We start from the raw sequence: 71773 nt of genomic DNA, 5'->3' as shown, positions 1-71773 counted from the left end.
GTGGGGGCAGAAGCCGGCGACTAGCCATCTCTCATATTTGATAAACAGCCGAACAAAAGGCAATATTTTAAATTCAGACAAGCGTTGCATGGCGCATATGGACAAGTTTTTCATAACACGGGATTACACGAGCAAGTTCATTCAAATATTACATCTTTTGCACACTCGTCTGCTACAAGACGGGCACCCTTTAGGACACCCTCATAGTACATCTCGGGGTGGCGATGCTCCTTGCCCTCCGGTGGCCCTTCCTTCACCAGCTTCACGGCGTCCATCTTGGCCCATTGCAACTTCACACGAGCGAAAGCCCGGCGTGCACCCTCGATGCAGACGGACTGCTTGATGACTTCCAGCTGTGGGCAGGCATCTATAAGCCGCCTCACCAGGACGAAGTAGCTGTTGGGAAGGGCGTCACCAGGCCACATCCGGACTATAAAGCCCTTCATGGCCTGTTCGGCCGCCTTGTGCAGCTCGACCAGTTGCTTCAGCTGGTCGCTCAGAGGCATCGGGTGTTCGGTCCTAGTATACTGAGACCAGAACAGCTTCTCCGTTGAGCTTCCCTCCTCGGCCTGGTAAAACTGTGCGGCATCCGACACACTGCGGGGCAAATCTGCGAATGCTCCTGGAGAGCTCCAGATTCGGGTAAGTAACAAGTAATTTACTTTCACATGCTTGCTTTGCATATAGAATTCCTTACCCGCCGCTATCTTCTTCATCGCATCAATCTCCTGGAGGGCCTTTTGGGCTTCGGCCTTGGCACTCTTTGCGCTCTCGAGGGCCGCGGCAAGCTCGGACTCTCACGTCTTCAAGTCAAGCTCCAACGCCTCGTACTTTGTCATGAGAGCGTGGAGCTCTTGCTGCACCTCGCCCACCCGAGCCTCCTGCCTTTCCTGCTCGGTGCGCTCCTTGGCCGCTTTGTTTTCGGTCTCGGATAGCGCTTGCTTCAGGGTCGCCACCTCGGTCGTGGCCCCTGGCAAATTTACAATGATCCTATCATTTTGCAATCGCATTCTTTTTATATATATCCATAGACTAGGTACTACTTACCTTTGTTCTCCTCGAGCTGCCTCTTGGCAAGGCCGAGCTCTTCCTTGGACCCTTTGAGGTCCTGCTTCAGTGTGGCTACCTCCGCAGTCAGTGCGGCAGAGGCCAGCAGCGAAGCCTGCATACGCATATAGACATACTTATATTAGACTCCTGCGATATTGTTTGATCCTCTGTTCGGCTTTTCTTTGTGAACACCAAACAGAGCATCAGGGGCTACTGTCTATGCGGTAATATTTTTCCTATATTTCAAATACTTACCTCAAAGCCTGTTAGAAGGCTGGCATAGGCTTCAGTCAGTCCGCTCTTGGCGGACTGAACCTTCTGGACCATCGCACTCATACTAGTGCGGTGCTCTTTGTCGATGGAAGCGATGCGAAGCGCTCCCAGCAGATTGTCCGGTGCCTCTGGATGGACAGAGGTCACCGGCACAGGTGTCTTGCCCCTTTTGGAGGGGGCCGCCTGCCTGAGTCCGGAACCACTGGAGGTCCCGGCGTGGTGTTCGGCTGAGCGCCGAACTCAGAGCCCTCGGGAGCCTTGCTCCCTCTGCTCCTGGAATTCGGAAGGTCTCCTTGAGGCGCCTCCGGGACTGTCTCCCCCCGACCTGGTGCCTCTTGAGACAATACCTCGGCGTTGTCCGTAGGGCAAGGGGAGGTGGCGGTCGGAAGTGGATCGCTATCCATATCCGACGAGCCTAGGGAGCCGTCCGACGAAGATACGTTGATACGGGCTCGTGGCGGTCTGCACAATCATAATTCGGCGTTAGGAGAAGCAGTGCGACAAAGGTATGCTATGAGTTACTCTGGCATCCGAATACTTACAACTTCGCCAGGGGCTTGGCCCTGAGCAGCCACTCGTCTTCGCCTTCGGCGGCAGTGGTGGAGTAGTCCGGAAGGAGAGTCCTTCCCTTCTTGGACCCTCCCCCCCCCCCGGTTGGGGCGGCCTTCCTTTTCTTGTGTCCCCCGACTGGAGGGGGAGCATCTTCATCTTCCTCCTCGTCTTCAGGGGAGGAGTGCATCGCGGAGTTATCGGACGATGAGTCCGATAACACCTGGCGTCGGGAACTCTTTCGGGTTCCCTTGGCCTTCTTGGTCTTCTCCGGCACCTTGTAAGGAGCCGGAGTCAGCATCTCTGTCAGGAGAGCGTCCGCAGTGTCTTCGGGCAGAGGGGCCGGACAGTTAATCTCCCCCGACGTCTCCACCCAGTCCTGTCAAAGGCATGGAGCTCAGACCCCGCACATGATTAAGCTAGGGGAAATAAATACCCTACCAGATGTATAGAACTCACCGAATGCACTGGGCGCTTCGCGCTTAGCCCGCGGTCCTCGGTGAGAGAGGGAGGGACCTCGGCGCCCTTGAACAGCACCCTCCAGACGTCCTTTTGCGTCGTGTCGAAGAGCTCGCTCAGAGTCTGGTGCTGGGCCGGGTCGAACTCCCACAAGTTGAAATCTCGTTGTTGGCACGGGAGGATCCGGCGGATGAGCATGACCTGGACTATGTTGACAAGGTTGAGATTCTTGCCTGCCATATTCCAGATACATTTCTGGAGTCCGTCCAGCTCCACCAATGAACCCCAGGACAGGCCCTTCTCTTTCCAGGAGGTGAGCCGCGTGGGGATTCCGGATTGAAACTCGGGGGCAGCCACCCAGTTGGTGTCGCGCGGCTCGGTGATGTAGAACCACGCCGATTGCCACCCCTTTATGGTCTCCACGAAGGAGCCTTCGAGCCATATAACATTGGGCATCTTGCCCACCATGGCTCCGCCGCATTCTGCTTGTTGGCCTCCCACCACCTTCGGCTTGATATTGAAGGTCTTCAGCCACAAGCCGAAGTGGGGCCGGATATGGAGGAAAGCCTCACACACAACGATGAACGCCGAGATGTTAAGGATCAAGTTCGGGGCCAGATCATGAAAGTCCAGCCCGTAGTAGAACATGAGGCCGTGGACGAATGGATGGAGGGGAAACCCCAGTCCGCAGAGGAAGTGGTGGAGGAAAACTACCCTCTCGTGAGGTTCAGGGGTAGGAAGGATCTGCCCCGTAGCGGGCAGCCGATGCGCGATATTCGCGGCTAAGTATCCGGCCCCGCGCAGCTTCTTGATGTGTCCCTCCATAACGGAGGAAGCCATCCATTAACCTCCCGCTCCGGACATGATTGGAGAAGGTTGAGGGGAAGGATGTGGACTTGGGCGTTGGAGCTCGAGTGCACAAGAATGGATGAGCAAGGAGGAAGAAGGCGTGGGTAGAAAAAGGTTAAACCTTGTCCCTTTATAAGGGCGGCCAAAACTATGCGCCCCCACTAGCCTGGTAAAACTCGCTTATCCCCCAAGCGCCGTAATCGATGGCGCGGTTGGGTTACCCACGCCCGTATTGATGAGAATCCCGTAATAAGGCGGACACGATCTCTGCTTTGACAAGACGTGTCAAGAAACTGCCTCACGTTATGTGCGGGGCTAGTTAAAGGAAATGGTTCGAATAATCACTGGGCCATGGCGTAATGTCATGTTGCCAAAACGTGTCAGCAGATTAGATTTGTGGAAATATTATTCTCTCTACGGTGGTATGTGGAACTTATTTTGCAGGGCCGGACACTATCCTTGTATTCAAATTCTTCCGTGGTGTATTCAGAGGAGGAACCCGCCTTGCAATGCCGAAGACAATACTGCGCGTCGGACTCATCGTCATTGAAGCCTGGTTCAGGGGCTACTGAGGGAGTCCTAGATTAGGGGGTCTCCGGATAGCCGGACTATATCCTTTGGCCGGACTGTTGGACTATGAAGATACAAGATTGAAGACTTCGTCTCGTGTCCGGATGGGACTCTACTTGGCGTGGAAGGCAAGCTAGGCAATACGGATATGTATATCTCCTCCTTTGTAACCGACCTTGTGTAACCCTAGCCCCCTCCGGTGTCTATATAAACCAGAGGGTTTTAGTCCGTAGGACAACATACAATCATACCATAGGCTAGCTTCTAGGGTTTAGCCTCTCCGATCTCGTGGTAGATCAACTCTTGTAATACTCATATCATCAAGAATAAATCAAGCAGGACGTAGGGTTTTACCTCCATCAAGAGGGCCCGAACCTGGGTAAAACATCGTGTGCCCTACCTCCTATTACCATCCGCCTTAGACGCACAGTTCGGTATCCCCTACCCGAGATCCGCCGGTTTTTACACCGACATGGACATTTGGGTCCTTTTTGATACGCTTGCAATTCTACCGCTATGTGAGTTCCTCAAACATAGTTATTAAGTAATTTATATTGTTTATTTGAAAATAGTTGACAACTTATTTCCATTGATAGCTTCTTTTCATTCTTCAAAGAATGTGCGGAAGATGGTAGACATATCTTACTACACTGATGGCTCAGAATTAACTTATCAGGAGAAAAATCATCTGATCTCATTTATTAATGATCTTGAGAATTACAATATCTTTTATCAAACTCCTGCACATTATGGTCAATACGTGCCACTAGTGCACGTGTTGAAGTACGGTAACATCCATGGAGATGTCATGGTAAGATTGTTTTACTATTACGATATTCGTGCATCTTTTGCATAAATTCTTCTAAAAATAAACTACGTTGCTAACTACAAAGTTATTACTATATTTTCCAACAGAAAATCCCAAAGGATTGTGTGCCTCATCTGATGTTTCTGAAAGGTCGCCTTGATGTTATGAGCTTGTGGCCAAGTCATCCTACGCATCATTGTTGTTCATACTGGATTTCTAAAACCGATGAAGACATAACAATCAAAGATTGGAAAAAATGTATGGTCAATCGTAGGGAGCTACTTGGAAGCAACATTGTGCGAAGCACGAGAATTGGAGACAGGATAATCTCCATTCTCCATAATGAAGAGTCGGGGCTGATGACCCACAAGTATAGGGGATCGCAACAGCTTTCGAGAGTAGAGTATTCAACCCAAATTTATTGATTCGACACAAGGGGAGCCAAAGAATAGTCTCAAGTATTAGCAGCTGAGTTGTCAATTCAACCACACCTGGAAACTTAGTATCTGCAGCAAAGTGTTTAGTAGCAAAGTAATATGATAGTGGTGGTAGCGCTAACAAAAGTAAAGACAGCAAAAGTAATGTTTTTGGTATTTTGTAGTGATTGTAACAGTAGCAGCGGGAAAGTAAATAAGCGTGAACCAGTATATGGAAAACTCGTAGGCACCAGATCAGTGATGGATAATTATGCCGGATGCGGTTTATCATGTAACAGTCATAAGATAGGGTGACACAGAACTAGCTCCAATTCATCAATGTAATGTAGGCATGTATTCCGTATATAGTCATACGTGCTTATGGAAAAGAACCTGCATGACATCTTTTGTCCTGCCCTCCCGTGGCAGCGGGGTCTTATTGGAAACTAAGGGATATTAAGGCCTCCTTTTAATAGAGAACCGGAACAAAGCATTAGCACATAGTGAATACATGAACTCCTCAAACTATGGTCATCACCGGGAGTGGTCCCGATTATTGTCACTTCGGGGTTGCCGGATCATAACACATAGTAGGTGACTATAGACTTGCAAGATAGGATCAAGAACTCACATATATTCATGAAAACATAATAGGTTCAGATCTGAAATCATGGCACTCGGGCCCTAGTGACAAGCATTAAGCATAGCAAAGTCATAGAAACATCAATCTCAGAACAGAGTGGATACTAGGGATCAAACCCTAACAAAATTAACTCGATTACATGATAAATCTCATCCAACCCATCACCGTCCAGCAAGCCTACGATGGAATTACTCATGCACGGCGGTGAGCATCATGAAATTGGTGATGGAGGATGGTTGATGATGACGACGGCGACGAATCCCCCTCTCCGGAGCCCCGAATTGACTCGAGATCAGCCCTCCCGAGAGGTTTAGGGCTTGGCGGCGGCTCCGTATCGTAAAACGCGATGATTTCTTCTCCCTGATTTTTTTCTCTCCAAAAGCAAATATATAGAGTTGGAGTTGGCGTCGGAGGGCATCCAGGGGGCCCACGAGGCAGGGGGCGCCCCCACCCTCGTGAGAAGGGTCTGGGCCCCCTGGTCTTCATCTTTGGCGAGGATTTTTTATTATTTTTTCTAAGATGTTCCGTGGAGTTTCAGGTCATTCCGAGAATATTTGTTTTCTGCACATAAAACAACACCATGGCAATTCTGCTGAAAACAGCGGCAGTCCGGGTTAGTTCCATTCAAATCATACAAGTTAGAGTCCAAAACAAGGGCAAAAGTGTTTGGAAAAGTAGATACGACTGAGACGTATCAGGGGCCTATCTTGTTTTATGCTATTTTACCTAAGAGAGAGTAGTAGGTCGTATGCGAGAGGAGTAGGTCCTAGGTACAATGTGTTATTATGTGCTACAATGTGTTAGAGTTGATGATGAGGAGGAGGAGGAGGAGGAGTTGTGATTATGACTAGTGACCAACTTGCTATATGATGTCTCATTGACAAAAATGATTATCATGAGGAGTTGTTATATGACAATGATGTTTTATGATGATAAGTTGTTAATGGTATGATGATGATGATGATGATTTATTATATCATTGGGTGAAAGAACTGCAGATTAGTTTCAAGTGGATGGATCCATCCACTTGAAACTAATCCACGGTTCTTTCACCTAGTGATGTAATAACTCATTATGATGTAAAAACAATCTCTAAATTGCTACTGTATGAAAACTTATATAATGGTGTATGAATACGACATAAAATGAAAAAGAAATAGAATACACAATAGTAGTAGTAGTGCGGGCACAGAGGCGCGCTACTAGTATTTACCAGTAGTGCTTTCTAGAAAACACGCTACTACTAAGTATGTATAGCAGTAGCGTGTGTAGAACAACGCTACTGCTAACTTAGTTGTAGCGCCGTATCAGTAGAGCGGCACCCCGCACTACTGCTGGGCCAAAAACCAGCGCTACTGCTAGGCTTTTCCCTAGTAGTGATCACCTTTTGCCAAGCTAAACTAGCAAAACCTACATGGCATGTTGGGGCATCCTTCCATCCTGGAGTGTTGTCCATGCCCTTAGAGAAACTCTACCAGAGTCACCATATATCCACCCCATAATAACTATCATTATGCCGATTTTGACCTAAAGGCCGCTCTAGCATAGTTGACATCACACCCTCGGTTGCCATACTTTTTGGAGGGCACTACAAACTGAGTCCGTGAACCGCCATATTTTGTGGTTGGGAGGGGGTATTTGCAGCGCACCCCTTCCGAAACATAGTTCGGTGCGAGCTACATTTTCCCTTACCGCTAGTCCTCTCACATGTGTGACCGCCACCCCTCTCTATCCATAGCGCTTCCTTCAACCTCTTTATGTCGCCCAGTCCCCGCCAATGATGGCATGGACGCCGCCTCCACCACTGTGTCCGATTCGGTAACTTCAAGGGTTGATGTTCTTCCTGGTCCTCATGTGCCTTCGATGGTCGGCCACTACCGCCTAGGCCAACACCTCGTCCACCCTGCTGATGAAGAGTCCAGTGTAGAGGTGGCAGACCATATATGCCTCCGCGTGCAGGCAACAGCCTCCCCCAATCATGACCAAAGAATTAAACATGGAAGGGTCACGGCGTTGACCTGCCTCGGCTTGTCCCTACGGCATGAGAAACTGGGGATCCTCCCCATTCCTACGTCAGACCAGAAACGACAATGGGTGATACGTCTCCAACGTATCTATAATTTTTTGTTGTTCCATGCTATTATATTATCTGTTTTGGACGTTTAATGGGCTTTTGTTATGCACTTTTATATTATTTTTGGGACTAACCTACTAATCAAAGGCCCAGTGCAAATTGTTGTTTTTTGCCTATTTCAGTGTTTTGCAGAAAAGGAATATCAAACACAATGAAACCTTCGGGAGAGTTATTTTTGGAACAAACGTGATCCAGGAGACTTGGAGTGGACATCAAGAAAGAAGTGAGGAGGCCACGAGGCAGGAGGGCGCGCACAGGGTGGGTAGGCGCGCCACCACCCTCGTGGGCACCTCGCAGCTCCACCGACCAGCTTCTTCCTCCTATATATATCCATATACCCTGAAAACATCCAAGAGCACCACAAAACCCTATTTCCACCGCTGCGACCTTCTGTACCCATGAGATCCCATCTTGGGGCCTTTTCCGGTGCTCCGCTGGAGGGGGAATTGATACAGAGGGCTTCTACATCAACACCATAGTCTCTCCGATGATGTGTGAGTAGTTTACCACAGACCTTCGGGTCCATAGTTATTAGCTAGATGGCTTCTTCTCTCTCTTTGGATCTCAATACAAAGTTCTTCTCGATTCTCTTGGAGATCTATTCGATGTAATTCTTTTTGCGGTGTGTTTGTCGAGATCTGATGAATTGTGGGTTTATGATCAAGATTATCTATGAACAATATTTGATTCTTCTCTGAATTCTTTTATGCATGATTTATATCTTTGGGCCAGTCTCTTGATATTGGTCAGGGTGGTATTTAGCTTATTGATGGGTAAATTGATCTGTGTTTTGTTATATGTGGAGCAGTGTTGTGCTGGTTCTCAATCTTGCGCGGTGTCCTTTGCCAGGTGAGACTGAGCGAGGGCAAGGAGAGCAGGGTATGATATTACTAATTGCCAGTCGACTCGAGGAAAAAATATGGATATATATACGCATATTGTGTTTTGCAGGCTATGCGTCTACACACTAGATGTCATATTTCCTTGATTCGAGGTGTTACTATTTGTTCTTATCAATACTTAATAATCGCTACTGATGCAGCTGCTGGAATATTGTGCCCCTATAGCTCGAGGCATTTTGAATTATAATGAATTATATTTATTTCTTGTTCATGATAACATTATGGTGTGCGCTTCATTTGGATGCGCATACCGCGCTCACTCTGTATTTGGTTTGGACAATCGTCAATGCGAGGTGGTTGAGATAATACCTCTAGGGACGATCATATGTGTCCTAGTGAGCTCTATTTGACATAGTTCTCGTTTGATTCAAGTACGTACATGGTTTCTTGAATTATGGACTGGTCGGGGATGTTATTGATAATGGATCCATCATTAGGAGAAGGATGTGATGGACAAGAATTAACTAACGAGTGGGAGCATATAAGAGCGTCGCTATGTCTTTTGTTGCTGTATCTGTCCTGATTGGCGTACGCTTATTCTCTAGAGGTCAAGTTAATCATTTTCTTGAGCACGCCACAATTGACGGCATTTGGGCTCATTCGATCCGGATTTCAACATTTGCGTATCGTGAGTGGGTTAGGGAGTGTGCTCAACGGCTCTCACAATGAATCTTGAGTCGGGGCTGACGAGAAGTGCTTATGAGATATGGTGCATTAATGTGTTTGCAGACAAAGTGTCTTGGTGGGAGGCTGGCTAGCAGCTGCAATCGCAAGGACTGGGATCTGTTTCTGATCTCTGTGTATCGCAGGGAGCGATTCTGGGCAATCCGTAATGGCAGGCTAGGCTTTCGTTTATATGCTACTCGCAGCATGCATCGTGATGGCATGTGGTCGCTGGGACTCATCGCATTCACGGCGGTATTCGATTGTAAATTTAGCTTTGCTGTTAATGAGAGCTCGGAACAAGGTATCGAGGCGGGGATAAATTGAAACGCTAACGGTGTGCTTATGATAGCGAGGGGTTCAGGACTAAGTTAAGGGTGATGCTTATTGGACTATGTGAGGATTTGAGTACGGATGAATTGTGAGTTTATGGGAGTTCGATATGCTAATACTTTGTTAGGGATGTTATGTTAGTTCTGAATGTTTGAGAATGGATGGAAAGCAGAGACTAGGATCGGTGATTGAGGGTCTATTCATATGTAGGAGGAGAGATTTGTTGGAGTGAGCGCCATCCTATGGGTGTTTATCCAGATCCCCATGTGGTGGGTTTAGGGGTTTATTCTATCAGTGATCAGTAAGTAGTTAATCGGTCAGTATGTCGCTTTGTCTCTGCTCCTCGAGACGTTCGTCGTAGTGGTTTATAATACTCGCTTAAGGGTGATGGATTTGGCGATAGGAAGCTTGTAGTAGTGTATTTAGGGAAGGGAGTTATTTTTGAGTATAGTAGTAGAAAGGATTGAATTGGGCCGAAAGGTTGTTCGGAGTCTCGGATGAGATCCTGGATGTCACGAGGAGTTCCGGAATAATCCGGAGGTAAAGAATTATATATGGGAAGTTGTCATACGGTCACCGGAAAGGTTCGGGGGCATATCGGTATTGTACCGGGGCCACCGGAGGGGTTCTGGGGGTCCACCGGGAGGGGCCACCTCTCCCGGAGGGCCTTATGGGCTGTATGAGTAAGGGATCCAGCCCAAAGTGGGCTGGGGCGCCACTCCCCCTAGGGCCCATGCGCCTTGGGTTGGGGGAAACCCTAAGGGGGGGCGCCCCCTTGCTTGGGGGGCAAGCCCCCCTCCCCTTGGCCGCCCCCCCCCCCCTCCCCCCTCTAGATCTCATCTAGAGGGGGTCGGCCCCCTTCCCCCTTCCCCTATAAATAGAGGGGTGAGGGGAGGGCTGCAAAGCACATCCAAGGCGCAGCCCCTCCCCTCCCCAACACATCTCCTCCTCCGTCACGAGCTTGGCGAAGCCCTGCCGGAGTACTGCTGCTCCACCACCACCACGCCGTCGTGCTGTTGCTGGAGCCATCTTCCTCAACCTCTCCTTCCCCCTTGCTAGATCAAGAAGGAGGAGACGTCACGCTGACCGTACATGTGTTGAACGCGGAGGTGCCGTCCGTTCGGCGCTAGGATCTCCGGTGATTTGGATCACGTCGAGTACGACTTCCTCATCCCCGTTCTTTGAACGCTTCCGCGCGTGATCTACAAAGGTATGTAGATGCTATCCGATCACTCGTTGCTAGATGAACTCATAGATGGATCTTGGTGAAAGTGTAGGAAAATTTTTGTTTTCTGCAACGATCCCCAACAGTGGCATCATGAGCTAGGTCTATGCGTAGTTCTCTTTGCACGAGTAGAACACAATTTGTTGTGGGCGTAGATGTTGTCAACTTTCTTGCTGCTACTAGTCTTATTTTGCTTCAGCAGTATTGTGGAATGAAGCGGCCCGGACCAACCTTACACGTACGCTTACGTGAGACCGGTTCCACCGACTGACATGCACTAGTTGCATAAGCTGGCTGGCGGGTGTCTGTCTCTCCCACTTTAGTTGGAGCGGATTCAACGAAAAGGGTCCTTATGAAGGGTAAATAGAAGTTGACAAATCACGTTGTGGCTTTAACGTAGGTAAGAAAACGTTCTTGCTAGAACCCTCTTGCAGCCACGTAAAACTTGCAACAACAATTAGAGGACGTCTAACTTGTTTTTGCAGCAAGTGTTTTGTGATGTGATATGGCCAAAGTTGTGATGAATGATGAATGATATATGTGATGTATGAGATCATGTTCTTGTAATAGGAATCACGACTTGCATGTCGATGAGTATGACAACCGGCAGGAGCCATAGGAGTTGTCTTTATTTTTTGTGTGACCTGCGTGCCATTGAGAAACGCCATGTAAATTACTTTACTTTATTGCTAAACGTGTTAGCCATAGTAGTAGAAGTAATAGTTGGCGAGCAACTTCATGGAGACACGATGATGGAGATCATGATGATGGAGATCATGGTGTCATGCCGGTGACAAGATGATCATGGAGCCCCAAGATGGAGATCACAGGAGCTATATGATATTGGCCATATCATGTCACTATTATTTGATTGCATGAGATGTTTATCATGTTTTTGCATCTTGTTTACTTAGAACGACGGTAGTAAATAAGATGATCCCTCATAATAATTTCAAGAAAGTGTTCCCCCTAACTATGCGCCGTTGCAACAGTTTGTTGTTTCGAAGCACCACGTGATGATCGGGTGTGATAGATTCCAACGTTCACATACAACGGGTGTAAGACAGATTTACACACGCAGTACACTTAGGTTGACTCGACGAGCCTAGCATGTACAGACATGGCCTCGAAACACAGAAGACCGAAAGGTCGAGCATGAGTCGTATAGAAGATACGATCAACATGAAGATGTTCACCGATGTTGACTAGTCCGTCTCACGTGATGATCGGACACGGCCTAGTCAACTCGGATCATGTTATACTTAGATGACCGGAGGGATGTCTATCTAAGTGGGAGTTCATTGAATAATTTGATTAGATGAACTTAATTATCATGAACTTAGTCTAAAATCTTTACAATATGTCTTGTAGATCAAATGGCCAACGTTGTCCTCAACTTCAACGCGTTCCTAGAGAAAACCAAGCTGAAAGACGATGGCAGCAACTATACGGACTGGGTCCGGAACCTGAGGATCATCCTCATAGCTGCCAAGAAAGATTATGTCCTAGAAGCACCGCTAGGTGACACACCCGTCCCACAGAACCAAGACGTTATGAACACTTGGCAGACACGTGCTGATGATTACCCCCTCGTTCAGTGCGGCATGCTTTACAGCTTAGAACGGGGGCTCCAAAAGCGTTTTGAGCGACACGGAGCATATGAGATGTTCGAAGAGCTGAAAATGGTTTTCCAAGCTCATGCCCGGGTCAAGAGATATGAAGTCTCCGACAAGTTCTTCAGCTGTAAGATGGAGGAAAATAGTTTTGTCAGGGAGCACATACTCAAAATGTCTGGGTTGCATAACCGCTTGACTCAGCTGGGAGTTAATCTCCCGGAAGACGTGGTCATTGACAGAATCCTTCAGTCGCTTCCACCAAGCTACAAGAGCTTTGTGATGAACTTCAATATGAAGGGGATGGAAAAGACCATTCCTGAAGTATTTGCAATGCTGAAATCAGCAGAGGTAGAAGTCAAAAGGAACATCAAGTGTTGATGGTGAATAAAACCACTAAGTTCAAGAAAGGCAAGGGTAAGAAGAACTTCAAGAAGGACGGCAAGGGAGTTGCCGCACCCGGTAAGCAAGCTGCCGGGAAGAAGCCAAAGAATGGACCCAAGCCCGAGACTGAGTGCTTTTATTGCAAGGGAAGTGGTCACTGGAAGCGGAACTGCCCCAAATACTTAGCGGACAATAAGGCCGGCATCACAAAAGGTATATGTGATATACATGTAATTGATGTGTACCTTACCAGTACTCGTAGTAGCTCCTGGGTATTTGATACCGGTGCGGTTGCTCACATTTGTAACTCAAAGCAGGAGCTGCGGAATAAGCGGAGACTGGCGAAGGACGAGGTGACGATGCGCGTCGGGAATGGTTCCAAGGTCGATGTGATCGCCGTCGGCACGCTACCTCTACATTTACCTACGGGATTAGTTTTAAACCTCAATAATTGTTATTTAGTGCCAGCTTTGAGCATGAACATTGTATCAGGATCTCGTTTAATACGAGATGGCTACTCATTTAAATCCGAGAATAATGGTTGGTCTATTTATATGAGAGATATGTTTTATGGTCATGCTCCGATGGTGAATGGTTTATTCTTAATGAATCTCGAGCGTAATGCTACACATATTCATAGTGTGAATACCAAAAGATGTAAGGTTGATAATGATAGTCCCACATACTTGTGGCACTGCCGCCTTGGTCACATAGGTGTCAAACGCATGAAGAAGCTCCATGCAGATGGACTTTTAGAGTCTCTTGATTACGAATCATTTGACATGTGCGAACCATGCCTCATGGGTAAAATGACCAAGACTCCATTCTCAGGCACAATGGAGCGAGCAACCAACTTATTGGAAATCATACATACCGATGTGTGCGGTCCAATGAGTGTTGAGGCTCGCGGTGGCTATCGTTATGTTCTCACCCTCACTGATGACTTGAGTAGATATGGGTATGTCTACTTAATGAAACACAAGTCTGAGACCTTTGAAAAGTTCAAGGAATTTCAGAGTGAGGTTGAGAATCAACGTGACAGGAAAATCAAGTTCTTGCGATCAGATCGTGGGGGAGAATATTTGAGTCACGAATTTGGCACACACTTAAGAAAATGTGGAATAGTTTCACAACTCACGCCGCCTGGAACACCTCAGCGTAATGGTGTGTCCGAACGTCGTAATCGCACTCTATTAGATATGGTGCGATCTATGATGTCTCTTACCGATTTACTGCTATCATTTTGGGGCTATGCTTTAGAGACTGCCTCATTCACTTTAAATAGGGCTCCGTCAAAATCCGTTGAGACGACACCGTACGAATTATGGTTTGGGAACAAACCTAAGCTGTTGTTTCTAAAAGTTTGGGGATGCGATGCTTATGTCAAGAAACTTTAACCTGAAAAGCTCGAACCCAAGTCGAAAAAATGCGTCTTCATAGGATACCCTAAAGAAACTGTTGGGTATACCTTCTACCTCAGATCCGAAGGCAAGATCTTTGTTGCCAAGAATGGGTCCTTTCTAGAGAAAGAGTTTCTCTCGAAAGAAATAAGTGGGAGGAAGGTAGAACTTGATGAAGTATTACCTCTTGAACCGGTAAGTGGCGCAGCTCAAGAAAATGTTCCTGAGGTGCCTGCACCGACTAGAGAGGAAGTTGTTGATGATGATCATGAAACTTCAGATCAAGTTGCTACTGAACTTCGTAGGTCCACAAGGACACGTTCCGCACCAAACTGGTACGGCAACCCTGTCTTGGAAATCATGTTGTTAGACAACGATGAACCTTCTAACTATGAAGAAGCGATGGCGGGCCCGGATTCCGACAAATGGCTGGAAGCCATGAAATCCGAGATAGGATCCATGTATGAAAACGAAGTATGGACTTTGACTGACTTGCCCGTTGATCGGCGAGCCATAGAAAGTAAATGGATCTTTAACAAGAAGACACACGCGGATGGTAATGTGACCATCTATAAAGCACGGCTTGTCGCTAAGGGTTATCGACAAGTTCAAGGGGTTGACTATGATGAGACTTTCTCACTCGTAGCGAAGCTGAAGTCCGTCCGAATCATGTTAGCAATTGCCGCATTCTATGATTATGAAATATGGAAAATGGACGTCAAAACGGCATTCCTTAATGGTTTCCTTAAGGAAGAATTGTATATGATGCAACCGGAAGGTTTTGTCGATCCTAAGAATGCTGACAAGGTGTGCAAGCTCCAACGCTCGATTTATGGGCTGGTGCAAGCATCTCGGAGTTGGAACATTCGCTTTGATGAGATGATCAAAGCGTTTGGGTTTATGCAGACTTATGGAGAAGCCTGCATTTACAAGAAAGTGAGTGGGAGCTCTGTAGCATTTCTCATATTGTATGTGGATGACATAATGTTGATGGGAAATGATATAGAATTCTTGGAAAGCATAAAGGCCTATTTGAACAAGTGTTTTTCAATGAAGGACCTTGGAGAAGCTGCTTATATATTAGGCATCAAGATCTATAGAGATAGATCGAGACGCCTCATTGGTCTTTCACAGAGTACGTACCTTGACAAGATATTGAAGAAGTTCAAAATGGATCAGTCAAAGAAGGGGTTCTTGCCTGTATTGCAAGGTACCAGATTGAGCTTGGCTCAATGCCCGACCACGACAGAAGATAGAGAAAAGATGAGTGTCGTCCCCTATGCCTCGGCCATAGGGTCTATCATGTATGCTATGTTGTGTACCAGACCTGATGTAAACCTTGTCGTGAGTTTGGTAGGAAGGTACCAAAGTAATCCCGGCATGGAACACTGGACAGCGGTCAAAAATATCCTGAAGTACCTGAAAAGGACTAAGGAAATGTTTCTCGTTTATGGAGGTGACGAAGAGCTTGTCGTAAAGGGTTATGTCGATGCTAGCTTCGACATAGATCTGGATGACTCTAAGTCACAAACCGGATACGTGTATATTTTGAATGGTGGGGCAGTAAGCTGGTGCAGTTGCAAGCAAAGCGTTGTGGCGGGATCTACATGTGAAGCGGAGTACATGGCAGCCTCGGAGGCAGCACACGAAGCAGTCTGGGTGAAGGAGTTCATTACCGACCTAGGAGTCATACCCAATGCGTCAGGCCCGATGACTCTCTTCTGTGACAACACTGGAGCTATTGCCCTTTCCAAGGAGCCCAGGTTTCATAGGAAGACCAGGCATATCAAGCGTCGCTTCAACTCCATTCGTGAAAGTGTTCAAAATGGAGACATAGAGATTTGTAAAGTACATGCGGACCTGAATGTAGCAGATCCGTTGACTAAACCTCTCCCTAGAGCAAAACATGATCAACACCAGAATTCCATGGGTGTTCGATTCATCACAATGTAACTAGATGATTGACTCTAGTGCAAGTGGGAGACTGTTGGAAATATGCCCTAGAGGCAATAATAAAATGATTATTATATTTCCTTGTTCATGATAATTATCTATTATTCATGCTATAATTGTATTGTGCGGAAATCGTAATACATGTGTGAATACATAGACCATAATGTGTCCCTAGTGAGCCTCTAGTTGACTAGCTCGTTGATCAACAGATAGTCATGGTTTCCTGACTATGGACATGGGGATGTCATTGATAACGGGATCACATCATTAGGAGAATGATGTGATGGACAAGACCCAAACCTAAGCATAGCACAAAGATCGTGTAGTTCGTTTGCTGTAGCTTTTCTGGATGTCAAGTATCATTTCCTTAGACCATGAGATTGTGCAACTCCCGGATACCATAGGAGTGCCTTGGGTGTGCCAAACGTCACAATGTAACTGGGTGACTATAAAGGTACATTACAGGTATCTCCGAAAGTGTCTGTTGGGTTGGCACGAATCGAGACTGGGATTTGTCACTCCGTATGACGGAGAGGTATCTCTGGGCCCACTCGGTAATGCATCATCATAATGAGCTCAATGTGATCAAGTGGTTGATCACGGGATCATGCATTACGGTACGAGTAAAGTGACTTGCCGGTAACGAGACTGAACAAGGTATTGGGATACCGACGATCGAGTCTCGGGCAAGTAACGTACCGATTGACAAAGCGAATTGAGTACGGGATTGATTAGGTCCTCGACATCGTGGTTCATCCGATGAGATCATCGAGGAGCATGTGGGAGCCAACATGGGTATCCAGATCCCGATGTTGGTTATTGACGAGAGAGTCATCTCGGTCATGTCTGCTTGTCTCCCAAACCCGTAGGGTCTACACACTTAAGGTTCGGTGACGCTAGGGTTGTATAGATATGAGTATGCAGTAATCCGAAAGTTGTTCAGAGTCCCAGATGAGATCCTGGACGTCACGAGGAGTTCCGGAATAATCCGGAGGTAAAGAATTATATATGGGAAGTTGTCATACGGTCACCGGAAAGGTTCGGGGGCATATCGGTATTGTGCCGGGGCCACCGGAGGGGTTCCGGGGGTCCACCGGGAGGGGCCACCTCTCCCGGAGGGCCTTATGGGCTGTATGAGGAAGGGATCCAGCCCAAAGTGGGCTGGGGCGCCACTCCCCCTAGGGCCCATGCGCCTAGGGTTGGGGGAAACCCTAAGGGGGGCGCCCCCTTGCTTGGGGGGCAAGCCCCCCTCCCCTTGGCCGCCGCCCCCCCTCTAGATCTCATCTAGAGGGGGCCGGCCCCCTTCCCCCTTCCCCTATAAATAGAGGGGTGAGGGGAGGGCTGCAAAGCACATCCAAGGCGCAGCCCCTCCCCTCCCCAACACATCTCCTCCTCCGTCACGAGCTTGGCGAAGCCCTGCCGGAGTACTGCTGCTCCACCACCACCACGCCGTCGTGCTGCTGCTGGAGCCATCTTCCTCAACCTCTCCTTCCCCCTTGCTGGATCAAGAAGGAGGAGACGTCACGCTGACCGTACGTGTGTTGAACGCGGAGGTGCCGTCCGTTTGGCGCTACGATCTCCGGTGATTTGGATCACGTCGAGTACGACTTCCTCATCCCCGTTCTTTGAACGCTTCCGCATGTGATCTACAAAGGTATGTAGATGCAATCCGATCACTCGTTGCTAGATGAACTCATAGATGGATCTTGGTGAAACCGTAGGAAAATTTTTGTTTTCTGCAATGTTCCCCAACAGTAGTAGTAGTAGATGCAGAATCGTTTCGGTTTACTTGTCGTGGACATGATGCCTATATACATGATCATGCCTAGATATTCTCATAACTATGCGCTTTTCTATCAATTGCTCGACAGTAATTTGTTCACCCACCGTAGAATTTGCTATCTTGAGAGAAGCCACTAGTGAAACCTATGGCCCCCGGGTCTATTTTCCATCATATTATTTTCCTATCAACTTGCTATTGCTATCATTGTTTATTTTGCAATCTTTATTTTCCAATATATACAACAAAAATACCAAAAATATTTATCTCATTATCTCTATCAGACCGTGAAGGGATTGACAACCCCTTTATCACATTGGTTGCGAGGTTCTTGTTTGTTTGTGTAGGTACGAGGGACTTGCATGTAATCTCCTACTGGATTGATACCCTGGTTCTCAAAAACTGAGGAAAATACTTATGCTACTTTGCTGCATTACCCTTTCCTCTTTAAAGGAAAACCAACGCATGCTCAAGAGGTAGCAAGAAGGATTTATGGCGTCATTGCCGGGGAGATTTGCACCAAGTACCCATCACAAACTCTTATCCCTCGCATTACATTATTTGCCATTTGCCACTCGTTTTCCTCTCCCCCACTTCACCCTTGCTGTTTTATTCGCCCTCTTTTCCGTTCGCCTCTTTTCCGTCCGTCTCTTTTCGCCTGCTTCTTGTGTGCTTGTGTGTTGGATTGTTTGTCACGATGGCTCAAGACAATACTAAATTGTGTGATTTTTCCAATACCAACAATGATGATTTTATTAGCACTCCGATTGCTCCTCTTACCGATGCTGGATCTTGTTAAATTAATACTGCTATGCTGAACCTTGTTATGAAAGATCCGTTTTCTAGCCTTCCTAGTGAAGATGCCGCTACCCATCTAAATAACTTTGTTGATTTATGTGATATGCAAAAGAAGAAAGATGTGGATAATGATATTGTTAAATTGAAGTTATTTCCGTTTTCGCTTAGAGATCGTTCTAAAACTTGGTTTTCCTCTTTGCCTAAAAATAGTATTGATTCATGGAATAAGTGCAAAGATGCTTTTATCTCTAAGTATTTTCCTCCCGCTACTCTCTTAGAAACGATATTATGAATATTAAGCAACTTGATCACGAGCATGTTGCACAGTCTTGGGAGAGGATGAAATTAATGATACGTAATTGCCCTACTCATGGACTAAATTTATGGATGATCATACAAAAAATTTATGCTGGATTGAATTTTTCTTCTAGAAATCTTTTAGATTCGGCCGCGGGAGGCACTTTTATGGAAATCACTTTAAGAGAAGCTACTAACCTCCTAGATAATATTATGGTTAATTATTCTCAATGGCACACCGAAAGATCTACTAGTAAAAAGGTTCATGCTATAGAAGAAATTAATATTTTGAGTGGAAAGATGGATGAACTTATGAAATTGTTTGCTAATAAGAGTGTTTCTTCTGATCCTAATGATATGCCTTTGTCTACTTTGATTGAGAATAATAATGAATCTATGGATGTGAATTTTGTTGGTAGGAACAATTTTGGTAACAACGCGTATAGAGAAAACTTTAATCCTAGGCAGTTTCCTAGTAATTCCTCTAATAATTATGGTAATTCCTACAAAAACTCTTATGGAAATTTTAATAAGATGCCCTCTGATTTTGAGACTAGTGTTAAAGAATTTATGATTTCGCAAAAGAATTTCAATGCTTTGCTTTTATAAAAATTGCCTAAGATTGATGAGTTGGCTAGGAACGTGGATAGAATTTCTCTTGATGTTGATTCTTTGAAACTTAGATCTATTCCGCCTAAGCATGATATCAATGAGTCTCTCAAATCTATGAGAATTTCCATTGAAGACTGCAAAGAAAGAACCGCTAGGATGCGTGCTAAAAAAGATTGTTTATAAAAGCGTGTTCTTCTAGTTTTCACGATAATAAGGATGAAGATCTAAAAGTGATTGATGTGTCTCCTATTAAATCTTTGTTTTGCAATATGAATCTTGATAATGATGGGACTGGAGATGAGTCAACTTTAGTTAAAAGGCGTCCCAATGATTCAGAGTTTTTAGATCTTGATGAAAAAATTGGTAAAAGTGGCATTGAAGAGGTTAAAACTTTACATAGCAATGAACCCACTATTTTGGATTTCAAAGAATTTAATTATGATAATTTCTCTCTGATAGATTGTATTTCCTTGTTGCAATCCGTGCTAAATTCTCCTCATGCTTATGATCAAAATAAAGCTTTTACCAAACATATCGTTGATGCTTTAATGCAATCTTATGAAGAAAAGCTTGAATTACAACTTTCTATCCCTAGAAAACTTTATGATGAGTGGTAACCTACTATTAAAATTAAAATTAAAGATCATGAATGCTATGCTTTATGTGATTTGGGTGCTAGTGTTTCCATGATTCCAAAAACTTTGTGTGATGTGTTAGGTTTCCATGAATTTGATGATTGTTCTTTAAATTTGCATCTTGCGGATTCCACTATTAAGAAACCTATGGGAAGGATTAATGATGTTCTTATTGTTGCAAATAAGAATTATGTGCCCATAGATTTCATTGTTCTTGATATAGATTGCAATCGTACATGTCCTATTATTCTTGGTAGACCTTTCCTTAGAACGATTGGTGCAATTATTGATATGAAAGTAGGAAATATTAGATTCCAATTTCCGTTAGGAAAGGCATGGAACACTTTCCTAGAAAGAAAATTAAATTACCTTATGAATCTATTATGAGAGCCACTTATGGATTGCATACGAAAGATGACAATACCTAGATCTATTCTTGTTTTGATGCCTAGGTAGGGGCATTAAGCGATAGCGCTTGTTGGGAGGCAACCCAATTTTATTTTTGTTTCTTGTTTTTTGTTCCTGTTTAGTAATAAATAATTCATCTAGCTTCTGTTTAGAGTTGGTTTTATGTTTTTAATTAGTGTTTGTGCCAAGTAGAACCTTTGGGAAGACTTGGGGGGAGTCTTTGTGATCTTGCTGTAAACAACAGAAACTTTAGCGCTCACGAGATTTGCTGCCATTTCTTACTGGAGAGTGCAATTAGGTTGATTCTTTTTGCAGATGCTTAATAGACAAATTCCTCGCGTCCACCAATTTATTTCAAAATTGTTGGGGTTACATAAGTATCCGAAACCTACGGATTACTACAGACTGTTATGTTTTTGACAGATTCTGCTACACATTACTACAGACTGTTCTGTTTTTGACAGATTCTATTTTTCGTGTGTTGTTCGCTTTATTTTGATGAATCTGTGGCTACTATCGGGGGGTATGAACCATGGAGAAGTTGGAATACAGTAGGTTTAACACCAATATAAATAAAGAATGAGTTCATTACAGTGCCTTGAAGTGGTGGTTTGTTTTCTTATAATAACGGAGCTCGTGAGATTTTCTGTTGAGTTTTGTGTTGTGAAGTTTTCAAGTTTTGGGTAAAGATTTGATGGATTTTGGAATAAGGAGTGGCAAGAGACTAAGCTTGGGGATGGCCAAGGCACCCCAAGGTAAAATTCAAGTACAACCAAAAGCCTAAGCTTGGGGATGCCCCGGAAGGCATCCCCTTTTTCGTCTTCGTCCATCGGTAACTTTACTTGAGGCTATATTTTTATTCACCACATGATATGTGTTTTGCTTGGAGCGTCTTGTATGATTTGAGTCTTTGTCTTTTAGTTTACCACAATCATCCTTGCTGTACACATCTTTTGGAGAGACACACATGAATCGGAATTTATTAGAATACTCTATGTGCTTCACTTATATCTTTTGAGCTAGAAAATTTTGCTCTAGTACTTCACTTATACCTTTTTAAGAGCATGGTGATGGTTTTATTTTATAGAAATTATTCATCTCTCGTGCTTCACTTATATTATTTTGAGACTCTATTAGAACAACATGGTAATTTGCTTTGGTTATAAAATTAGTCCTAATATGATAGGCATCCAAGATGGGTATAATAAAAACTTTCATAAAATGTGCATTGAATACTATGAGAAGTTTGATACTTGATGATTGTTTTGAGATATGAAGATGGTGATATTAGAGTCATGCTAGTTGAGTAGTTGTGAATTTAAGAAATACTTGTTCTAAAGTTTGTGATTCCTGTAGCATGCACGTATGGTGAACCGTTATGTGATGAAGTCGGAGCATGATTTATTTATTGATTGTCTTCCTTATGAGTGGTGGTCGGGGACGAGCGATGGTCTTTTCCTACCAATCTATTGTAACTCCCCGAGAATCATGCTACAGTAATCTCATGCCTAATGATTTCATGTCATCATTATTAAGTTGCTAAACCTCACTTTGTTTCAACCAAGCTCAATTTCAAATTTAAAATAAAGTCAAATAAATTATTTCCTCAAAAAGTAAAACAAAAATGTTGGTCGTGTTGAAAATACTCGCTCAGGAATTATCATGTAGAAAGCAACATCATTTGACTCACAGATAAAATCTTAGGAAAATAATAAATTGTCCATCATCAATTATTTTGGCCTTCTCAAAATAAACAAATAGATAAGCCTTTCAAAATAATTTGAGAACTTGTGGGTGGTCCCTAAACTTTGTGCTTGAATTATGTGCTAAATTCCGTTCATAACAAAATTCATTTGGTACTAAACTAAAATACAAAACAATGGCAGAAAATACAAAATAGGAAAGAATTAAAGAAAATGAGAAATGGAAATGACACTAAGCACTTAAGCCCACAGCCTTAAAGAGGAGGCCCAGCCCACCCCCTCTCTCCTTCAACCTCCTGCTACAGGAGCAGAGGGAGGTCGTGGAGGCCATCCGCACGCCATGGTCGTGCATTGGGTGCCATGCCGGCCATCCAGCCCCTCCTCGACGCCCTACAAGTCGCTGCAAACCCCCTCGTCCGAACCCTAGCATTCTTTCCCTCTCCACCTCGCGCCTCTTTCCTCTTCCGCATGCATGGCCGAACCACAGCCGCCAAGCTCATCGTCGTTGTCGTGGCCACCGGCCTCCCCTCTCCGTGTTAGCAAGACGAGAAGAACCGCCACATCGCGCTGGCTGTCTCCACCCCTTGGGTTCATCGCCTCGCTGCCCCAACTCGTCGCCATCATCCCGTCTTCGTCGTTGGTGCCCGGAGCTACTCGTCGGCGATTCGCTGCGACCAAGTCGTCCCCGGCCTCGCCGTCCCCTATCCGCCATCGTAGTGAGCCCTTGCACCTTTCCCCTTTATACTCGCCGTCTCTTTCGTCCTCTAGGGCGTAGCTCCGCCATGACCGCAAGGTCCCTGTCTCCGTCCATGTCGTCGTCGTGGGGAGTGCATGACCTGGGCCAAATCGAGCACACAAGGGTGCTCATGGTGGTCCGTAGACGTCACCTAGCTGCTCCGCTTGCTCGGATTCGACTGCAGCACCACGCCCGCGTACATCCGAGTCTGCTCCCTCCTTGCAGCATCCCCGCCAGCCGCACCCCTCGGGCTCCCTTGCCGCACTCTGCGGCCGCCCTGGGCTCGCGCGCCCCCTACCTGGCCCGCTCACCACCACTACGCACCGCCGCTGCTTGCTGCCGTCGCCCGCGCTGCGCTTGCCCGGGCTCGCCGGCCGCGCCCGGGGCGTGCCCCGCGTCCCCTGCCGACTCGCCGGACGCGCCCTCACCCCCGCCCGCTGGCTCCCTTCTTCGGTCGCCCGGGCGTGCCTCCAGCCGTGGCCGCCGGCGACCATATGCGCCCACCCGCATATGGCCTCGTTTGCCGCTGTCGCACCACGCCTCCGCCTCAGGCCCCCGCGCTCCCGCCCGCTCGTCGGCCGTCGCTCGCGCTGGCCGTGCCCGTCGCCGCTCCGACGTGCCTCCATGCGTGCTCGCCGCCTCGGCCATGGCCTTTGCTGGCCGTGTGCGGCTGGCCAGCCGGCCCCCTGTTCATTAGTGGGGGGGCTAATCCCCCACTTTTACACTAACCCTACCCCACTGACCCACTTACCCGCGGGCCCTGCACTATTAGTTAAAATAAATGGCCATGTCAGTTTAGTCACTGTGCATGACAAGTGGGACCCCTTGTTAATTAAACCCTTTTAATTAAAACCTACTCCCTCCGTCCTATAATATAAGAACGGTTTTAACACTACTATTAGTTAAAGACTCATGGCCCCCTGTCAGTTTAACCAGTCAACTGGTCCATAGTTGACTGTTGACTAAGCAGTCAACTAGGCCCATTGTCAGCCACATATGCATCTCTCTGGGTACACTCTCTATGTACCCATAGCATTTTATTCTTTTATTTCGAAATAATATTTATTCCAAAAATTTGAGAAAATCATTTAAAACTTCAATAAATCATATAAAATAAACCATAACTCCGATGAAAAGGTTTTATATACGAAAGTTGCTCAGAACGACGAGACGAATCCGAATATGTTGCCCGTTCGTCCGCCACGCACCCCTAGCGTAGAAAACGTGCAACTTTCTCCCTCCGGTTCATTTGTCCGAAAACGCGAAACATCGGGGATACTTTCTCGGTTGTTTCCCCCCTTCGCCGGTATCACCTCCTACTGTGTTAGGGAACACATGGCACCGTTACTTGTCATGTCATGCATCGATATGCATATGTTTGCATCGTATTCATTGTTTCTTCCCCCTCTTCTCTCTGGTAGACTACGAGACTGACGCTGCTGCTGGTGCCCCGGTCGACTACGTTGTTAACGACCCCTACTTGCTAGAGCAACCAGGCAAGCCCCCCCTGATCACCAGATATCGCCTATTTTTCTCTCTACTGCTTGCATTAGAGTAGCGTAGCATGTTACTGCTTTCCGTTAATCCTATCTTGATGCATAGTCTGTCCTTGCTACTACTGTTGATACCTTTACCTGCAATCCTACATGCTTAGTATAGGATGCTAGTATTCCATTTGTGGCCCTACATTCTTGTCCGTCTGCCATGCTAGACTATCGGGCCGTGATCACTCAGGAGGTGATCACGGGTATATACTTATACATAATATATGATACTTGTGGTGACTAAAGTCGGGTCGGCTCGTAGAGTACCCACGAGTGATTCACGGATTAGGTCCGAAAGGATGTTCGTCATGAAGGCCCTCTGAGTGAACCTTTGTGGAGGAGCGACAGGGTAGGTTGAGACCACCTAGGAGAGAGGTGGGCCTAGCCCTGATCTTGGTATTTGATCCGAGTCTGGACACTGGCCTATATGCACTAATCAACTACGCGGGAACAGTTATGGGCACTCGACGTCGTGGTATCAGCCGAAGCCTTCGTGACGTCAGCGACTAAGCGGCGCGCGCCGGATTGGACCGTAAGCCTGCTCTTGTATTAAGGGGGCTAGGTCTGCTTCCGGCCGCCCACGCAACGTGCAAGTGTGCAATGGGCGATGGGCCCAGACCCCTGCGCCATAGGATTTAGACTGGCGTGCTAACCTCTCTGTTGTGCCTAGGTAGGGCTGCGACATGTTGATCTTCCGAGGCCGGGCATGACCTAGGAAAGTGTGTCCGACCAAAGGGGATCGAGCGTGTTGGGAAATATGATGCACCCGTGCAGGGAAGTTTATCTATTCAAATAGCCGTGTCCCTCGGTAAAAGGACGACCCGGAGTTGTACCTTGACATTATGACAACTAGAACCGGATACTTAATAAAATATACCCTTCCAAGTGCCAGATACAACCCGGTGATCGCTCTCTCATAGGGCGACGAGGGGAGGATCGCCGGGTAGGAATATGCTATGTGATGATACTTGGTGAACTTACCATCTACTCTCTTCTACATGCTGCAAGATGGAGGTTGCCAGAAGCGTAGTCTTCGATATGACTAGCTATCCCCCTCTTATTCTGGCATTCTGTAGTTCAATCCACATATGCTACCCTTTTCCATTTGATACCAATGCAAACATATGTAATGTAGCTCTTTGCTTGCGAGTACTTCGGATGAGTACTCATGGTTGCTTTGCTCCCCCTTTTTCCCCTTTCTATACCCGATTGTTGCGACCAGACGATGGAGTCCAGGAGCCAGACGCCATCATCGACGATGACTCCTACTACACTGGAGGTGCCTACTACTACGTGCAGGCCGCTGACGACGACCAGGAGTAGATTAGGAGGATCCCAGGCAGGAGGCCTGCGTCTCTTTCGATCTGTATCCTAGTTTGTGCTAGCGATCTTATGGCAACTTGTTTAAACTTATGTCTGTACTCAGATATTGTTGCTTCCGCTGACTCGTCTATGATCAAGCTCTTGTATTCGAGCCCTCGAGGCCCTGGCTTGTAATATGATGCTTGTATGACTTATTTTATTTTTAGAGTTGTGTTGTGATATCTTCCCGTGAATCCCTAATCTTGATCATACACGTTTGCGTGTATGATTAGTGTACGGTCAAATCGGGGACGTCACATCTATCCCCCTAGGAGCATGCGCGTAGTACTTTGTTTCGATAACTAATAGATTTTTGCAATAAGTATGTGAGTTTTTTATGACTAATGTTGAGTCCATGGATTATACGCACTCTCACTCTTCCACCATTGCTAGCCTCTCTAATACCGCGCAACTTTCGCTGGTATCATACACCCACCATATACCTTCCTCAAAACAGCCACCATACCTACTATTATGGCATTTCCATAGCCATTCCGAGATATATTGCCATGCAACTTACCACCGTTCCGTTTTTTATGACACGCTCCATCATTGTCATATTGCTTTGCATGATCATGTAGTTGACATCGTATTTGTGGCAAAGCCACCATTCATAATTCTTTCATACATGTCACTCATGAGTCATTGCACATTCCGGTACACCGCCGGAGGCATTCACATAGAGTCATATTTTGTTCTAGTATCGAGTTGTAATTTTTGAGTTGTAAGTAAATAAAAGTGTGATGATCATCATTAGAGCATTGTCCCAAGTGAGGAAAGGATGATGGAGACTATGATTCCCCCACAAGTCGGGATGAGACTCCGGATGAAAAATAAAAAAAATAAAAAAGAAAAAAAGAGGCCATAAAAAGAACAAAAAAGGCCAAAATAAAAAATGAGAAAAACAGAGAAAAGGGACAATGTTACTATCCTTTTACCACACTTGTGCTTCAAAGTAGCACCATGATCTTCATGATAGAGAGTCTCCTATTTTGTCACTTTCATATACTAGTGGGAATTTTACATTATAGAACTTGGCTTGTATATTCCAATGATGGGCTTCCACAAAATGCCCTAGGTCTTCGTGAGCAAGCGAGTTGGATGCACACCCACTTAGTTTCTTTTTTGAGCTTTCATACACTTATAGATCTAGTGCATCTGTTGCATGGCAATCCCTACTCATTCACATTGATATCTATTGATGGGCATCTTCATAGCCCGTTGATACGCCTAGTTGATGTGAGACTATCTTCTCTTTTTTGTCTTCTCCACAACCACCATTCTATTCCATCTATAGTGTTATATCCATGGCTCACGCTCATATATTGCGTGAAGATTGAAAAAGTTTGATAACATCAAAAGTATGAAACAATTTCTTGGCTTGTCATCGGGGTTGTGCATGATTTAAATATTTTCTGTGGTGAAGATAGAGCATAACCAGACTATATGATTTTGTAGGGATAACTTTCTTTGGCCATGCTATTTTGAGAAGACATGATTGCTTTGTTAGTATGCTTGAAGTATTATTATTTTTATGTCAATATTAAAATTTTGTCTTGAATCTTTCGGATCTGAACATTCATGCCACGAGAAAGAAAATTACACTTAGAATTATGCTAGGTAGCATTCCACATCAAAAATTCTGTTTTTATCATTTACCTACTCGAGGACGAGCAGGAATTAAGCTTTGGGATGCTTGATACGTCTCAAATGCATTTATAATTTTTTATTGTTCCATGCTATTATATTATCTGTTTTGGATGTTTAATGGGCTTTGTTATGCACTTTTATATTATTTTTGGGACTAACCTACTAACCAAAGGCCCAGTGCAAATTGATGTTTTTTGTCTATTTCGGTGTTTCGCAGAAAAGGAATATCAAACGGAATCCAAACGGAATAAAACCTTCAGGAGAGTTATTTTTGGAACAAATGTGATCCAGGAGACTTGGAGTGGACGTCAAGAAAGAAGCGAGGAGGCCACGAGGCAGGAGGGTGCGCCCAGGGGGGTAGGCGCGCCCCCACCCTCGTGGGACCCTCGCAGCTCCACCGACTTACTTCTTCCTCCTATATATACCCATATGCCCTGAAAACATCCAGGAGCACCACGAAACCCTATTTCCGCCGCAACCTTCTGTACCCGTGAGATCCCATCTTGGGGCCTTTTCCGGCGCTCCGCCGGAGGGGGAATCGGTCACGGAGCGCTTCTACATCAACACCATAGCCTCTTCGATGATGTGTGAGTAGTTTACCACAGACCTTCGGGTCCATAGTTATTAGCTAGATGGCTTCTTCTCTCTCTTTGGATCTCAATACAAAGTTCTCCTCGATTCTCTTGGAGATCTATTCGATGTAATTCTTTTTGCAGTGTGTTTGTCGAGATCCGATGAATTTTGGGTTTATGATCAAGATTATCTATGAACAATATTTGATTCTTCTCTGAATTCTTATATGCATGATTTAATATGTTTGCATGTCTCTTAGAATTATCAGTTTGATTTGGCCTACTAGATTGATCTTTCTTGCAATGGGAGAAGTGCTTAGCTTTGGGTTCAATCTTGTGGTGTCCTTTCCCAGTGACAGCAGGGGCAGGAAGGCTCGTATTGTATTGTTGCAATCGAGGATAAAAATATGGGGTTTATATCATATTGCTTGAGTTTATCCCTCTACATCATGTCATCTTGCCTACTGCGTTACTCTGCTCTTATGAACTTAATACTCTAGATGCATGCTGGATAGCAGTCGATGTGTGGAGTAATAGTAGTAGATGCAGAATCATTTCGGTCTACTTGTCGCAGACGTGATGCCTATATACATGATCATGCCTAGATATTCTCATAACTATGCGCTTTTCTATCAATTGCTCGACAGTAATTTGTTCACCCACCGTAGAATTTGCTATCTTGAGAGAAGCCACTAGTGAAACCTATGACCCCCAGGTCTATTTTCCATCATATTATTTTCCTATCCACTCACTATTTCTATCATTGTTTATTTTGCAATCTTTATTTTCCAATCTATACAACAAAAATATCAAAAATATTTATCTTAGTATCTCTATCAGATCGCACTTTCGTAAGTGACCGTGAAGGGATTGACAACCCCTTTATCGCATTGGTTGCGATGTTCTTATTTGTTTGTGCAGGTACGAGGGACTTGCGTGTAATCTGCTACTGGATGGATACCTTGGTTCTCAAAAACTGAGGGAAATACTTACGCTACTTTGCTACATCACCCTTTCCCCTTCAAGGGAAAACTAACGCATGCTCAAGAGGTAGCAATGGGTAAAAAACGCCTTCATTTTCCTTATATTTTGAGTGTGAGGTAATCATGGAATTTTTTTGGCAAATGTGCAATGGTTGTGATTTCACGACGATTTGTGATTTGGGGAAATTAGCCCTAAATGGCGAACCATTTCTTGATAGTATGACGGGTGATTCTAGGACAAATGATATCGATCTCGAGGATGCATCATTGTCACTTTTTGATCATGCGTTCGGCCAGTATATGAAATTGGATCAATTTGAACCCTCTGACTCATGGAGGAAGGTTGCAATTCAGGGAGCAAACTTCATGCTCAATGAGGATATTGCTCTTGTCATGGCATGGGAAGATATCTCTCTCAATGAGGTCACTAGGAAAGATCAAACGAGTGCAAAGCATTGAAAGTGCATCGACGAGCATTTGAAACATCATCTTGGGCAGAGAACACATCGTACCCTCAAATCTCTCACAACCAATGAGGCGCAATTCAAGAGATGTGCAATCATTGGTCGGGTTGTTTGGAGCAAGCGAAGCACAATCCTCCTATCGGTGTCACCATTGACTAATACATAAGAAATAATGTTGCCTTTTGATTCCCACATTTGTATTACTTTAAGCATTCTCATCAATTTGAGCATCTGTTTGCTTTAGGTTAACATAGCCCTAGAGAGGTACCGACAAACAACTAAGTCAACGGGCCAATTTTTTGGCCTCCAACATTGTTGTAATTTGGTTGGAAGGCCAGGAGAAGTGGAAGATGAAGAATGATGACAACAGACCAAAAACTGGAAAGTGCGACAATTCATCTCCAGATATAGACGAAGGAGAATATAATGTTGGTGATACAGAGAAAAGGAAAAAAGATGTATAGAAGTCCCACTCCAGCATCTAGCACGGGTCGGCCCGTCTGGACGAAGGGAGGAAAGGAGAAGCTCAAGAGAGAAGAAGAGGTGGAGGTGACAAAAAATAAGATCGTGAGTTGATGAGGACAAGAAACGAGTACGTCGAGAAGTGCAAGCAAGAAAATCTAGAGATGAAGGAGAAGAAGAACCAAAAGAAAGGGCAAGATGAGATGGTATGTAAGAGAGGAGACGACGTCATGATGAGATGGCGGCACGTAAGCTCAAAATTCCAAATCGTCGGACGACAACTGAGTGCATAACCGAGGAGAATCGGTTCATCATGTTGGATCCGAACCCAATAGATAATGTGGCGCGAGAATTTTGGGACAAGCGTGTGTGGTGTCATGCACTCCATGAATCTCGAAGAAGGGGATAATGCACACGCCAGAGAAAGGAACTGTGCACACGCCTGCAACTTGTGATATGTAAACGTTGTCGGTTAAATGGTTTTGTTCATGCAACTTGTAAAAAACTATGTGCATCTTTACTTGATGTGCTAAACATTTTAAATTCGAAGGGAATCAAAGTGTTTGAATGAATAAACAAATTATTTTACAAAGGCTGGGATACGACAACATTGAGTTTGTGTGCCGCTTGCCGATCTCCAAATGTATATCGAGGGCTCCGTATGCGTCGTGACAACTGATGATATGGCAACTCTGGTAGAGTTGCTCTTATGATTGAGTATCCAATGGCTTATCTTGTGATTGAGTTGCTCTTATTATTTACATATATTAAGGTAAAAACACAACCATAATTTGGATCCCTGTGCAATCCCCTCCATGAAGAATCCATTCCTGGGAAACGGTTATGTCGCTCCTGCATCCCCTTCATCCTTCATCTTTCAGCTTGGCGATTTTGCTGATGCATCTTGGATCGGGCAGACATGCTTACTTAATATACTACGCACAGTTGTCCTGACGACTGCCATGGCAGCGACCGGCAGCAGGCTGGAGTGCCGGGCCGCGTTGCAGCAGATGGCAAATCTGAATCAGAGAGAAGTTAACTGATTCTTCGATCTAGATTAGGTATGGCTTTATTCAGGAATAATGGCTGAACAGAGAAAGCACTAGATGGTGGCATAAATAAAATTGGTTAGATGTCCCCATATACTTCGGGTCTCGTGCCAAAACGCCACTGCTGTCGTGATGCCTACACCTTGTTTATTTAGACTCTACTTACAGCGAGTCAAATCTGTGCAGTTAGCATAACCAACTCAGTAACTCAGTCGCCGATACGGAGTAGATCACCTGGAATATTTCGCTTTTTATTTAAAGTACCTAGAACTCATTTAGATGAGACATAATTTGGTCTCATTCACTTGAAAAACAAGAACATATACCATCCACGTCAGCACACACACATCTTATAGCATTACATCCAATGGCTATAAAAAATGAATGATACCAAATTATATCTCATCTAGATGAGTTCTCGCAAAACTGCTTTTATTTGGTCCGCGAGATACACGCGATGACCCAGACCGCGCCACAGTTGAATCCTGTGTAGGGCAGTTGCCTCGCTCCGCCTACGCGGCTACAAGTAGCACGCGCCCTAGCTGCTAGCTGACGACGAGCGCAAAGGGAAGTAAACCAGAGTGAGTACTGCCAACACCACGCTCGCTCCGCGACGTACGCGGGCGGCCATGTCGACCACGGAGGCGCTCCTCCCCGCCTCCGGCAGCGGCGGCGGCGAGCGCCTGAGCATCGACGACGCGCTGGCGCTGCACGCGGGGGAGTTCGGGCGGTGGCAGCTGTGGCACTTCCTGCTGGTGACGGCGGCGTGGGCGCTGGAGGCGATGCACACCATGGTGATGATCTTCGCCGACCGCGAGCCGGCCATGTGGTGCCCCGCGGGGGACGGGCGGTGCGGCGACCGCTGCGCCGGCGCCGCGGCCGGGTGGGAGTGGGAGCACGGGAGCGGCTCGTCGACGGTGGCCGAGTGGGGCCTCGTCTGCGGCGAGCGCTACAAGGTCGGCCTCGTCCAGGCCGTCTTCTTCGCCGGCTGCATGATCGGTGAGTACGTCACTCCTCTGCCTGCTCCCATCGGTTAAGCTTTGAATGGTTCCGCCGCTTCGATGGTTCGTCAATGCTATCTTAGCCGTCCTGATGGCGATCCGTGATTGTTCGCTAGCCGCTTACTAGTGCATCACAAGCGTTGTACACCTCTTGTGGTTGTGGACGCTAAGCCATATGCATCTGACTTCATATCTTGTTGGACTCTCTCGGCATATTTTTCTGCTGAACTGCAGCGGAATCTGTCAGCCCGTAACGTAGTATAAGCAGGTAATGTTGAATTTACTGTCACCAGCAGTGTTGCTTTTTTTTAGATTAACAAGTTGGTGTTCACAATTGCTGCAGAATTAACTACTCATAGTCTGCTCAGTGGCTTATACATGAACACCCATTATTAGAGGAAAACCCAGGAAAGTTCCGTAGGTAGCTGACGGTGACTGCGATCAGGTGTACGCCTCAAAAAGACAAAAACTGCTGACGATCGACATCTGCTTCATTAGAGCAACTCTAGCAGATAACCTCTGAATTTACGGTAACAGATAGCAATTCTAGCAAAACAAACACCGAATATATCCCGTAAAATTAATTTACAGTAGCAGATAGCAATTCTAGCAAAACACACACCGGATATATCCCGTAAAATAGCAGGTCCCACAAAAAAATTGCAGGTCACCGCATATTATCACCCACATATCCTATACCTGCAGTTTTCGAGCCAATTTTAAGGTGAACCGTAAAATAGTCCACGCCGGAGCAGGCGGCAAGAACGTCGCCAAAGCGAGCGGAGGAGCTCGGCAGCGGCGCCAGACCGTCCCTGGAGCGTTGCTGGAGCAGCGGCCACTGGAGCCTCGCCGGAGGGTCACCGGAGCAAGCGGAGGAGCGTCGCCGGAGCAAGCAGAGGGATCTTTTTTGGCAGTACAGTTTGCCGGTATCTGTTCTGGCAGATTCAATTTCATACGGCAAAGACAAGTTTATGGTGACCCGTAAACTGATTTTACAGTATCGCGTACAGACGATCTTCTAGAGTTGCTCTTAAGTTAGGCGACATACAAGTGGCTGACATTTGGGTCTATATGTTAGTTCGCCCACATGTTAGCACTGCTTAGTCACCTAAGTTAAGTTAGAGGATCCCAGTCCCTCTATCTACATGGGCCCTGACTCTTCTTCACTAGGATTTCACCTAATTAGGATATTGCTAGACTAAGTTATCAACTGGATTACAACACAAAACCTGGTTCAATCCAACAGTTTTTTTTTATGTTGGCGTTGTTTCATGTAGTTGTTCATTATACTATTTGCTTGTTGCAGGCGCCGGCGTTTTTGGTCATCTGTCAGACTCTTTTATGGGTCGGAAGGGGACCCTACACGTGGTGTGCTTCCTCAATGCCATCTTCGGCCTCCTCACCGCTCTCTCCCCGAATTATTGGGTCTACATGGCATTGCGCCTTCTCACAGGATTTAGCGCTGGAAGCGTTTGCCTTTGTGCCTTCGTCCTCGCCACGGAGCCGATAGGCCCATCCTATCGTGGGGTCACCGGCATGTCGACTTGCTACTTCTTCTCCGGAGGCATCGCAGCCCTTGCCGGCATAGCCGCAATGTGCCAGTCATCCTGGCGGTTGCTCTACGTCGTCACTTCCATGCCATCACTTGTCTTCGCGCTCGCCGTCATGCCGTTCGTATCCGAGTCCCCGCGTTGGTACCTCGTGCGGCGGCGCACCGACGACGCGGTGCGGATTCTACGAAACATTGCATCTAGTAATGGCAGAAGCATCCCGGATGGTGTCACCCTCAAGCTCGATGATGAAGATGACCTAAACAAGAAGGTCGAGGAGTCGTCGTCGACGATCTTGGATGTGTTCCGATCGCGGGCAACGCGGGGCAGGCTCGTGCTCTCGGTGATCATCAGCTTCCTTTGCTCCGCAGTGTACTTTGGGCTGAGCCTCAACGTGGTCAACCTAAAGCTTAACCTTTACATCAGCGTGGTTGCTAACTGTCTCGCTGAGATGCCCGGGTTCCTGCTTACTACAGTGCTCCTCCAACGTTTTGGCCGCAAACCACTCGCTATTGGCTCGATGATTCTCAGCGGCATTTTCTGCACATCTGCCAGTCTTATTGCCGGTGTCGGTGCCTTGAGGTAATTGAACCCTTCTTGATTTTGCATGTGCATGACAGACAGGGTGAGGTTTGCTTTAACCGCACACAATTGCGTGTCGTTGTAGGGTGGTGAGGATGGCATGCGGGATGGTAGGAATCTTTGGAATGGCAGCGACATACAGCCTGTTGGTCGTATACACTGCAGAGTTGTTCCCAACAGCAGTACGTACCGCGGCGATGGGATGTACAGCACAGGCGTCGCAGATGGGCGCCATACTGGCGCCCTTGGTGGTGGTGCTTGGGGAGCAAGTGCCATTCGCGGTGTTCGGCGTGTTTGGCATCATTGGTGGGCTGCTTGTGATCTGCCTCCCAGAGACTATGAACAAGCCCTTGTACGACACCATGTTCGGGCTGGAGAAAGGGGAGAGGGCACCTACAAGTGAAGAAGAAGTTATATCGGGGAACTCCGAAATTTGACTAGTGTTTGTAATTATCGTGACTGAAAGATGTTACCACGGAAATGTTGCACACAAGAGCGATTGGCACATGCTTGAACGAACTGTTATTTGGCGTTGTGCTAATGCATAGCTTACTTTTTAGGAATTCAGTTGATTGTTTCTACATGTAGTATGTTTCTAGTTTTGTGTGTCTGTGTATGCTATTCTTTTGGGTCTTCTTTTATAGTGCTAACAACCTCCTGTACTAGTTAATTTGTTTGTTGGAAAAAAATACTCCCTCCGTCAATTAAAACAACCTCATGTAGTCATGTGTAACGTACCCTCTCGTTTAGGGTTTCTCTCCTCTGGCGGCGACTCCATCACTGTTGTGAGTTTACCGGCCGCCGAACCTAGCCACCGGTGCAGTCTCTCGTGATTGCTGCTGGCCGGGCTATGGAGAGGCAGATCTGATCTGTAACCAAGATGGCGGCGCTGGAAGGATTGTCGTCTTCGGGGGGCTAGAGCGAGAAGAAACTCGAAGAGATGTTGCAGCACTTGGACCTGCAGTGTGACGAAATGGACGATGTGATCGTGGGGGAGAGGAGGAAATGAAGAAATTCGAGGCAGATGCAAGATGGCCAGTGATTGGCAGGTTGAACACGAGTCGTCCCTTTAGTTCATCAGCGATGTTCGAGACATTCAAATCGATCTGGGGGTTGGCTCATGTTCCAAAGTATAGGCAGGCAGGAGACAATCTGTTTGTCTTGCAGATGTTTTGTCTCGGTGTCTGGAAGAAGGTCCTCCATGGAGGCCCCTGGTTGTTCCGAGGTATGGGATTATTCGTGGAGGACTATGATGGAAAAACGGACCCTAATTCGGTGGTGTTCGATGGCCTGTATGTTTGGGCTCAGATTCATGGGATCCCGGATATGTAACGTGATGCGGGTAATAGTGGATCAGCTTGCTCGTCGCATTGGCCGTGTCAAAGAGGTTCAGTTGCCGCCAAGGTTATTCTATGAAGGCGACTATGTAAGGGTTCGGGCACGCGTTCGTGTGGCTAAAGCTCTTACCAGACTCACACCGTTGAATGTCACAGGTGAAGGACGTCGTGTGCTCCCAGTGAAGTATGAAAAAAATCCCTACTTCTAACAGGTATGCGGACTCATGGGCCACAATCGACATATGGAGGACTTTTCATGATTTATCCTTTGTCCTGAAGCCAAACAATAACTATCTAGTAGGTTTGATACTTCAACTTCCCCATCATTACTTGACTTAAAAAGCAACAGGCTGTTATCAGAAAAAAGAAGATGGTTCACAGCCGAAGTTGTAGGAGCCACCTTAATACCATCCAGTGATGACGAAGAACTGGATTTCAGGAGGCACGAAAGGCTCTCTGCTGCAATTAAGAAAATATATGGAGATATTAGATCTCCCTGCCGAATACCTCTGCTTGGCATGAATTGATCAAGTCCCTCTCCATTAAAAAGAACTGGGAAGGAAACTGATTGGACCATACCCATGACAATGTGCACCCATGATGGAGCAAAGCCCAACTTAAACATCATAGCTTCAAGGTAATTCCATTCGAGCTTATCATATGCCTGCATCATATCAAGTTTTACGCACAATAGTTGTTCGCCTTTGCCTTGCTGCGTTTCATAAAGTGAAGACACTCATATGCACTAACGATATTATCCGTGATGAGCCTATCGGGAACGAAGGCCGATTGCTCCTCCGATATGATGTCCGACAAAGTTTGTTTCAACCTATTTGCCACAACTTTGGATGCTATCTTGTATAGTATGTTGCATAAACTGGTAGGTCTAAATTGTGTTAGTAGAGATGAGTTCGTTACCTTTGGGATTAAGACCAACACTGTATCATTGATGCATTATGGATTTTCTTCTCCTCTCACAATACTCAGCACTGCCTTTGTCACATCGGCCCCACATATGTCCTGATGCCTTTGGTAAAAATGTGTTGGGAAGCCGTCTGGACCCGGGGATTCGGTCGGGAACATTTGGAAAAGAGCGGTCTTGACTTCTTCACATGTGTATGAAGCACACAACAGATTGTTCATCTCAGGCGTAACCTTGCTGGGTACGCTGTTAAGCACCGCATTCATATTGCTTACCCCCTCCGACGTATAGAGGTTTTTATAAAATTCATGCACCATATAGGCTCGGCTGGCAAGCCTCCCTAGTATCCAGTGCGGGGTCGATTCCCGCCACTGCAATTTTGTTTGTAGCCTGCGAATTGGGACAGCCCGTTTGCACTTGCCTTTAGCGAAAGCTTGAGCCAAGGCCCAAGCGGGCTAGCCAAGCGAGAATATATATCGGGAGAATCGCACACACTCACGCCCGAGGATCGGTAGTCGGGACAGACGAAGAAAACTAGTCCCACGGCGGACGAAAACATGCCTGGGTCCCACCGCAAAAAAAAAAAGAAACAATCCTCCTTTTAAAATTAGATATAGAAGAAGATTAACAAAATACAGTGTTCGATACTATATTTAAAATCAAAGATTAATGTAATAGTACTTCAAAACAAGACAAAACTTTTCATTCCAATGGAAAAAAGAAAAAAAATCATACCCTAAAAATATAGCATGAATCTTAAATCACCAGTGAATCATGGATCCATGCAAGGGATATACTCCCTCTGTTCCCAAATATAAGTAGATTCCACTAAAAACTACATATGAAGCAAAATGAATGAATCTATACTTTAAAGTGTGACGGTATACATTCATGTGTAGTCCGCATTGAAATCTTAAAAAAGATTTAGGCCTCCTTAGTTAGATTTAGGACCGGAGGGAGTAGAATGTCGTCATTCCTGAGGGGTGCTACTTTGTTTTGGTTTGCTGCGGGTCTTGGCCGGGTCCAGCGACTCTGTTTGATAAACAGAGGTGCCTCGCTACAAGCCTACAAGCAGCACACGATCAAGCTCATTGCCCCAACTAGTACACGCACGCACACACCACGAGCGCCAAAGGCAACTGCATAGCTACCACTCTCGCTCAGCGCGCAACGTACGGGCGGCCATGTCCACCACCGAGGCGCTCCTCGCCGCCTCTGGCAGCGGCGGCGGCGGCAGCAACCGCGTGAGCATCGACGACGCGCTGGCGCTGCACGCGGGGGAGTTCGGGCGGTGGCAGCTGCGGCACTTCGTGCTGGTGACGGCGGCGTGGATGCTGGAGGCGATGCACACCATGGTGATGATCTTCGCGGACCGCGAGCCGGCCATGTGGTGCCCTGCGGGGGACGGGCGGTGCGGCGACCGGTGCGCCGGCGCCGCGGCCGGGTGGGAGTGGGAGCAGGGGAGCGGCTCGTCGACGGTGGCCGAGTGGGGCCTCGTCTGCGGCGAGCGCTACAAGGTCGGCCTCGTCCAGGCCGTCTACTTCGCCGGCTGCATGATGGGTACGTCCAATCATTCCGGCATAGCTTAGACTGTCTCTAGTGGTGGCGCATTCCGGCATAAAAAAAGGAACCGATGCGATTTGCTAATTCTCTTTTCGCTGGTCCCTGTCCTACACAAGACTTTTCCGCTTCAGACAAAGAACTACTACTCATCTAAACGATCATATATTTCTTTAAGGATGGAGTAAATTTTTTCAGTCCATTCTAGAGCATGTACAATTGTATCTTATGCTATACTTCCTTCATTTTAAAACATAAGGTGTATTTTTTTAGTTAGAGATTTTTTTAAAGTTTGATCAAGTTTATACATTTATATCTACATATATAATATTAAACAAATAAATATGGAGTGATGGTACTATTTGGTGTTGTAGCTATTGAAATTTTGCTCTACAAATGGGTCAAACGTAGAGAAGTTTTCCTTTTAACAGAAATTAATGCACCTTATACTTTGAAGGTTGTTGCGTTTCCAAGTTCGGAGACGGGTACCTATGAAAATGAAAAGCATGATTATCACAAAAAAAAAGTGAAGGACATGAGCTCTTATATTTTTCGACAAAGGGTGAATTTATTGACTCAAAGTGAAGTATTAAGAGAATACAAACACAGTGAGCACATCCGGCCTCTGCATAGTTAGGATACACACAACCAACACCAACACACGGACATAAGAATATGCCAACAAATAACAAAGTCATATAAGACCAAAGCTACATGTAGGGCGAGGAAATAAAACTAAAGCGATCAAATCCATAATCGGCGAACTACATCAATGACCATATCCGCACCAACCATCTTATTACACCAAACGAACGACAAGATTCTTCAACAGCAACACCTTCAAAAAGGGAGCGACACTCGTTAGCCGCCATCACCGGATACAACCACTCAAGGCCAGAATCTAAATTTTCACCCTGAAGAACCAGTCCGAGCATATCTGAGCAATGCCTTCAATAACGTAACGACATAAAAACGTCATTATTGCTAGGTATAACCAACTCGGGTCACCTAGAATTTCACCTCAAAGCTCGAGACCGGGTGCGGAGTAGCACCACCATCAAGTCACTCAAGTGTTGTCCCCACCACTTTTCCACGAGCCCAGCAGCTACATGCAATGTGTGACTGCTGCCGCTACACCATCATCCCTCTACGCCAAGCCGATATTCATAGTTTGCATCTCATCATAATGTCAACCACCGGATTTTAAGGGAAAACCCTCATGAAAACCTTTTGGTGGCCACCGTGATCCACATCGAGGCCGCTGCCAGGCAAGATGGCCCAACCGTAAGAGGAGCCCAACAGGTAGCAGCGCATCAGATCTGGGCGTAACACCCACACCAGCGACGGCCGCTGCATCAAGCGCGGAGTTGTACGAGCTGGAAGGATGAAGGCCACGGACGGCTGTCATAGGATCCTGTCGGGATGACCCTATTGCCGGCCTGCCAGCCACCAGCAGCCATGGAAGCACCGCTGAAAGCCGTCTTCGTCGCCGTCGATGAGAACTCAGCGTGTACGTGCTAGGCTCAACCAAGCACATAGGCACCTTGACTAGCGACGCATGAACGTCTGGCCGACTGAAAATCTGGCTTTCACTAGTGACCATGGGATGGATTTAATCTCTTTGGGTCCTCGTGACCTAGGGAAGAATAGCCATAAGAAAGGACCGGTCGTCGCCGTCAGCCGCACTAGCTTTGCCGGCGGCGTCCTCCGGGGACGGCCAGAGGGGAAGGCAGGAGGAGAGGTAGGTTAGGCGGGTGATGGCGCCGCCACGCGTGTCGCCCAGGACGAGCGACACGGGGGCCAGACCTTTTAGAAAAGACTAAAATACATACGACACGATGAAGTATCTTCAGGTTTGTGGGATGAATAATTTCAAAATAAAAATACTCCCTCCCTCCATAAATTAATACAAGAGCATTTAGAACACTAAAGTAGTGATCTAAACGCTCTTATATCAGTTTACAGTGAAAATACTATCTAACAGTGGTATAATTGTTTTGTTTTTTTTTCCTAAGATATGATCTCTTAGCTACAAGAAGGCAATCTTTTTTCTCTTTTCTCTCACTCTTCCAATTTACTTTCTCCGTCTCATAATATAAGAACGTTTTTGACACTATATTAGTGTTGAAAACGTTTCTATATTATGGAATAGAGGAAGTAACACTTATTTTAGGTGACAGTGTTCAGATAGCATCATTGTGTATGTCTTAAGCCTTCTTCCAACAGCTTTTGACTCACATTAGAGATGACGTTAGCCAGAGAGCGGTGTCATACTCTGAAATATCAAAAATTGCCATCAAGTGGCTTATAGGATTTTTAGTAATACAACACTCTCAATTACTCCCTCCGTTTTATAATATAAAAACGTTTTTTACATTAGTGTAATGTCAAAATGCTCTTATATTATGGGCGGAGGGAGTATCTTTCAGCCGTTATTTGGTTTAATTAACGAGAGAAACGTGTCTTCGTCAATCATGTCTTGATCGTAATTGGCAGGTCGCATCACTGGATCGCCTGGACGGATGCATTAATAATTCAACAGGGTAGTTGTAGTTGTATTTTACTGTAGCCCTTGTTTCACTCTCACTGCACTCTTCTCTGTTACTCCCTCTGTAAACTAATATAAGAGCGTCTAGATCACTATTTTAATATTCTAAACGCTCTTATATTAGTTTACGGAGGAAGTACTAAACTGCAGCTAGAGAAGTATGTGTGCAGCAGAAACTATCTTACGGGTACAAATTACTAATTACTATGTTGGAATAGCTTTTTAATGTCATCCAGTACTGTTGTTGGGGCATCTTCAATGACAATCCGCAAATTTTCTTCCGCATTTGTCCGCGAATAGGGGTTTAGTCCGCATGCATCTCAACTATCATCTTTAAATAGCGGATTTCGATGAGTCCATGCGTCTGGGTGCGTCAATGCGCGACGCCAGAGTGGGTTCCTTGGCCGGCGAGCCTGCTTAATGACAGCATACGGACGGACAAAGCATTAAACAGACATGGTAGATATCTGTGTTGCCCGCCTAGTAACTCGTCTTCGGTATTGAACGCTTGCAAATGGCGAAGCAAGTGAGAGGTCGCGTTCGCTCTGGGCCGGCTTCAGAGTGGAGCGCCCGCTCTACAGCGGCATGAATGCGGGCAGGTGACGTCAGGCGGAAATGCATAGGCGAGGGAGGAGAGGATTTGGATGGGCCAGGATGATCAGAAGCGAGATTGAGTGCTGTCCGGACGCCCACAAAACACCCTCACATTTGTCTCCGGTTTGTGAAACAAAGTGCGTCCGGACTATCCTGCGGGTTGATACGAGACCGCCTTGGATTGCACAACATGTTCAAACCGTGCATCCGGACGATTGCGGGCGGGCGTTGAAAATGACCTTGCTTGCTAGTTGGGGTTACAACCACGGTTGTTATCTACTCATAATCTGCTCAGTGGCGTATAATAAGCACATGATTGAAAGTTTCCGAAGAGGGACTAGGATCCGGTGTATCTTATCTCTCCTACCTTAAAACAGACATAAAGTTCTATTCTCGACTGCTCATCCTTCGTCCAACATTCTTTACCTATGTCTCATTTTTTGCTCCTCATCTTTTTTTGATTGTTTTTCTTTTGCATCTATGTTTTTCACACAATCAAATTAAATTTAAAATTACAGGTAAATCACTGGCCTACAAAAATATATATACCTCCCTTGCAATGCACGGGTAATTATAAGTGATCATATCTGCAGGGTTTCCACCATGCGGCTCTGACTTTTCTTCACTTGGATTTGGCATAACTAGGGAATCTCTTCACTAAGTGATACTCCCTCCGTTTGGAATTACTTGTCTCGAAAATGGATGTATCTAGAACTAAAATACATCTAGATACATCCATTTCTGTGACAAGTAATTCCGAACGGAGGGAGTACATTATAATACAACCCAAAACACGGTTTATTAGCTTATCTATTTGTTTTTACAATGTTGCTTCGTGTGACTGATCATACCGTTGGTTTGTTGGTTGCAGGCTCCGGTGTCTTTGGACACATGTCGGATTCTTTTTTAGGTCGGAAAGGGTCCCTTCAGTTAGTATGCTTCCTTAGTGGAGGTTTCGGCCTTCTCACCTCGCTCTCCCCCAACTATTGGGTCTATGTAGCCTTCCGCCTACTCACGGGCTTTAGTGCAGGAAGCATTTGCTTTTGCTCCTTCGTCCTCGCCACAGAACCTATTGGGCCATCCTATCGAGGCGTCGTTGGCACATCCACTTGCTATTTCTTCTCCGGTGGTATTGCAGCCCTTGCCGGCATCGCAGCATTGTTCCAATCCTCTTGGCGCATCCTTTACATTGTCTCCTCGCTGCCCTCCCTCGCATTCATCCTCGTCGTCGTGCCATTTGTCTCTGAGTCCCCGCGTTGGTACCTCGTGCGGTGCCGGACGGATGATGCTATGCGTGTCCTACGAGAGATAGCGTCCACCAATGGCAAGAGCATCCCAGATTGCGTGGGGCTGAGGCTCGACGATGAGGACGACATCATCAAGAAGGTTGTGGAGACTTCATCAGTCTTAGATGTGTTTCGGTCACAGACAATGCGGGCTAGGCTCATGCTCTTAGTTATCATCACCTTTCTTTGCTCGGTGGTGTACTTTGGGTTGACCCTCAACGTGGTCAACCTAAAGATCAACCTTTACATCAGTGTGGTTGTTAACTCTCTTGCCGAGATGCCTGCATACCTGGTCACGGCGGTACTCCTTCAACACTTCGGCCGGAAGCCACTCACCATTGGCTCGATGCTTCTCAGCGGCGTCTTCTGCACAACTGCTAGTCTTATCCCCAACGTCGGTGCCATGAGGTAATTAAACCCTTCGTATTTTATGTAGAAAAAAGTATACTTTTCGTCCCTCAATTCTTCGCTAAATTTATTTTTCGTTCCTTAACTCTAAAACCAGACAGAGTGCACCTCGAACTCTCGAAACCGGTCATTTTTCGTCCCTGCGACTGAGTCAACCTGGTTTTGACCACACGTGAACAGTATACATGACGAACAGTAAATTCAAAAAAATAGCAAAAAAATCAGAAAATTTATGACATCAAAGATACTCAGTTAGCCACGTGTGTGCAAATTTTTGACATGTTTGAAAGTTCGAGGAGCTCGCAGCAAAAAAAGAAAAATTAAATCTACTATGAAGTGAACAGTACATTCAAAAAAAAAGAAAACAAGTCAAAAAAATTGAAATTTTTTGCCATCGAAGATGCTTGGGTGGTCAAGGTGCGTGCAAATTTTCGTGGTAAAATAAGATCCGAGGGTTTGGAAACCACCCGAAGCGGCACGCACACGTACGCTATTTTGTTTTTATTGGCATGACCTTCTCGGTTGTCATTTGACCACGAAAATATGTACGCACCTTGCACACCCGAGCATCTTTGATACCAAAAAATTTCAGATTTTTTTGCTATTTTTTTGATTTTACTGTTCACTTCATAGTAGATTAATTTTTTATTTTTGCTGCGAGCTCCTCGAACTTCCAAACATGATGAAAATTTGCACGCACATGGCACACCTGAGTATCTTCGATGTCATAACATTTCAGATATTTTTTTATGCTTTTTGCTCTATTTTTCGAATTTACTGTTCATCTGGTGTACTGTTCACACGTGGTCAAAACCGGGTTGACTCAGTCGCAGGGATGAAAAATAACCGGTTTCGAGAGTTCGGGGTGCACTCTGTCCGGTTTTAGAGTTGAGGGACGAAAAGTAAACTCAGCGAAGAGTTGAGGGACGAAAAGTATACTTTTCTCTTTTATGTATTTGAGTCACAAGCTGAGTTACAAGGGTTTGCTTTAACCACATGCAATTGCATGCCATTGTAGGGTGGCGAGGATGGCATGTGGGGTGGTCGGGATCTTTGGAATGGCGGGAACATACAACCTATTGCTCGTATATGCGTCAGAGTTGTTCCCTACGGTGGTGCGTACCGTCGCACTGGGGTGCAAGGCACAGGGGTCACAAATGGGGGCCATACTAGCGCCCATAGTGGTGTTACTCGGCGAGCGGGTGCCATTCGTGGTGTTTGGCGTGTTGGCCATCATCGGTGGGCTACTGGTGCTCTGCCTCCCGGAGACTATGAATAAGCCTTTGTATGACACCATGGCTGGTATGGAGAAAGGGGAGAGATCATCAAAAAGGGGAGATGAAGTTGCAACTAGTAATTCCCTAATCTAATCACTTACGCTAAAGCATTGGCGCACTCAAAATATCATTGTTGCCCATAAAACAATGTTGCACAAAAGAGCGAATCGCACAAATTGGATTGTCTACTTGCTTTAGCTTGGGATATGTCTATACATTGTTTCATTTGTTGATAAATCATATATTTTGTAAGTCTAAATTATTTTAGAATCGGTGACCCACACATGTCCATGCATTGATTTTTTCAGTGTTGCAAATATAAGATGAATTGTGGTATATTGTGTTGCAACTAACTGTCGATCCTGCAGCCCAAAACCCATGGGGGTTGCGAAATAATTGTCGCACGAGGTCAGATGATGACATATTTGGCCCATGGTAATGGTGATGTCACACTAACTAGGACGATTTATATTCATATATGTTTATGTATGTGTTTTTTAAAGTGTCTGTGCATTCGACACACAAGGAATCAGACCCCTGGTTTGATGCTTTGGTGTCTCATCGATGCGAACTATTCTTTTAGTTGGAAGCGATGTTCTAGTCAATAGTGAGGCATCAATGGTGATTTCATCAATCTTGAAGCTCCACAGTTTCGACTCGGCTTCAGTACACGATGCGTGAGCATGTGCGTCTACGTTGTAATTGGTATTCCTAAAAGAATTACTTATTTGTTTGTTATCACTTGGAATTTTTGCTTCATAGAGCATTATATATTATACAACTTCATGGGTTTTTCTTTCAAATAGTACACATACTATTTTGAATTTCATTGTCAAGTCTAGGAGGGTTCACGGGGGCATGTCCTCATGGGAGGATGGGAGCTAGTGTTTTTTGGTTTGGCTTTACGGTAATGGTATTGTTTTTCTAAGAACAAAATCTTCCATGAAGGATTTTTTAAGACTACGAAATATTTGGATGGGTTATTTTGGCAAGATTTACAAAAGAGGAAAAGTTGTATGTCTCATTTGCAAATATATATATATATATATATATGCTCTTATTTAAAGGATCATTATATTAGTGGGATACTTTGCAGCTCACCACTCAAAAAACAATGCAATCATGTAGGTTATGCTCGAAGGTGGCAAAGGACATCGAAAGCTTAGTGAGGGTTATGGGTCAGGGAGAGAGGATCCTAAAATTGAAATTGCCCCCCCCCCCCCCCCCCTCCCCTCATTTTTTTCTATTTACCAAATTATAACACATAACTGGTTTGACCTATTGCCTATTGCAATAATAAAATTAAGCTTCAAAAGAAAAGGTTAACTCTAGTATAAAAACATGTGTTATGGCCTTGACCATCGGATTTCTATAATGTATTCCTACGAGTGGTGCGCCCCTATTGAAGGCCTTGTCTTGGTGTCCCGACTGCTACATGGCTTATTACATGTTTGTCAGTAATTGTTTGATTGTAAGTGTTTCATCTCGCTTTAGACAATGGCTAATAGTATAGCCAACTAATTGATATATGGAGTTGTCATATCATGTAGACACATCATTCATGGTTACTCACATACTCTCTCCATTCCAATGAATAAGGCGTGCACACATCTCAAATTCAACTTTGACCATAAATTGGCACTACAACAAAATTGAGATACTGTGACGAAAATCCGCGTGACGTTGGTGGACAACGTCACGAAAATAACTAATATGTGACATTTTCATAGGTGGCATCACTGATTACCGCAAAATCAGTGATGATAGATGTCACCAAATCGCCTTGCCCATAGAGCGCACCTGATTGCCGATTTGTATGACGTTTTGGTAATTTCCATGACCAACCTACTAGAGTCACCAAATATTACAAATGTCTGACGATCGACTTTTTGTTCTGTAATGTCAAGTAGTAGCACCCCCCATAGCTACATTATGGTTTATTGAGCGGCAGGACCCAGACGTCAGTGTTGGTAGTGGGGAGCGATGCAATTATTCTGTTTCATCTAATATAAATATGTATAGTGCCCAGGTAAAAACTTATTGTGCTCTATCTTTTTTTTACGTTGTGTTCTATCTAATATAAATAGGTAGTTGCTGGGCAAAAATGTTCAACCTGACGTTCGTGAGCTGATGTTGTTTTGTTCAGTCTAAAAAAATAAAAAAATAGAAATAGGAGATTGAACGGAAAATGAGAAAACTTAGAAATAGGTTTCGTTCTATCTGAAAAATAAGTTTTTTTGTCCACCCACTCTGAATCGGGCGCTTGTGAGCTGAGGTTTCGTTCTATCTAAAAATAAAAAAAACAAAGGACATAGGAGAGTCGATGGGAAAAGTATGGCACCGGAAGTTCGACCCCAAGGGAGTTGACAATGGGAGTTTTTTTTTTTGCAGGAATGGGAGTACAATTTATGTTGTGCTATAATATATGTATTATTCCCCCACAAAATAAATACTCCGTATGTATTAATGTTCGGGCGACTATATGCCTATATCAACAGTTGAGTTATTTCTTTATTGAAATGAAAAGTTTAGTAATTTCTAGTTATTTCTATCCGGACCTGTGTGACTCGCTCTGGAAAAAATTAAGGGACGCATTACCTTTTTTGGATTATGAAGAGATGTAGTACGGGAAATAGCGACCTGCGGCTCGTGTGCGCACAAGTCTTTTACACCTCAAAAAGAAAAATTGTGTGCCCACCAAGTAACCATCAGACAAGATGTTCCACATATAAACTATATATAGAAGATAATTATTTTTGGTAAGAAACTAATTGACCGAACAAAGGATTTATCTTTTTTGCCCACAAAAGATAGGATTTATTTTTTGCAATCTAGCAAAAGCATGGAGACGGGAGAAAAAATTCAAGAAAAGAGGGGCAGGTCGTGAAGTCTATGTGGGGCTAGAAATATCAATGACACGTTCTCCTAACACAAATATCTCCTCCCACGATTTCTAGAAAAAAAAGAACTCCCACGATCCCACATCTCTTCTCAAGATACAAAGCCAAATCGCTACCTAGTACTAGTAGATTAGACGCCGCCGCCACCGCGCTGAAATCTCGGCAGCGGCGTCATCCTCGGCTGCGAGCGACATAGTTGGCCACCTCTCCGCATCATCCCTCCTTCACTCCAGCGCCTCAAACTCGCCCCCTTCCTGCAAGTTGCGAAAGCCACCGACAGGGCGTTCATCCACCTTCGAGCTCACAACCAATCTGACCGCCCCGGATTCCATTGCCGCCCGGCCAACGACAGATCGACGCCACCAACGCCCGGCCTGATCTGGGTGCCACGAACACCGCCACCGCCACACCGTCTTCCTCGCCAGTCCAGATCCACTTTTCCCCTATCTCACTCATGGTACAGGTGCCAGTCGCAGCGGAGAACTATGAGGCATCGACGATCCAGCCGCGTCTTGTTTTTTTGTCTCTCCAGGTAACCCCTATTCCAGCCGCCGATCTAACATCATTCCTCTCTACACAGGATGAACAATGCGGCACTCCCTCCATCCGGATCCAACAGCGCATGGTAGCTGCGACTCCATCTTCGTCCTCAACCATGTTGTTCCAAATTTTTCGATTTTTACAATCCACACCGTACATGGTTCTGCATTGTTGCGTGTGTGCCAAAGTGCTAAATAAGCCACAAGTTTGTTCCCTGTGTGATTAGACCCCTCATCAGCCAATCGATCATTGTTTTGCAGGTGGAGTAGCGCTCATGCCAGAATCGAACATAATCTGAAACAGTTGTCATTCTCTGTAGATGCTAACAGGTACCAGTGAGATTGCTCACCTCCCCGGTCTGTCTTCCCACTATACGTAAACCAAAATTGCTCTTGCTCGCAAGTAATGGATCTGCATGGATTTATATATGTGCTGATAGTTGTAATGTGATTTATGTATGTGCTGATAGTTGTAATGGGTCTATAAGTCTGTTAGCTGCACATGCACGATATAACAAGTCACTACTAGCCTTATAATCACATCATGCCTCTTCTTTTGAGTTGTTTACGAGTTTGCTGCAAATTCTAATCCTATGCTAGCTTTTGACAGGATGATATGCAAGTCACCTTTGAAGAAGTCGCGATGGACAAAGAAGGGTTACAACAACTTCAGTTGCCTTCAAGAAATTAGGAGAAGAGACACCAAAAAATGTTCCTTCCTTTGATGAAGACGGAAGCTATACATGTGTTTGGGGACCAAGAAAATACTTATTTGTTAATGTAGTCCTTAGTGCCCATTGATGCTACTTGTTTCATCACGTTTCTATGTAAATCGTGTTATTTTTGCTTATGTAGTATGTGAACTATGATTGCCATGTTTTGTTTTTAATAAAAACTATGATCATGACGTGTGCTATGAAATCATATGAAGAAAAAGTAGTATGTGTGGACAATCGAAAGATGGATTGAATGAGTAGAAAAAAATATTAAAATAATTGGTGGAAAATGGATATGGCCCAATAAAAATTGAGTACTGTATCAAACTATATTGGGCTGCAAATCAGCCATGGCCTAGAAAATGGATATAAAATGTAAACCAAACAAATTATCGGGCTTGGCCCATATAGAAATATGGTGTGTACTGGGCCATGAAGAATCGAGTGACGTCAAACGTCACTGAAGGTCCCTTATTGAGTGACGTTCTGTGCGTGCGCCGTCACTAGGAGTAATCTGTGACAGGGATTCCGTGACGATGCTTGTGACGCATGGAAAATGTCATGCAGGGGTATTTTGTGACGTTAATGGATGTTCCATGACATTTTTAGCTCGTCATAGCAGGCCCGATCTCTTGTAGTGTGGACCAACCAAATGTGGGTTATATGTAATACAAAATATACAGTTGAATTCGTATTGAAAAGAAGTTTTCGATGGTACAATTTTTAAGTCACAAAAATCCATGTTATTGATGTAATTAATTGTAAAAGTTGGATTTTAAAAAGTGTGTTTGTATGTCTTATTCCTTATTCATTGGAATGGAGGGAGTAGTACGGTTGGCTCTTATATTAGTACTTTTTACAACCTTCTCTCTATCTCTTTCCTTATATGTATTACATTTGCATAGGATCACGTGTAAAGGTTGGATCTTACATGAGAGCCACTCCCCTCATTTTTCATCTCTATCTCCTCCACATAAGTAAAAGTGTTATGTAAGAGGGTTATAGGCTCCTTACTATACTTGTTCTATTGATGGTTAGATTCACGATGGTAGCTAACATATGGCATACTCTTGCCTCGATGTCTTTGACAACATTTTAATAAAATATTGGTTGTGTACATCTTGCAGATACAAAAGGTCGGGAGGCTAATCCTTCCATAATATACTTCTATATAAAACACGTGCTCTGGTAAATTTAAATATTTAAGGGTATGGCACATGTGTTAGGTGGCTCTAAGGGGCCATTTGGTTTGTCCCAATGCTTGCTTTGCTAATCATGGCCTCGCTAAATATTTGATGAAATATTTGGCCACCCATGCCTTGCCAAAAAAGATGGCTAAGAATTGAGTTGAGGCTGTTGTAGAGGCACAGGCGAACCAATTATTTGGTATCCATACAAATGAACATCCAAGGCTATTCAACATCCAATTTTCTAACATCTCATTAGAGGGCAATGATCCAAACAGCCCGAAGAATCCACAAGAATTTGCTAGGCTCCATAATAGAAGCAATTTTACAAGGTCTTGGGCATCATAATCTAAATCCCTATCTCATTTAAAAATTGGACCCAATCAAAGTTCTAAGTCCATTCTTGTATCTACATGATGGTGCCATTATATCTATATAAAAAAGTAAGGGCTTCTTTGATTAAGGAATTTCTTCCTTACACTACTACAGAGTGGAATAGCACTAACTGGCCAAATCTTATCATCACTGACGCGGTTTTGGCCCATCTGTGGCTGGGGTTAATGATGACTTCCCCAAGGTAGGTGGGCCACTTGGCCGATCAGTGATGACCTCTAAACACATATTGCTGACAAGTTAGTGATAACATCTCCAATAATTTACATGCAAATGCTCATCACTGACATGTGGTCACTGGCCAGCCAATAATGAGGGGCAGTGCTAGTCGGATATTTAGTAATGCTAGAAATATCTACATATCAAGACGCTTTGGATCATAGGATTGGTGCTACCAAACTACTATAAAATCCCCATACATGACCTACATCATTTCATAGGAATCTAAACATGAGCTTCAACTTCCTTTTTCTTTGGGAAGTCTAATTCACTTACAATGCATCTCCTCAATCATGTGTTTATTTTTTTATGCATCGTCCAAAGGGACTTCTTGCAAACAAACATGTGTGGCCAATTGGCTGGCATGGACCCGCATGGGCTTCATGCATCTCTTGCGGTGAGGGTGTCGTTGGTGGTTGTTTGCGGTGAATCGCAGACGTTAGCTCGTGGTGGAGTGACGACAGCGATGCTTGCACACAAGATTGGTGATGGTCTTCCTCTCAACTGTGTGTGTGGTTGTGTGTTGGTCCATAACATTGGATATGTGGGCGAGTCGCAGCAGTTTTCGACTATTTTTTCTACAAATTGCTAATTCTCTTGTGCTTTCTGTGTGCTTTAAGCTCCTACAATTCAAACAGGTCAGATCATAGTACAAATAGAGATCTAGGCCTATTTAGCCATTTTTATTCCTAACTAGGCGTTATGGGAGGGCCAGGGGGGTGGGGGGGGAAATGTACCTATATTACTATCTGGTATGGGCTCAAAACTACCTTCTGAACCATTGCCCACCACTACCACTCAAAAAACAAAAACATTTCCCAGCGTGATAGCGGCCCATGTTCATCGGTCACTGTCAAAGAGAAAGCGTGGTTTCCCTCCTGAAAAGAAATAGATAAGGGCTTCCGCCGTGGGAGCTATTTCTCGCCTTCAGCGAAATCTAGGAGATGTCTCGCTGAAGGGGTCTACAGTAATGGGCAGGCCCCAAACGCGCACAGTAAGTAGAGTAAAAGGAGGAGAAAAGGACGCGCGGCCAAGATTCAAACCGTGGCATCCTTGCTGCGGGAACACGCGACTAGCCACTCGGCTTGGCTCGGGTATGTGATGTACTAGTAGGGCGGCCTTACTTAAGTCGAAACAATTCGGTTTTTCCACTGTTTCTTCTCCGTTTTTTTCTTTTTTTCACTGGTTTTTCTCTATTTCTATTTTATTTCTTTTTTATTTCTGTTTTTGTTATTTTTCTTTATTTCTGTGTTCCTTATTTCGTTTTCTTCTCCGATTTTTTTCATTCTTTTCTTTTTTTCTTCTCCTTTTTGTTTCAATTGTTTGTCTTTCCTTTGTTTCTTTTTGTTTTTTCATTCTTATATACATGATCAATATTTTTTCAAATACTTGTTCAATATTTCTTAAATACTTGATCAACATTTTCCAAAAACTTGTTCAACATTTCTTAAAATACTTGTTCAACATTTTTCAAATACTTTTTCATTTTTTCAAACACTTGTTCAACATTTTTTATATACATAATCAATATTTTTTGAAATACTTGTTCAACAGTTTTCAAATACTTGTTCAACATCTTTAAAATACTTGTTCAACATTTCTTAAAATACTTGTTCAACATTTTTCAACTACTTTTTCATTTCTTCAAACACTTGTTCAATATTTTTTTATATACATTATCAATATTTTTTTGAAATACTTGTTCAACATTTTTCAAATACTTTTTCATTTCTTCAAACACTTGTTCAACATTTTAAAGTATAAAAATGTAAAGATAAAGCAAAAACAGAAAATACAAAATACAAAAAAAAAACTATGGCTTCCTGGCCGCATGGGCCGGCCCACCTTACTTACACCCTTCAGTGAGTTAGACTCGCTGAAGGCGAGTAATAGGGACGCCCGCGCTGTGGAGGATAAAAAGGCTTCACTAGCGATGCGATTCAGACCAATGGGCATCAGCCAAGCCGTTCTCCCTCTTGCTGCGGGGATGATCGCCACTCTATAAGGCATTGTACAATGCTACTCCATCCGTTCGAAATTACTTGTCACAGAAATGGACATATGTAGATTTATTTTAGTTCTAAATACAATAAGTTTCAAAATAAGTAATTCCGATCAAAGGGAGTAGATGCTTTGGGATGTACTTAGAAAAATAAATCATATTTTTTTAAGCATCGGTGTTTATTTTTACAGAAAAACGTCTAATTAAGTGTCTATAATGTCACCGATGCTTGAGAAAAATCGATTTTCTTTCTCTAAGCACGTTGCATTGTATAAGTGTCAAAAAGATACCAGATTGTATAATTGCATTTCGTGTGTGTCGACTCAGCCACCGCTCAAAAGAAAAATGTGTGTTGATTCAGCCGTAAACTCGAGCTGCCCCTTCCAATCCGCCGGTGGTTGTACCGAGAGGTAATATCACTAGCAGTCACAAAACTTGCGTCGGATGTGCATTTTAGTGCTAGAACTTGCAAAATATATCGTTGTGGTCGCATAACTTGCGTTTACGTGCACATACGGTCACAAATCCCGTCTGCCTTCATACGACGTGCTGGCGTGGCATACCTGGCCCGCTGGCAGCCTCTGATTCCGTCCGGCGCGGCGCGCGCGCGTCTTCTTTGCAGAAAACCCCTTAGCCCGTTCAGTCAATCGATTATTTTGATCAAATTTCTGCTGTTTTATAAATCATTTTTGACAAAAATCTCAGCAACTATTTTGACCAAATTGGACAGGATATCTGCTGTTTTATAAATCCGTTTTGGCAAAAAATCGCAGCAACTTTTTTGACCAAGTTGGACAACATTTCTGCTGTTTTATTAAGCTTTTGGCCAAGATTTGTAATATAGCAGACTTGCAACAAGGATCTAGCACGGACAAATTGACCTTAAGTGAACAGGAACAGACCATAATTGAAATGACATATTTGGCACTAACATAAGTAGTTTCTTAGTCGTACGAACCAAACCAAAAGTGACATAACTGTTATCACATCGTCTTCTAAATAAGTACTGAACTAGAGACCACAAGTTCATTCATGAACTCCATCACCAAACCAACAAGTTCATTCAAGAACTCCATCAGACTTTCACCTAAAGATGCATGTAATGTAAACTACAAAGACAAAAAGTCATGCAGATCATCAAGACAACCTTCATCATAGAGATAAGGATCCTGGCTAGCTCCTGGTGCATTTTGGCTAAAAATGACCTCCTCCTCACCCTGCATGACAAGTGGCGGTTCATGTATTGTGGATCCATCGGGTCCAAATAGCAAGTTGAAGAAACCTGGAGCAGCAGCTCTTGCTCCTCTTGGATTGCCACCTCCTCTTGCATTGGCCCCTCCTCTTGCATTGCCACCTCCTCTTGCAATGCCACCTCCTCTTGCATTGGCCCCTCCTCTTGCATTGCCACCTCCTCTTGCATTGGCCCCACTTGTTGGAGCATTGCTTCCAGTTGTTGCAACATTGCTTCCCATTGCAATATTGCCTTCCCTTGCCTGCTTTTTCCTTGGCCTTGCAACTTTCTCATTAGCAGTCTTTCTCACCCTGCCTCTTGACATGGCTGTTGTAACTCTAACCATAGGAATTGAGTCTCTGGCATTGGCAATGAAGCTAGACTCAGGTAGGGGGGCAAATTCCCTAGGTGCTGGATATGTAAACTTCTCCTGCTCACACAAGTACAATATAAAAAGGTGGGTATGTAAGCACTTAAATGGTAATTACATCTGCATAATTTTGTCACCGAATATATTACCATTTCTTGCATATTGTAAACCATTGAGTCAGGGGTTTGTGTTGGATCGAGCTGAGGGTAGACTCTGTGTGGCATGATGTTCTGCAACAGGTGAAGCCAATGTATCAATGTTTAAGTATAGTTTGAAGATTAGAGGGGAAAATATACAAGCAAAGGATGGTACAGCAATTATGCTTGGGTCGTCATATTCTTCTTCAATTGTTGTTTCCTCAGATGTTGTTTGATTAACATGATTGTGGTGGCCCTTCTTGTTATGGTCAGCAGCTCCACAAACAGAACAATGCATGGTCACACCATGTTTGCTCAATTTTTTCACCCCAGTCTTGTCTTTCTTCTCTTCTGGATCTTTTTTCCTGTTCTTCTTAGGCCTGCCCATTACTTTTGTGTACAGGGGTGGGTGAACAGCAATGCCATGCATTTTTTCCCATTGCTGTGGGTCCCTCATTGGCATCATATTAAATCCATAACACTTCTTATATTCCTCAACAGTGTAGCATGAATGGACCATGCTCTCTGGCTCAATTCTCTCATGCCTAAAACATGCAATTGCATGATGGCAAGGTATGCCAGATAGTACCCACCTTTTGCATTCACAAGAAAGCATTTTCAGGTCAACAATGTATGTGTTGTTCAAAGAGAAAACCTTGCAAACACCTTGCCCATACTCTTGCACCCTGCAGTTCTTTGCCCACTCCACATACTTGTCCAATTTCTTCTGTATCTTGGGACATAATCTGCCTGTCCATTTCTCTGCCTCTCTCTGCTTACCAACAATCCTGTTTGTTAGCTTCCACATTATCTGGTCCAACATTGACTTAATTGGCATTTCCCTCGCATCCAAAATGTAACTGCAAAATAGTACCAAATATGTAAGCACACAGTTGGCATTTGATTTTTTGTTGACAAGAAAATAACAAGAGAGGAAAAAGTAACAAGAGAGTAACCTATTGAACACTTCTGACATATTGTTTAGTAATATGTCACACTTGCAAAACGGGTCAAAGAATGCTTTGATCCATGTTCTTGGCTCCAATTTCTCAACCCAGGTGTAGGCACCCAAGCTGTGTTCTTTCATTAGATCCATGTTCCTGGTGTATGCAGCTTTATTAGTGGACCTTGCTATAGACCATAGATCATTCTTGAGCTGCTCTCCCTTGTGTACTTTATGGAAATTTTGATAAATGTGCCTAACACAGTTTCTATGTTCTGAATGAGGGAAAACCTTTTTCACTGCGTTTATTAATCCCTGCAAAACAGAACACATTAATCTCTGCAAAACAGCACACACTTATGTTGTTGCAATGAAGAAATTGAATAATCTAGTACTAACCTTCTGCTTGTCACTCATAATGGTGTATGGTGAGGTGTTCATTATGTTCAGGTCATCTTTTAAGGATGCTAAGAACCACTTCCAGCTATGGGTTGACTCCATTTCACATAACCCAAATGCTACTGGAAAGATACAATCATTGGGATTGATTCCAACGGCTGTTAGTAATGTTCCCTTGTATCTCGTTTTAATGTGACAACCATCCAGGAAAATGATTGGTCTACATCCCTTAAGGAATCCCGTCTTGCATGCATCATACGACCAGTACAATGTGGAAAAGTGGTCTTGTACCTTCTTTGTCTTCTCATCAAATACTTCCTTAGTGCACAAGAAGAACTGGCTTCCTGGATTGCTCCTTCTAAGCTCCTGACCATAGTCCCACAAAGTATTATATTGGTCATCATCTACTCCCCTTATTTGATTCACTGTTGCTCTCCTAGCTCTTCCCAACTTACTCCTGTGTGGAACCAAATTATATTCTGTCTCCACCTTATCTGAAAATTTCTTCAGAGGCATTTTTTCATTGTCTCTGAATTCTTCTCTGAACTTGTTAGTAAGAAAAGGAGCAGTCAGAACTCTCAGGTCCCATGCTTTTGTGCAAGTGTGATTGTCAACATACTTCTTGATCTGTATGCTACTTGACCTGTTATCTTTACCTGCCTTCAAGTACCAAGTGCAACCAGGCTTGCATACAGCCTCTAGTGATACTGAAGTATTTCGGAGCTTGTTCACTTTCACCCTATTCCTTACACTGTATGCAGTGAGAGCATGCCTCAATTCCTTCATATCTGCAAACACCAACCCAATCTTAAACACAGGTGCATTCAGATCAGTTGTTGGGTTGAAAGTACTGAATTTGTGCTTCAACTTCTCTTTCTCTTCTTTCGACATATTTAAGTGGCTGTCCTCCAAAGCATCTTCTGGAAGTTCTTCTTCAAAGTCTGGCAATATGTTCTTCTCTCTGTGATCATCAACATCTTTGTCTACATTTGCGTCAAACAAATCATCATCACCTTCTGCAACTTCATAGTCACTCTCATAGAACTCCTCGTCTGTTTCTGACCCTGCATCCTCATCATTTCCCTCTTCTTCACTATTGTTAACATCCTCAATATTCTCCTCCTCCATAGCATTCCTTGAGCTACATCCTTCTCCAAATGACATAGATCTCCTTGTTGTCCTTGACATTTTCTCTCTAGGACTCTGCTCTTTCTCTGGATAACTGACATTTTCTTTTCCATGCCTCTTTGGAGTAATAACCTTAGGTGGATCCTTCACTCCATTTGTCAGAACATCATCTTTGTTTAATGACTGCAGGGTATCACCATGGTCTACTATCAGCAGCAGGTTCTTGTGCTCTAATGTTGCACAAATCATAAGAACAATGTCGGCATCACAGGTTAAGAGCTTCAGGCCATCACTAACTGTCTTTCTTGGTTCACACCAGTAAACATCAATCTTTGAAGCTTGTCTATCATAGCCCAGCTGCAGAAGAAAGTCATCAATCCAGAGTAAGGACCAAGTGTCAGTCTGACAATTGTCAAACCAATCAACCTCATAGTCCATGTATGTTCTGTTTATGTCACTGCCACAAAAGAAACCACTATGGTGGATCTCAACACTGAACAGACCATCAAAATCTCCTGCAATGTAAAAGAGTTCATAACAAATCAGTACATCATGTTAAAATGTCAGATTCAGTTAACAAGTACATCAGTCCTTCCAACAAGTTCAGAGAAAAAATTCAGTTAACAAGTACATCAGTCCTCCCAACAAGTTCAGAGAAAAAATTCAGCAAATGCCAACTTCAGTTAACTGCAGCAATGTCAAACAGCGGTAGCAAGTTCGTTTCTCGGTCAGTGCACAAATAATGTTGGCTTTTGGCTTTTGATCGCTAGACCAAAAATCCCAGGAGCCGATACACGTATGATGTGCAAAGCTAGCTAGCAGGCAAGCAGCTTAATTGATTCCTGTACGTAGAGCTGGCGAGCTTGCAACTAGCGAAGCTAGCGATCGGCTGTCTCGGCGAAACCTCTCGGCAGAACAAAACTGATCGATGGATTGATAGCCAAAGGCTCTTGACGCGCCTTGCTCTTTTATTGCTTTTCTTCTGATCGGTACAAGTTACAGGGATTATACGTGCGTATATATAGCAGCTTGGACTAGCACTCAAACCTACTCGGTTTGGACTTCTAATCCTACAACTACTACAAGTGCTCATCTGTGTCCGGCTAGGACTCTAACACCACACGTCGTGGTTACTCCTACAAATAAGCTCATGCACTAGCCGTTTTATTCCTAACTGAATTTAACTAACGACTAAACTAGGCGCAGGATAACACTGCACACATTCAGACTTTTGAAAGATTCAACTAGCAGCAGTACACATTGTCAAATATCTAATAAATAATTTTCCCCAATTAAACACTAGAACAATTTACATGGAGGCATCTCGTTCCTCTGATCATCAATTTCTATGGATAAAGCGACCTCCTCAATAACCCCTAATTAAACCCTAGCACGATTCCGCAAGCAGGGCCCCAACAACCATCCGTACGTAATGCCTAAGTCCAGAACGGGCTACGCACGGCGCCAACGTACATCAATCAGACTTGGTCGCCCTACCCCATGAACCCTAACTATGTCGGAGACGGCGAACATAACAACGAACAGATGCAGAGTCAAAAACGACAGAGGACAGTGGGACTAACCATACGGCGGCGCTGGATCGCCTCGCACCCGACGATGCGGGTCATCCATGTCCTACGACGACGGCCGCCGTGCCGCCACCGTGTTGGAAAAATCGACGGAGACAGAGGAGCGACACAGAGGAGGGAGACGAAGCGGTGAGGATGAGTGGGAATGAATGGGTAGCATTTTTGGGGACCCTTTGGGCAAAAAGAGCAGGCCTGCCTGTTTCCCCTGTTGGAGGGGTTTTTCAGCTAATTACGAAACGGGCTAAGGGGTTTTGTGTAAAGAAGACGCGCGCGCGCCGCGCCGGACGGAATCAGAGGCTGCCAGCGGGCCAGGTATGCCACGCCAGCACGTCGTATGAAGGCAGACGGGATTTGTGACCGTATGTGCACGTAAACGCAAGTTATGCGACTACAACGATGTATTTTGCAAGTTTTAGCACTAAAATGCACATCCAACGCAAGTTTTGTGACTGCTAGTGATATTACCTCTTGTACCGATCACCGGGTACACGGCACGTAACGTCCGAGCTCCAGCCAAATCCAGCGTTGCATGGTACGTACTCGGTGTGAACCTCCGAGACTCTCAAACCGCAACGGAATCCATGCATATCAGGTGCTACCGTGGCTCACGTGCTACCGTGATACGGGCTTCTGGGCCATCGGATTTTCAAATTGGACGGCTCCTAGTAACTTCGTAACATTTACAGAAAAGACTTTTAGGAGTCCAAAAATTACACATATGTGTAGCAGATCCAAAAACTCTCATGCACCGTCCGATCTAGAAATTCGACGGCTCAGAAGCCCGTATCACGGTAGCACCTGAGCCGCGGTAGCACCAGATACTCTCACCGGGTACACGGCACGTAACGCATAGACGTTGGAGCAACTACGCACAGGCAATCATACCGTGGCAGACCGGCACGTCACTAGGAGTAGGAGGCCAATGCGGACGGCGTGAGCCCACAGCCATTGATGCAGACAGACGAGCCACGTTTCAGAAATGGGGTTCCTCCATCCATCGTCCTCCTCACAACCTCTCTCATGCCATTGGCGTGCGAGGACTGAGGGAGTTTATTGCGCTGCTGGCCGGAGCGATGCGATGGCGATGTGACGTGACATGGCCACGCCAGCGTAATAATTTTGCACGCGCGCCCGGCCGGGGGTCATTCATTCATGGCCTTGCTCACTCCACTGCACCGCACATCCGTCGGGCCATCATTTCAGTACACATCATCATGCATCATACACCATGGCATGTCCGAAACTGCCAATGCCCGAAAGAAACCCCAACCTGCCACGCGGGCCACTCGTCGTCTGTCACATGTTAAATGGTCTGCACTGCCCAGAGTAGCTCATAGTGACGGGGTAGAGTTGAGCGTATGGGCGAGTGTACGAGGGTTTGCGTCTGTGATATTTTGAAAAACAATGTCTGTACTGCACGAAGTAGCATCGCTATATGGTCTTAGGTGTGGTTAGGTCTCATTCAACCGAGAGTTAATCAAGTCTCAGTTAAATGATATATTGTAGTTATATGTAAGAAGAAGAAAGAACTGAAAATAATATTTTTGTACGAATCTTCATGTAAAATCAAAGAAAGATACTATCGACTGAGACGTTTCAATCGATCGAGACATAGCAAAAACTGATGTTCTTAATCAACCTTACACAGTGAACCAATCACATCACGTATACTTACTGGAGGATCGGCCCAAGTTACCGGGCCACCGGGGCATTTTACTGCAGGGGCACACACGACACGAGATCGATCCACACACTAGTAGGACTACGACGGGAATTATCTGCTCACGGAAAGAGAGAGAGAGAGAGGACGAAGCGCCCACAAACCAACGCTGCATCGCCCACAAGTCGCTGTCGATCGGCCGAGCGCGCGCACAGTGGAGACGAATCCGTGACGAGCGCAAACGGACGCGAGCCACTGCCGCCTGCTCCTGGCTAGGGCCCGGCGCGAGAGGTAGAAACGGAGAATTTTACCCATGATTCGAGAGATGGGCGTCGTGAGGCAAAATCTGGCAAAGGGTCACGTCGATTGGACGGCCATCCATGGGGACGTTCCTCATACGCGGCCATGCTCTGACAGCCACAGGCTCCCAGATGTCTCCTTTTTTTACTGGCCATCCAAGAGTACTTTCGACGGTAAGAGATCTGCGGACAGCGTCCAGCTGGACAATTACCGCACGGCACGGGACAGCTGTCGTGTGTACACTGCACCGTAGCACTGGACTGGAGACCGTTACAGTGTTGCCCCATTGTTCGTATTAGGGACTAGGGAGTATGTACGTGTAAGCGTAGGTACACTCATGTGTCGCACTTGTGGCTGGCCGCTAGTACTGCGAGCCTACAGCTACTGGACAAGCAGAAGCAGGGCAGGAGCGCTACGCTACTTGTTGCTGTTGATTCACAGGCAGGAGTACGTGCGTACGTACTCAGCCAACTCCACCACGCGGGCCTATTCTGTCCAGCCCCGCTCGTTTGAGGTAAAAAAAACAAATAAGACGGCCCAGCGCGCGACGGCCCGGACACATCTGGTTCGTTTTGTGTCCGGGTCGACCCATTTCGAACGCAAACTTACACCGGGTTTGTGTCGCGGCAGACACCAGACGGACGCGCGCCTCGTCCGCATCGAGGCCGCGTGGCAGGCGGCCACCTACCTCCCACCCGCCCACATGAATGCGCACGCGCGGGCGGTCCCGCCTGTCATCCGCCTAGGCGAGGGGTCGCGGTCCTTCTTAAATGAGAACCGTGGACCGGTCGTCGTCAACACTGTCCCGCGGCCTCCGCGAAACCCGACAGCCCCAGACCCCCAAACCCTAGCCTCGAGCTCGCCGGCCGGCCGCCCGCAGCCATGGGGCTATGGAACTACGGCCGCAAAGGCAAGCACGACCGCGAGCTGGCTCGTCGTCGGGACGCCGCCGCGGCTTGGTGAAGAAGGAGCAGCCCGCGTGTCCATCGCCACCACGTCGGGTCCCCCGCGCCGCCCGCGTTCTCCATCGCGCCCACGGCCGTCAGCGCGCGCGATCGACACTACATCGAGGCGGCCATCTGTCGTCGTTACTGGGAGACGAGGACGCCGCTGCCCTGGAGCGACGTCCACCTCCCCAATAACTGGCACCTATCGGCCGACTGTGTGTCGATCCCGCCCGTCCCGCAGAGCGGCCGTGCTCGCCGCCAGGAGATCCAGCGCCGCCGCCTCCTCCTCTCGGACGACCTCTACTACGACGAGAGGTACTCCCGCGACTCGCCAATGTGGGACACTTGGCTCCGCGATGAGCACGACGTGCGGCGGGCGTCGTTCTTCGCCGGCACGTCGACGGGGCCGCGACGGCCACGTGAGCCCCGAGCGGCTCCCCGGGCGTGCGGGCGCACGCGGGTGCGCGGCCTGACGCCCACGCCGTCGCCGTCGCCATATCCATCGCCACCCCCACCTCCTCGCATGACGGCGGAGGAGGAGGCCCGGCTCATGGTGCGTGTGCTGGAGGACTCCATGCACACGCACGACGAGCGCCAATGGGAGGGCCTCGAGGAGATGACGGCCCTCTCTGCGGCCGGCGACGTCGCCATCCCCGAGCCGGAGATGGTGCCGAAGGAGGAGGTGGTGGAGGAGCCGCCGGTGGCCACGTTCCACCCTGACCTGGTGGGCCAGGGGTGCAGCTGGTCGTGCTTCGCTGAGCAGATGGCGGCCGCCCCCGGGGGCGTGAACTGGTGCCCCACGCAGCCGCGGTCGCCGGAGCAGGAGGACTCGCCTCGGGAGGAGGTGGTGCAGGCCCCGCCTACTATCCAGTCCGCCGCCCCCGTGCACCACGGGTCGCCGACCCACCTGTGGACGCCGCCGGACAATGTCGACCTCGTCAGCGACGACGACAACACTGACGGCCAGTGAAGATGGCGACGGCCAAGCCATCGACGGGCGCGACAGGAGCGCGCGGGACGCGTTTTTTTATTTTGGTTTTAAGTTAATTATGAAACTGGGCTGTTTAAGTGGACTGAGAAACTGGGCCGTTTTATGGCCGTAACCCCTATATATGTTTTATGTTTTTTTAACTGCGTTTATTTACTTTTTTAGTCATTTCATTTAAGTTTTTAGAGCAACTCTAACGGGCCGACCCAAACGGACGGCGATTTCTTTCGCTTTTTGTCTGTTTGGGTCTGCCGCCCGCCCGGCGTCCGCTCTGTTTTTCATATGGGTCGGCAACGCGCCCAACATGCCGACCCATATGTGCAGGCGTGGCCGGCTAACCACCCAATTTTGCATTGCATTCAACATATTGTGAAATGAAAATTTAACAAGCAAAATAGTCCCCCAAATAAATAGTATAGTTTTACAGGCCAAATAAAAAAAATGTTTCACATAGTTTTGCAAACGAATAAAAGAAGATACATCTATTGGTTGCCAACATGAGTCCACATATGCTCAACCAAATCATTTTGCAGTTGCACGTGAGTCTCCCAATCACGCATATCTTCATTAAACTGAGTGAACTGCTCAAATGTTGCCGCTACTCTATGCTCAGGAACAACATTCTCACTCTGAAACTGAAAGCCTTGATCGTACAGACATTCCGGTCTCGTCTTCTACGATCATATTGTGTCGGGGGTTGGGTGCGACATATGCCAAAGGATGGCTTATCATGGTGGGGGCAAGACTGCTGCCGGAATATCCGGGGACGGGTATGCGAGTAGCACGCTCTAGTTTACCCAGGTTCGGGCTCTCCGGAGAGATAATACCCCTACTCCTGCATGCCTGAGTATATGTGGAGTATATCGCAACACAAAGCGCTCGTGGAGCTGTATTGGACTGAGAGTAATAGCAATGAGTTAGCTAGCTAGTGGCGTGGTGGCCGTGGCCTCTAGCCGAATGGGTGTATGCTCATACATGTGTGGATGGCTTGCTAGCTAGCTTGCTTGTGTGTGTGTCTGAGTCCATCCTCCTGGATGGATGGACAAGGCCTCCTTTTATAGTGTGAGCTAGCTTAGAGAGTAAGCCAAGTAGTGGCATGGGCAAGGCATGGTGGGTGTCATCCTTGTCCCCTAGGTCACTTCATAAATAGTGCCAGGGGACAAGTGACACTATACATGATGGCTGGGGTGACATATAAACAGTGCTCAGGTACAGTCATCTCGTCGGTGTCTTGTCGGTGTCGGGTCGGGCTGCAGTCGGCTGTCGGCTGGTTGGCGCAGCCGGCAGCCGACTGGGCAGAGCAGTCGGATGGGAAGCCGGCAGGAGCGGCCAGGCAATTGGACTGAGGGGCTTTGCTAGCCCCGATGTCTTGAAATATCGCCTTGCCATCTTCGGAGTATCCGTGGCCAATAACTTTGACAGTTGCCCCCGAGCCTTCGGGCAACTTGGCAAAGTTGGGCGGAGGTTCCTTGGCAGGTGTTAATATAGTCTCTGAGCCTGCGAGCCAGGAGGGGGTTTCCCACAGAAATGATCATGCAAAAAAGACGAAGTTAGTCCACGCAGATATATCAAATGTTTGCTTTTAGCATTGCAAGTTTTATGCGGAGGGTGCCGACTCGGTTCCGTCCGAGCCCCATTAATCTTTTTCGTGTCCCCTCCGCTTTTTGGCTTGTGCTCTTGCTTGCCGGACAGCCGCTCTGCGGTCTGTGGCTGAGAGTGGGCCACAAAGTGGAGAGTACAGTACTCAGAGTCTGGGAGCAGATTTAACCGAGTAGATACTTGTAAAGTAAACGGCCGGGTCGCCCAATCCGTTTTTCACGTGGGTGGCCTCCAGCGTTCACTCTAGCTAGCCGGACAGCCGCTCTGTGGTCTGTGACTGAGAGTGGGCATTTGGTACTGCACACGCTACTAAGCCGTCTACAGGAAAAAAACATCTCAGGCCAAGCGGCCAGCCCCCGGGCCAACTCTGGCTGGCACCAGGGCGAACAGTGGTGCAACTGTAATAAAAATGCGGAGATAACCCCCGAGCATCGTTCGGGGTTATCTGTACTTGCGTGATGCAAAAAATATGCGGGTGAGGAGCTCACATTGATTTTCATGTAGTCGCGGTCGTCGCCGACTGCCGGCACAACTCGGCGCTCGCGAAGCGCGTCGGCGCACCCACTAGGTGTAGCCTTCGAGCCTCCGGGTACTCGAAGGGGGGTCCCAGCCGGTCAGGCTCGACCGGCCAGGCGGCGAGGCGTCTTGCAACACCCTTTTTCTTCTGCCGGCTGCTGGCAGCCGGACAAAACTCTTCTCTTGTCTCTTGTTTTTGTTTCTTACAATCTTTCGTGGGGGCGCACCAACACATCCACTGGGTGTAGCCCCCGAGATTCGGGCCGACTGCTGAGCGGTCGGGCCGGATCTCCCGGCAGCTACTTTGTCTTCTTCCTCGCGGGGGCGCGTTAACGCACCCGCTGGGTGTAGCCCCCGAGATTCGGGCCGACTGCTGAGCAGTCGGGCCGGATCTCCCGGTGACTACTTTGTCTTCTTCCTCGCGGGGGCGCGTCAGCGCACCCGCTGGGTGTAGCCCCCGAGATTCAGGCCGACAGCTGAGCAGTCGGGCCGGATCTCTCGACGACTACTTTGTCTTCTTCCTCGCGGGGGCGTGTCAGCGCACCCGCTGGGTGTAGCCCCCGAGATTCGGGCTGACTGTTGAGCAGTCAGGCCGCATCTCCCGGCGACTATTTTGTCTTCTTCTTCGCGGGGACGTGTCAGCGCACCCGCTGGTTTTAGCCCCCGTGATTTGGGCCGGCTGCTGAGCAGTCGGGCCGGATCTCCCGGTGACTACTTTGTCTTCTTTCTTCATCTCTTTGTCCGGTTGTTGACAGCCGGACGCGGGACGTATAGGCTGCTCTCTCTCTCTTTTTTTTTCACAGCCGGCCTCTCTCTCTATTTGGACAGCCGGCAGCTCTTCTTCATCCGCCCCCATTTCTTCTCTATTTTGTTTTCAGGAAGCCGGCGACAGGTAGTCGGCCGTTGACTTGGACAGCCGGCCTCTTATTTTTCCTTACTTTCTCATCAGCCGACCTCATGTTTCTTTTTCTCTTGGGCAGCCGGCCCCCTCCAGCACGAGCAGCCATCCGCAGCAGCCGAGCGGCGGAAGGCGGCGCGGGAGCACGTAGTCACCTGGCAGCCGGACCAGCCGGGTGGCCGGGGAGTCGGCCAACGTGGGAGCCGGCCATGCCGCGAGTGAAGGAAATATGCCCTAGAGGCAATAATAAAGTTATTTATTTCCTTATATATCATGATAAAAGTTTATTATTCATGCTAGAATTGTATTAAACCGGAAACATGATACATGTGTGAATACATAGACAAACAGAGTGTCACTAGTATGCCTCTACTAGACTAGCTTATTAATCAAATATGGTTATGTTTCCTAACCATGGACAAAGAGTTGTCATTTGATTAACAGGATCACATCATTAGTTGAATGATCTGATTGACATGACCCATTCCATTAGCTTAGCACCCGATCGTTTAGTATGTTGCTATTGCTTTCTTCATGACTTATACATGTTCCTATGACTATGAGATTATGCAACTCCCGTTTGCGAGAGGACACTTTGTGTGCTACCAAACGTCACAACGTAACTGGGTGATTATAAAGGAGCTCTACAGGTGTCTCCAAAGGTACATGTTGGGTTGGCGTATTTCAAGATTAGGATTTGTCACTCCGATTGTCGGAGAGGTATCTCTGGGCCCTCTCGGTAATGCACATCACTTAAGCCTTGCAAGCATTGCAACTAATGAGTTAGTTGCGGGATGATGTATTACAGAACGAGTAAAGAGACTTGGCGGTAACGAGATTGAACTAGGTATGGGATACCGACGATCGAATCTCGGGCAAGTAACATATCGATGACAAAGGGAACAACGTATGTTGTTATGCGGTCTGACCGATAAAAGATCTTCGTAGAATATGTAGGAGCCAATATGAGCATCCAGGTTCCGCTATTGGTTATTGACCGGAGACGTGTCTCGGTCATGTCTACATTGTTCTCGAACCCGTAAGGTCCGCACGCTTAAGGTTACGATGACAGTTATATTATGAGTTTATGCATTTTGATGTACCGAAGGTTGTTCGGAGTCCCGGATGTGATCACGGACATGACGAGGAGTCTCGAAATGGTCGAGACATAAAGATTGATATATTGGAAGCCTATGTTTGGATATCGGAAGTGTTCCGGGTGAAATCGGGATTTTACCGGAGTACCGGGAGGTTACCGGAACCCCCCGGGAGGTATATGGGCCTTAGTGGGCCTTAGTGGAAGAAGAGAAGAGGCAGCCAGGGCTGGGCCGCGCGCCCCTCCACCCCTAGTCCGAATAGGACAAGGAGAGAGGGGGCCGGCGCCCCCCTCCTTCTCTCTCTCTCTTTTCCCACCTCACGAATCCTATTCCAACTAGGAAAGGGGGGAGTCCTACTCCCAGAGGGAGTAGGACTCCTCCTGGCGCGCCTCTCCTGGCCGGCCAGCCCCCCTCCCTTGAACCTTTATATACGGAGGCAGGGGCACCCCCTAGAGACACAAGTTGATCCACGTGATCATATTCTTAGCCGTGTGCGGTGCCCCCTTCCACCATAGTCCTCGATAATATTGTAGCGGTGCTTAGGCGAAGCCCTGCAACAGTAGTACATCAAGATCGTCACCACGCCGTCGTGCTGACGGAACTCTTCCCCGACACTTTGCTGGATCGGAGTCCGGGGATCGTCATCGAGCTAAACGTGTGCTAGAACTCGGAGGTGCCGTAGTTTCGGTGCTTGATCGGTCGGGCCGTGGAGACGTACGACTACATCAACCAAACGCTTCCGTTGTCGATCTACAAGGGTACGTAGATCACACTCTCCCCCTCTCGTTGCTATGCATCACCATGATCTTGCGTGTGTGTAGGAATTTTTTTGAAATTACTACGAAACCCAACAGCGAGCGACACCAGTCGGCTGGGCAAGACGGCACGCGGGGCGCGTCTATAGAGGAGGCGCGCAGGGCAGGCGACCACGGGCGGACCGACGCAGGCGCAGGGTCGTGGAGCCACAGGGCGGCATAGGCGGAGGTCGGACGGCGCGGAGCCGATAGCAGCAGGGACGCGGTCGGGTCCGGCTGCAGCGGCGAGCAGGCGGCCACGGGCGGAGTCGGCCCGGCGCAGCGGTAGCTGGTGCGGCCGGATCCGGAGTCAGTGGTCAGTGCGGGTCGAGTGGCGTGGCGGGGCGGCAGCCGGCGCGGCGGGGCGTAGTCGGCGGAGGAGCCGAACGCGGCCGGGCTCGGGGTAGAGGCGGCGCAGGGGATCGAGGCCAGCCTATTCAAGATGGAGCGATGGGGACGCGCAGTCGGGCGTAGAAGTGGCACAGGCGAGTGTGAAGCAGAGGGCACCCGCGCGCGGGGGCCGCGGGAAGCAGAGGCGGGGCGCGGAGGAGCTACTCGGGATGCAGGGGAAGTGCGGGCGGTGCAAGGGCGCGACCGCGCGGGGCTGCCAGCGGAGGAGACGCACGGCGATGTGGGGTGAGGAGGAAATGACCTGCAACACCGCTGCCCTGCCCTGCTGGAGAAGCTGGACCAGGTCAACGATGACGGGCGGCGGCTGGATGCGTAGGTAGCTATGAGGAGCGGCGACATGCGCGAGCAGGAGAGCGGCTAGGAGGAGCACAGCGCGGCGTAGATGCAAGAAATACACCGCGTCATTGTCTGAGAAGCGTACATGATATGTCCGACTTGTGTGTCTGGCTAATGGTGCGGCTAATGGTTTGACCATTGTTTGACATGAATCTAGCTAGCTTATAGATGATATATGGAGGAGCCAGCGTGCGTTCCAGCCGAAGCAAGGCGCAATGCGGAGGGGAGGAGACACGAGCGGCGCGTGAATGGCCACGGCCGACCGAAACGAGGTCCCGCGAGCGGCGCGCGCGTGGACGGCGGCCGGCGTTGCAGTGGTGGTGACGAAGGCGGCGACGCCGACGACGAGGACGCGATATCCCGCGTTGTCACTCCGTGGGCGGGTCGAAGTCGATCCCCCGAGCGCTATCGGAGAGACGGCGCAACGCTGCGGCGGAGATGACGAAGATGGTCCCGCCCGGACAGCGAAACCAGCAGCAGCGCGGTAGCATAGTACCGCCCCATGGTGGGCGCAAATGTCGAGGGTTGGGTGCGACATATGCCAAGCCGGCGACAGGTAGTCGGCCGTTGACTTGGACAGCCAGCCTCTTATTCTTCCTTACTTTCTCATCAGCCGACCTCACGTTTCTTTTTTCTCTTGGGCAGCCGACCCCCTCCAGCAAGAGCAGCCGGCCGCAGCAGCCGAGCGGTGGAAGGCGGCGCGGGAGCACATAGTCGCCAGGCAGCCGGACCGGCCGGGTGGTCGGGGAGTCGGCCAACGCGGGAGCCAGCCAGGCCGCGCGCGGCACCAGTCGGCTGGGCAAGACGACAGGCGGGGCGCGTCTATAGAGGAGGCGCGTAGGGCAGGCGACCACATGCGGACTGGCGCAGGCGCGGGGTCGCGGAGCCGCAGGGCGGTGTAGGCGGTGGTCGGACGGCGCGGAGCCAGCAGCAGCAGGGACGCGGCCGGGTCTGGCTGCAGCGGCGAGCAGGCGGCCACGGACGGAGTCGGCCCGGCGCAGCGGCAGCCGGTGCAGCCAGATCCAGAGTCAGTGGTCATCGCGGGTCGAGTGGCGTGGCGGCGCTGCAGCCGGCGCGGTGAGGCGCAGTCGGCGGAGGAGCCGGACACGGCCAGGCTCGGGGTAGAGGCGGCGCAGGGGCTTGAGGCCGGCCTGTTCGAGACAGAACGATGGGGACGCGCAGTCGGGCGTAGAAGTGGCAGAGGTGAGTGACAGAGGGCACCCGCGCGCTGGGGCCGCAGGAAGCAAAGGCGGGGAGCGGAGGAGCTGCTCCGGACGCAGGAGAAGTGCGGCCGATGCAGGGGCGCGGCCGCGCGGGGCTGCCAGCGGAGGAGACACACGGTGATGTGGTGTGAGGAGGAAATGACCTGCAACACCGCTGCCCTGCCCTGCTGGAGCAGCTGGACCAGGTCAACGATGACGGCCGGCAGCCGGATGCGTAGGTAGCTGGGAGCAGCGGCGACATGCGCGAGCAGGAGAGCGGCTTGGAGGAGCACAGCATGGCGTAGATGCAAGAAATACACCGCGTCATTGTCTGAGAAGCGTACGGGATATGTCCGACTTGTGGTGACGAAGGCGGCGACGAACGGACGGACGGCCGGCGTTGCAGTGGTGGTGACGAAGGCGGCGACGCCGACGACGAGGACGCGCCGTCCCGCGCAGTCACTCCGGGGGAGGGTCGAAGTCAAGCCCCCGAACGCTATCAGAGAGACGGCGCGATGCCGCGGCGGAGATGACGAAGATGGTCCCGCCCGGGCTGCGAAGCCAGCAGCAGCGCGGTAGCATAGTACCGCCCCACGGTGGGCACCAAATGTCATGGGTTGGGTGCGACATATACCAAAGAATGGCTTATCATGGTGGGGGCAAGACTGCTGCCGGAATATCTGGGGGACGGGTATGCGAGTAGCATGCTCTAGTTTACCCAGGTTCAGGGCTCTCCCGAGAGATAATACCACTACTCCTGCATGTCTGAGTATATGTGGAGTACATCACAGTACAGAGCGCTCCGGGAGCTGTATTGGACTGAGAGTAGTAGCAATGAGTTAGCTAGCTAGTGGCGTGGTGGCCGTGGCCTTTGGTCGAATGGGTGTATGCTCATACGTGTGTCTGGATGGCTTGCTAGCTAGCTCTCTTGCTAGCTAGCTTGCTTGTGTGTGTGTGTCTGAGTCCATCCTCCTGGATGGATGGATGAGGCCTCCTTTTATAGTGTGAGCTAGCTTAGATAGTAAGCCAAGTAGTGGCATGGGCAAGGCATGGTGGGTGTCATCCTTGTCCTCTGGGTCACTTCATAAATAGTGCCACGGGACAAGTGACACTATACATGATGGCTGGGGTGACATATAAACAGTGCTTAGGTACAGCCATCTCGTCGTGTCTTGTCGGTGTCGGGTCGGGCTGTAGTCGGCAGCCGGCTGGTTGGCGCAGCCGGCAGCCGGCTGGGCAGAGCAGTCGGACGGGGAGCCGGCAGGAGCGGCCGGGCAGTCGGACTGAGGGGTTTTGCTAGCCCTGATGTCTTGAAATATCTTCTTGCCGTCTTCGGGGTATCCGTCGCCAATAACTCCGACATATTGTGCATGATCACACAAGCAGTCATCACCTCCCATAGTTTCTACGTGCTCCAAGTATTAGCCGGATACCGAACGATGCCCCATCAAGATTGCAAAACACCAAAGGCACGCTTGACATCCTTTCTAGCACTCTCTTGCTCTTGGGCAAATCTTTTTCTTTTCTCTCCAACAGGGTTGGGTATTGTCTTTACAATAGTGGTCCACTAAGGATAGATACCGGCACCCAAATAGTACCCTTTGTCGTAGTTGTGGCCGTTGACAGTAAAGTTCACCGGTGGGCTATTGCCTTCGACAAGCCTAGCAAACACCGACGAGCGCTGAAGCACGTTGATATCATTGTGTGATCCAGCCATTCCAAAGAAAGAGTGCGAGATCCAGAGATCTTGAGACGCCACGGCCTCTAGTATGACACTGCAAGCTCTAACATGTCCCTTATACTGCCCTTGCCAAACAGAAGGGCAGTTTTTCCACTCCCAGTGCATGCAGTCTATGCTGCCAAGCATCCCCGAGAAGCCCCTGCTAGCATTCATCGCCAACAAACGGGCTGTATCTGCAGCTGTCGGCTCTCTCAAGTACACAGGGCCAAACACAGCAATCACAGCCTTGCAGAACTTATACAGGGACTCTAGGCATGTAGACTCGCTCATACGGACGTACTCGTCAATGAGATCACCGGCCACTCCGTACGCAAGCATTTGGATGGCGGCAGTGCATTTCTGATAAGAGGAGAAACCAATCTTGCTGACGGCATCCTCTTTGCACTGGAAGTAGTCATCATAGCCGACCACTCCATCTCTAATACGGTTGAAAACATGCCTACTCATACGGAACCGGCGGCGGAATTTGTGATGTTTGAACAACGGGTTTGTTGTATCAAAGTAGTCCTTTCAGAGAAGGAAATGCCCACTCTCTCGGTTACGATTCAACGCCGGAAGGTGGCTCGGAATGGGGCCACGGAACAACGGCCGCTGGTTGTTGAGGTGGTGATGGACCAACACGGCAGCCAATATCTCCTCCTCGTCGTCGGACACGAATCATCGGAGTCGCAAATGAAATTGTGAAAAAAGAACTCGTCGGCGGAGTCCATTTTCGTACCTTGGCAAACTGTCGAACAGCTTGCGGGCGTCGAAGAAGGAGATGGCCGGCGAGGGAAGACGCGGTGCGCACAGACCAGCTAGCTGCCCTGCCGGCGTCCGACGAGTGTGACAGCGTCCGACGAGTGTGCCGGTCGTATGTGGAGGGGGCGGCGAGGCGTCTTCTTGGTCGCGGGCGGCTATGCGGTGGGGAAGCGGCGGCGGGAACCAGTTTGCTCCCCGGCGGCAAAACGGCGGCGGCGGGCGACAGGGGCAGTGGCGGTGTTGCTGGGCTGATGTGGAGGCGGCAGCAGCTGGAAGTGTCGCCGCAAAAATGGGCGGCGACGTTGGTGACGGAGGAGGCGGGGGCGAAGTTTGCTTGTTGGCCGGGGGATGGGAGGCCGATGTGCCACAGACCAGCAGGCCCAGGGACAGGAGTAGGTGACTGCGCGCTCGTCCGTCGCGTGTCCGCGCCGACGCAAATCAGACTC

The 71773-nt window shown here is 47.2% G+C and overlaps 3 protein-coding genes across 3 annotated transcripts; 2 read left to right on the top strand and 1 right to left on the bottom strand.

The window, feature by feature from the left end:
- Window positions 1-31691: 31691 nt before the first annotated feature.
- LOC125540067 (organic cation/carnitine transporter 4-like) lies at window positions 31692-35039 on the top strand. Its single transcript, XM_048703643.1, has 3 exons — window positions 31692-32278; window positions 33587-34412; window positions 34498-35039. Exons 1-3 carry the CDS (start codon window positions 31909-31911, stop codon window positions 34847-34849), a joined length of 1548 nt encoding a protein of 515 aa, XP_048559600.1. The 5' UTR covers window positions 31692-31908; the 3' UTR covers window positions 34850-35039.
- A 2593-nt stretch (window positions 35040-37632) lies between these two features.
- On the top strand, window positions 37633-44532 carry LOC125540066 (organic cation/carnitine transporter 4-like). The gene is made up of 3 exons (XM_048703642.1): window positions 37633-38231; window positions 42245-43067; window positions 44086-44532. Exons 1-3 carry the CDS (start codon window positions 37856-37858, stop codon window positions 44435-44437), a joined length of 1551 nt encoding a protein of 516 aa, XP_048559599.1. The 5' UTR covers window positions 37633-37855; the 3' UTR covers window positions 44438-44532.
- Window positions 44533-54577: 10045 nt separating this feature from the next.
- Window positions 54578-58236, bottom strand: LOC125538130. Its single transcript, XM_048701430.1, has 5 exons — window positions 58092-58236; window positions 55672-57023; window positions 54995-55296; window positions 54694-54898; window positions 54578-54583 (listed from the first exon to the last, which is right to left on the bottom strand). Exons 1-5 carry the CDS (start codon window positions 58138-58140, stop codon window positions 54578-54580), a joined length of 1914 nt encoding a protein of 637 aa, XP_048557387.1. The 5' UTR covers window positions 58141-58236.
- Window positions 58237-71773: the final 13537 nt, after the last annotated feature.

The sequence above is a fragment of the Triticum urartu genome, chromosome 2, assembly GCF_003073215.2.
Source record: "Triticum urartu cultivar G1812 chromosome 2, Tu2.1, whole genome shotgun sequence".
Classification (NCBI taxonomy): domain Eukaryota; kingdom Viridiplantae; phylum Streptophyta; class Magnoliopsida; order Poales; family Poaceae; genus Triticum; species Triticum urartu.
This window is presented reverse-complemented; position numbering and strand designations above follow the sequence as displayed.

Bases quoted from the DNA above. Each gene is read 5' to 3' on its own strand.
- LOC125538130 (XM_048701430.1), bottom strand. From the start codon at position 58,140: ATGGATGACCCGCATCGTCGGGTGCGAGGCGATCCAGCGCCGCCGTAT. The intron at 55,297-55,671 runs GTACAAGACCAC...TCTGTTTTGCAG, and splicing joins TTGATGAGAAGACAAAGAAG to GGATTAATAAACGCAGTGAA. The intron at 54,899-54,994 runs GTTACTCTCTTG...ACTATTTTGCAG, and splicing joins ATGTCAGAAGTGTTCAATAG to TTACATTTTGGATGCGAGGG.
- LOC125540066 (XM_048703642.1), top strand. From the start codon at position 37,856: ATGTCCACCACCGAGGCGCTCCTCGCCGCCTCTGGCAGCGGCGGCGGC. The intron at 38,232-42,244 runs GTACGTCCAATC...TGTTGGTTGCAG, and splicing joins CTTCGCCGGCTGCATGATGG to GCTCCGGTGTCTTTGGACAC. The intron at 43,068-44,085 runs GTAATTAAACCC...ATGCCATTGTAG, and splicing joins CCCAACGTCGGTGCCATGAG to GGTGGCGAGGATGGCATGTG.
- LOC125540067 (XM_048703643.1), top strand. From the start codon at position 31,909: ATGTCGACCACGGAGGCGCTCCTCCCCGCCTCCGGCAGCGGCGGCGGC. The intron at 32,279-33,586 runs GTGAGTACGTCA...TGCTTGTTGCAG, and splicing joins CTTCGCCGGCTGCATGATCG to GCGCCGGCGTTTTTGGTCAT. The intron at 34,413-34,497 runs GTAATTGAACCC...GTGTCGTTGTAG, and splicing joins GCCGGTGTCGGTGCCTTGAG to GGTGGTGAGGATGGCATGCG.